General features: G+C 26.5%; 3 protein-coding genes across 4 annotated transcripts; all 3 read right to left on the bottom strand.

Moving 5' to 3' along the window:
- Positions 1-7,845: 7,845 nt before the first annotated feature.
- Positions 7,846-11,139, bottom strand: LOC135930240 (breast cancer type 1 susceptibility protein homolog). Its single transcript, XM_065467023.1, has 6 exons — positions 11,012-11,139; positions 10,599-10,864; positions 9,192-9,279; positions 9,025-9,143; positions 8,265-8,619; positions 7,846-8,006 (listed from the first exon to the last, which is right to left on the bottom strand). The coding sequence occupies exons 2-6, from the start codon at positions 10,860-10,862 to the stop codon at positions 7,846-7,848; spliced, it is 987 nt and encodes a 328-aa protein (XP_065323095.1). The 5' UTR covers positions 10,863-10,864; positions 11,012-11,139.
- Positions 11,140-21,009: 9,870 nt separating this feature from the next.
- LOC135930556 (F-box/WD repeat-containing protein 9-like) lies at positions 21,010-36,885 on the bottom strand. Of its 2 annotated transcripts, XM_065467372.1 has the most exons (10): positions 36,751-36,884; positions 36,423-36,707; positions 33,224-33,363; positions 28,823-28,945; positions 25,503-25,621; positions 25,076-25,305; positions 24,784-24,938; positions 22,996-23,106; positions 22,627-22,788; positions 21,011-21,249 (listed from the first exon to the last, which is right to left on the bottom strand). In XM_065467372.1, the coding sequence occupies exons 1-10, from the start codon at positions 36,776-36,778 to the stop codon at positions 21,169-21,171; spliced, it is 1,434 nt and encodes a 477-aa protein (XP_065323444.1). In that variant the 5' UTR covers positions 36,779-36,884; the 3' UTR covers positions 21,011-21,168. The 2 variants fall into 2 exon arrangements, with proteins under 2 accessions (XP_065323445.1, XP_065323444.1); XM_065467373.1 differs by lacking the exon at positions 22,996-23,106 and having other exon boundaries at positions 21,010-21,249; positions 36,751-36,885.
- Positions 36,886-41,048: 4,163 nt separating this feature from the next.
- LOC135929822 (uncharacterized) lies at positions 41,049-43,115 on the bottom strand. The gene is made up of 2 exons (XM_065466548.1): positions 42,999-43,115; positions 41,049-42,441 (listed from the first exon to the last, which is right to left on the bottom strand). Exons 1-2 carry the CDS (start codon positions 43,105-43,107, stop codon positions 41,060-41,062), a joined length of 1,491 nt encoding a protein of 496 aa, XP_065322620.1. The 5' UTR covers positions 43,108-43,115; the 3' UTR covers positions 41,049-41,059.
- Positions 43,116-72,089: the final 28,974 nt, after the last annotated feature.

Below are 72,089 nucleotides of genomic sequence, written 5' to 3'. Positions count from 1 at the left end.
TCTGGGCGTGTATAGTCCATATGTTTTTTTTAAAATTTCTTATCTATCCCTATCCTATTAGAGGTTAAATAATTTAAGTTCCTGTTCCTCTAAGCATTAAAGCATAATAACTCTGGCTGATCCAGTAATTTTAAAGCTTATCTTATATCAATGCTAAGAAAATACTTCAAACGATTCACATCACATAAATTTATTGTTATTGCTGAAAAGTCGAATGACAAAAAAATATTTAAAAAATTCCAAAAAATAAAATAATATTTCGATATTTTTATTAAAAATAAAATGATAATTAAAATTAGTGATTTATAATTTTATTTACCCTAGCAATTGAAAATTTCCCATGGAGCCTAACTTGGGTTGCAAATAAATAAAGCCTTGGCGCCTGGCTCGGATAAAAAAAATAATAGAATTCTTAGGTTCTACTTAGTATATTACCATTTTCTATATCATTAAAATTTTTATTACGTACATCCAAGGAAATTATAATTTGAAGGATTGAGCAAAGATGAGAGAATATGAATATGGCCAAGTATATCCACCTAAAGACCATTTTTGAATAGTAGTTTAGAAGGCATCAATCAATAATTTGATCAATACTATATGGAATGTCTATATAAATAGATAATAGAAACGATTTGTTTTGTATATTTGTTAAAAAATAAAGATTAAACTGGTTATAAATGTTTTTAATATTATATTTTTAAAATATAATATCAAACCAAAACTCAAAATATATATGTTATATAAAGTAAATAAAGGATGATAAAAAAAATTGATCAAAGAATTAACAATATCAAATGGCCTAGCGATATCTAAGATGACACCTATATTATTACTTTATAATATATTTGTTTTGTGAAAGATAATTGGAGGAATTTTGATCCAAGATATTATCGGATAAAATTGTTTAGCATTAATATAAATCTAATCATTGTCGGTCAGAAATTGTTTATCTGGATTAAAATTTTAATGAAATAGGTGATAACATCTTCGGGGCAGCTCAAGTGTCATTCTTTAGAAGAATAACTTGGCGGGTATCTATTTTAATTTTTTTTTGGCCTTTTTATTTAATCATTTATTTTTCTTAAATAAACAAATTTATATTTAGAGTTGACCCAAATAATCTTGACTTGACCTGGCTTAAACATTTTAAAATAAAAGATAAATCCAATTCGAGCCCAAAAAAAATTCATTTAACATTCATAAACTGCCTATATTTTCAATTTTCCCTTTGATACGAGTTAAACGAAAAATAGCCAAAATGATTTAATTGACGAAGCTTTAAAAAAGATCGGGGTGGGTCATATTAAAAATCCGGTACTAGTTGAGCTTGAAAGTTAAAAAAAATCCGGGCCCAGTTAACTAACCGACTGGGTTTGAAAAATTAAATGAACAAAAATTCGGTCCGAGTCCTGTCGTTAATATAAAAAAGTTATACCCAAATCCCGGAAACGAATGATAATTTTTAAATAATAAATATAGTATATGTATATTACTTATAACGAGAATATGAATACCGAAACCATTGACTCTTATTGACCTGATGCCACTTAAGACGGTATATTGGTAATTTATTTCTTTTATTTTAGTCTACTATATAGTTTTTTTAAAAAATATTTTTCTTTTAAAAATATTTAAAACATATTATTTCAAAAAAAAAGTTATTTAGATTTCAAACCTATTCCCTTATTTTTTCCACAAATTGCTCTCTCATAAAATAATATCTCATCTCTTTGTTTAAAAAGTATGTAAATGACATTCATTCAATTTTTAAAAAAAATATAAAACTATAAATTTAAATTACTTCAACTTGATATTAGAATAGATATAATTTAAACTTCCCTATTATGGTATAATAAAATAAAAATATATAGTACAACTTAAAATTTTTGAGGTCACAACTTAGAAAAATAAATATTTCTTTTTAAAATGATACAATTTAACTTTTTAAGTTAATAAATTTAGTTTTTTTTAAAACTGTCACTTTCAAATATAATTTTTTCTTTAAATATAAGAGAATTACTTGTTAATTTTTGGTTTCAATTTCTTTCTCTAACCCAAAATAAATAATTATTATGTGAAAATAACATCTTATATATGAAAGAAGTTAATTTTTTGAGTTTCAATATAGTCTTTATTATATTAATACAAAGTTATGGGTTACAGTTTTTTATATTTAAATGTGTTACAAATTTTTTTTATTTCCATCTTAAAATTAAACATTATTTTTTTTTATAATTGGTGAATAGCAAACTTTGAACTTAACTTTATTACAATTTTTATATATCAGACCTTAATTTCCAGGCCCGACGCGATGTATTTTATTTAACAATCTGACTTTTCCGAAGATTTTCGATCTGCCAAAACGTCTTACCACTTAATCAATTCGTGAATTCGCGGTGAAATACAAAATATGCTGCATTTTTGTATTCTTCAACGCTAATTCGTGCTAACTGTGACTGAGGGGTAATACGATCCTAAAATATTATTTATAATTTAATTCTATAAATTTATAATTATAACTTTGTTGATTCAAACATATATTTTTCCCTTATGTTTTACCTGCTGAACAGAAAGAAAAAGGACAAGTATTATTTCTGAAACAGGGATATTGTGATATTAAAAAAAGGATTAATATCACATATCAATAATTTTTATTGGAAAGGGGGTCCCATATAGATTTTATTATAGAATGACCTGATTTTTTCAGGTCTTTGGATAATATTAAAAAAATATATATATTAAGTTTTTTTTTCAAAACGGGACGCGTCCCAATGACGCTCCCGGGACTCAGGGACTCATTTACATTTGTCTTAAATAGTAGTGCAACTATGAGGGGGAGCAGGCCTAGGCAGGTGTCTCTTATAAATTCTAATTAAGCATTTTTATTCACACCTTTTCCCTTTCTTTAAAAATATGTAATAACTATTATCAGCTCCATGAAGTTGACTGAACAATTAGATGGTCATTAGTGCCTATGAATAGGCCTACAAAAAAAAGAATCGAATCGAATAATACTACTATTCGTATTCGATTCGAAAATTGCGCTATTCGTATTCGTACGAATAATAAAATCATTATTCGTTTCGATTCGTCGAATATTCGATTCGATTCGAAAATTTTTCTAAAGCTTATAAAATATTTTGCAAAAAAATTTTTACAGATGTTTAAAGATGACACTTTTAAGGATTCTCTAAACTATTGTCATTACAATATAAAAATTTATAGAAAATAAACGAAATAAAACCCAATGATTTCATATAACGTTAACCAAACAAATTGACCAAAATATCCGATTTTTAGAATTAGAATTGCTTATAAAAAAATATTTAAACTATTTCTTCAATCTAATATTCAAATTTTATTAAAATTTTCTAAAAATGTACAATAATCTCATTTTATAAAAATAGAAAATAATACACAAAAATATAGTAAATCCGAATTTGATAATATCCAATTTTTTAAACATAAAGTCTTTCTAATAGTTTCCTCCTTCAAAGACATTCTATTTTTTATTCATATTTGTTCCTATTGAGAACAACCGCTCACATGAAGCCGAAGATCCTGAATTGACAATATATCAGTTGCCATTTTCGACAACACAGGAAAACGATCCCCATGCAATCTCCACCATTCTAAGGGACTCTTATTTGAACTGATTCTTATTTCGTTAAGATATGTCTCCACCTCACATACTGATGCGATGTTATTTTGTCTAAAAATTCTATCCATGTTCGACTGTACTATTGGGTTAACTGATGTTGATTTGATATTATATTTTAAATCATTATATACATCTTTAAAATTTTCTAATAGATTTGTCGTGTCTATGTTATATGTAGTTGGTAGTAGTTGCTCAAAAAATTCCATTTTTAGTCTAGGATCCAATATTGTTGATATTATAGTGTGAATATTTGTTAAGTTATAATAAGTTTATATTTTCTCAATCGCACTGATAGAGTTTATAAAATCGAGATCAAATGAATTTAAATGTTCGATTAAAGAAACATAGAAAGGGATGACAAGATTTAGGGTAGGATATGTGTCACCACATATATCTTCGGTAAAATCAAAAAAAGTCTTTAATTTGTTTTGTATGTTTATTAATGTAGTCCAATCATCCTGATAAAAAATAATAATTAGTAAATAAAATAAAATTACTTCGCTCAGTTTTCTTTTTCGATATCAGATATATCATCATATATCTGAGTCACAACTTCATCAATAGCCCTTCTCATTTTAATAGCTCTTTCTACCATTAAATAAGAGCTATTCCATCTGATGGATGTGTCTAATTTTAATTATTTCATAGGGGGAAGTAGGGAGGAGCATACATTTTGCATAATATTTGTCTTTGTAAAAGAATTGCGAATAATCTTATGATTGTTCTTAATTTTGATACTTGCCTGTCTACTTTCTTAAGTATTGTACTACTAAATTGAGTACATGTGCAAAACATCGCACATGTAAAATTTCACAATTTGGGTGTTTTATACGAAGAATTTTTATGAAAGTAGAATTAGAGCTAGCATTATCGCAAGTAATTGCTATCTTACTTATGTCGATATTATAATTTTTTATAATTTGAGAAAACTCTCTATAAATATTTTCACCAGAATGCGAATCAGTAAATGGAACTATATCCAATAACAATGATTTCATCTCCCATTTTTCATCAATAAAGTGGCAGGTCAACCCTAAAAATGATACATTAGTAGGGCTTGACCATATATCAGTTGTAAAGTTAATTTAAATTTTAAATTATTTATAATTATTTTAACTTTATTGAATTCTTTATTAAAAATTTCATTCATATATAGTTTAATTGATGGTATTGAGCATATTTTTATTTCAGGATTTAAAGCTCTAACGAAGGACTTGAATTCCTGAGTGGCGAGAATTTTAAAAGGTATATTTGACTTTAGTAAAAATTTTAATAAATAATGCTTAACATCATCAGCATTTGTTTTGGGTATATCATTTAAATAGTTTCTAATAGTATTATTTTGTTTTTGATGAAATCTTTTATGATTAATTAGTGCTGACGTAGTTTTTTTCTTGCACATTATCTCCACATTGCATATTTTACATTTAGCTGTTTCTTTTTTAGCATCATGGAGATAATGATTCCATATTAAAGAATTTTTCCGCCTAGCATTAAAAGGTTCAGTTTGATCAGAGATTGATGTAGATCTTGAACTATTTGAGAATTGACTATGTCCTTCACCACATCTTCTTCCATCAAGATTTTCTAATTGACCTTTGAATATATTTTAACATTATATCATATAAAATCCAAGTTTACCATCCTTCCTGAAATTCCAGATTAATGACACATTAGAAGCTGAAAGAAAAAAACAGTAAATTAATTAAACAGTGGCATAGGCATGGGGGGGGGGGTCTTTTTTTAAAAAATAAAATTATTTTAATATACTATTTTTATTCCTATTATGAATTAGCAAAACCTATTTTTGTAAAATAAATTCTTAGTTATAACATTTATATAATTTTTGTATTAATTCTTAAAATTTATGGAAATACTATTTTAATCAAAGTACAGTGTATTATTTATATATTTTTTTAAATTTATATTTTATGTAATTGTTAAATTACATTTTTTTAAATAGTTTTTATATAATAAAAATTTTAAAATAATCTATATAAAATATCTACATTTTAAAATTTATTTTAAATATTTGCATAATATATAACAAATTTTAGAGAGTATTTCATTATAGATTTTATTTATTATATAAAAATACTTTAGTAGCATAAATTTCCTTTATTTAATCATGTATTTATTTTTATTATTAATATCATTTTATTAGAGGTGAAGGTGATTATGACGACAAAATAAAATTTTTAAAATTATAATCTATATAAAATATCTACATTTTAAAATTTATTTTTAATATTTACATACAAAATATAACAAAATTTTAGAAAATATTTCATTATAGATTTTATTTATTAAAAATACTTTAGTAGCATAAATTTCCTTTATTTAATTATGTATTGATTTTTATTATTAATATCATTTTATTAGAGGTGAAGGGATTATGACAAAATAAAATTTTTAAAATTAAAATCTATATAAAATATCTATATTTTAAATATTTGCATATAAAATATAACAAAATTTTAGAAAGTATTTCATTATAGATTTTATTTATTAAAAATACTTTAGTAGCATAAATTTCCTTTATTTAATCATGTATTTATTTTTATTATTAATATCATTTTATTAGTTAGAGGTGAAGGTAATTATGACAAAATAAAATTTTTAAAATTATAATCTATTTAAAATATCTACATTTTAAATATTTGCATATAAAATATAACAAAATTTTAGAAAGTATTTCATTATAGATTTTATTTAATATATAAAAATACTTTAGTAGCATAAATCTCCTTTATTTAATTATTAATATAATTTTTAGAGGTGATTATGACAATGTAATAGAGGATGAAGATATTATAATGCATATCTGAATTAGATTGTCTTTAAAATTTTCCAAAAATAAGGTTACTAAATGGGAAAAGGATTTTCCTAATCAAATAATAAGAAGTAGTCAAAAAAATTTAGTTATTTATCTGCCAGGAGCTCGAGAATATGGGAAAGAGGCACACTCTATAAAAATGTTTTGACTTGTTCATAACATCAAAAATGATTAAAGAGAAACAATCAAAATAAAATAATTATATTTTACTTTGAAGCTTTTCTTTTTCTTCCATTAAACCTTTTCAGCAAATATAACTTGTTATGATTTGATATTTGATAATAGGAAATAAAATAAAACTAAATGATATCCACTAGGAAAATTTAATTACATATTTTTATTACTTGCAATAAAATATTTGCGAATATTTATATATAAATAATTTTCCTCATTATTCATTAATTGTTATTCGTATTCGTAAAACACGAATCGAATATCAAATAATTCGTTTTAGGCCTACTTATGAATGATTACTTTATTTAGTTTAGCCATATTGAATATCTATCGAAAACAATTTTTTTTATCTAATTCATGTAATTTTATAATTTTTCAAGATACTTTTTAAAATGGAAGATAAAATCTTCTAGATGATTTTATGAAAATAGAAGAATAAATTTAGTTTCTAAAAAAAGGTTTAATTATTTAATCAATGATAAATTAATAAAATAGAATTAATATATTTTATTTTTTTAACTAAATTATTTTTATTATAATTAGGCAAATGTCAACTTTACATATAAAAGACATGGATGTTTCTCCTATTTCTAAAATATTATTCAGAATTTTTTTTTTCCTCCACTTGAAAAGTTGGGGGAGGATATTCGAAAAAAAATATTTATCTCCCTTTTTTCAAAAAATGCAAACCTTTTTAAAATTATAAATAAAAATCATTCAATGTTCTGTGAAAGGTCGTTCAATCTATTGGATGCTATCCATTGCCTGGAACGCGTCCATAGGAATCTATTTCTATATATACGTTTAACATTTCTAATTACAATGATGTACATAAAGCTAAAGATAATATCCTTTCTAGAAAAAATATTTGGTTTATTTTTTTTTCGATAGAATTGTGACTAATAAAAAACATATGAATATCTTATTATTCGACGCATAAAGAATATGAACACCTTAATATTCGATTTGTATGAATATCTTATCTTATAATTCATTGTGGATTATTTATAAATATATCATGAGAATCAATATAGATTATATTATTCATTCATTACCAAATTATTTTAAGCGATTTTATAATAAATTTTGAGTCGCGTATTGGTAATATAATTAATCAATAAGATATGTAAAATATTTAATTTATAAAACAATTTATTTTTATAATAAATTTCTATTCTTCCTTCATTTTAGTTGCATAATTTAAATCGGGGTATTTTAGAATATCACGCTGACAATGTAGATAATGAACCAATGGCACAACATCGTAAAGAGCTACACAGTCAAAAATCCATTCTCTGGCTACTGGGAAAGCATTGTAACGTCTATAAAAGTCTATTAAAAAAAATTAAATATAAATAATTCTAAAAATTTTTTTATTAATTGTTTTTAACTGGCATTAAAAGTACCAATAAAAAGATAAATAAAATAATCTAAAATTAATAAAAATTTACATTACTCAAATACATTAGATGACGTGGACCATTTAAACATTTTCCCTCTTACTATAATGGTCTGAAGTTGATCATTTTGAAAGATTACAAAACAACTTTTATAATTTTTTAAATGATTTTTTTTTATAAAATGACTCACCATTGTATCTATTGACATCTAGTTGGGGGTTGGCCTCTGTCTGAGCAACAATTACAGCTATTTTTTTTCCATCACATTTAACCATATTTTGCGTATTTTTTAAACCATTCAATTTAAAAAATGAAGGCGAATTAACTAATCTAGCTCCGCACAGAGCTATTAAGCGTTTTAGATCATCGCACGGAAGGTCAACCGTGAAATTTCCGAAACAACATATTTGGAAACGAGATAGCAAGTTTTCCCTTTCGACGGATAGAGTCGAATTTAATCTAAGATGAGATCCGGATAATCTGGAAATCTTGGGAGCTAACGTGTCCGTTTCCGTCAAGGTATCACCCCTTACTTCAAAATATTCCTTTTAGAAATAAATCATTTTCGTTATAATTGATTTATAAAAAATATTTTTAATAATTAAAAAATAATATACTCTACAAAGGTCAATGAATTTTATTTTATAGTTATAGAGATGGATTTAAAAAAAATATATATCTGTAATAACAAAAGTTTAAAAAACCATTTTAATTAATAATATTTAAAAAAAGAGATGGTCATTAAAATACTTTAAAAGTCGAGAGATTATAAAATAAATATGTTAAAGAGATTTTGATTTCGGTCATGTTATAGAATTTTTAAAAAAGATTCAGATCTCCTAGTAACATTATTGAAAAGAATTCAGGTTTCAATTCACCAAAAAAACGGGTTTAACCGAATTTTAACAGAAAGAAAGAAGAATAGATGGTTATTTTTTTTTGTAGAAAACTTCGTCAATGATTTTCATAGCCGATAAACATGATCTAGCCCATTCCATTGACATGACCCATTTTTTACCGGCCACTCCCAAGAAATATTTTAAGGTCCTTTCGCATTTCAAATTTTCGTCTAAATTTTTTTTTAAAAGAAGTTACTAATTTTTTTTTGTAACAAAACCTGTCTTTACGATGACATGAGTGACGTCATCGCTATATTTTGGCAAGAGGGTAGCATTGAAGAATCCCAAAAATTTATGAATCACCTCCTTAGGAAAAAAGGAAATATAATATAAATTATAATAGTGTACACGTTGACGTAAGATATATTACTGAAAATCTTTAATAGATTTGATTTTTTTGTGAATTTCAGAAAACTATGTTACAAAACTTTGAGAATAACCTAAATTTTATTCCAGCATGCCCTCAATTCTACTACATCCTATGATATAAATATTAGAGTTGTGCCGATATCAAATATAGGATTGGAACCAATTATTTTTTAAAAAACCGATTAGATATTTTTTATTTTTATTGGTTATTTTATGATTGTATATATAATTATATTATCTTTTTTATTTTATAAATAATTTACAATAATAAATTAATAAAAGGAACTAAAATATAATTTATTTGTTGTAATGCAAAAAATAATTAAAATAACACACTAATCTTTATTATATTGTCTGTAACAAAAAAAGGATTTTAAAATATCTCACATTCAGCTTTGTTAAACAGCTCCAATTAGCCAATTTTTGAAAACGGTTAACTCAAGATTTTGGTCAAAAGTAAATTATTCAAGCTTACTTATTTTTCCCACATATGGGAGAAAGATTTGGACATCTATTGGCGAAATTTTGAGACTTAGGTAATAATATTTTGGCTAAAATCCTTATTTTTAAAAATCGGTCAAATGGAGTTGTTTAACAACACTACACATTCACCTATAAACATTGCAAATATTTTAAATAAATTATTAACTTATGGAGAATAAAAAAAAACAAAATACACTTAATCATTCGTGAAAGTTAGTTGTTTTTAAAATAGTAAATATTGATACCTTAATGATATTGGTTCAAAGATAGGTGGTAAAAAAAAATGAATATAAATATCCTATCGGTTTTTAGCAATATAAGATTGGATCGGTTCAGCCCTAATAAATGATAGAAACAAACCTCAAGGGGAAGAGGGGGGGGGATAAATTTTGGTCAAAAAAGGATGTTCGTATAAAACATTTTTTAATAGAATTTTGACAGGGAGAGAATGAAGTAGGGGGTCAAAACAAAGAGGTAGCTATCTTTGGAAGTTTCTCTGTAGTTTTTTTAATATTTTAGCTATATATATATATATATTTAAAAAATATGGTTTCAATTATTTAGAGAAAGTTTCTAAACTACTGCAAATTTTTACACCATATTTTTTAATATATTATAATTTTAACTCTGAACATGTTCCATCATAATAAAACATATTTGCCTTTCAATTTAAAAATTATTTATTTTTATTTCTAAATTACCACAACTTTTTACATATTTATATACTATTATTTTCTGTCTTTTTATAATACTATGTTTATGTGTTATCTAACCGATTCAGTAGCTGCAAGTCCCGACGTAATTAAAACGAGTGGTTTAGTTTCCCTCTTTATGGAAACACAAGGGGAAGCCACGAGATAATTATTATCGGTGATAGAATCATCGGTCATTATATCTAAAGTACACGTAGTTTTTTGCGATGAAACGGTTTTGAGTGAAATAATATTTTCTTTGTCTTCTTCAGATATTTCTCGCTGATTTAGTTTAGAAACAAAAATTTGAGCATTATTGAACAAGTCCTCTGGAGTAAATGACATCGCTATTATATTAAAATATATATAGTAAATTATTATATATGTGAATTATTTCCGGTCTTTTATTCTATTCACCCGAAATGGGTGGTTTGATTTATCATAATGTTGAGCAATAAAAATCCTTTATAATTAATCTTTTAAATTGTATTTACTATCATCCTGCGATGCAGCTAGTGCGTTAACGTTAGATTGGCTTTGCTCGGCGGTATTTTTATTTTGAGAAACATTATGATTAAATATTTGATAATTTACCGACTTTAAGGGGTTAAGAGAAGTAATATCGAAAGTTTTGACAAATAGATTATTTTTAGATTGATTAGCTTGTGGTATGATTTGTTTGTTGGAATCTTCAACATTATCGTAGCATTTTCGGGGGCCATTTTTTACCGCGGTTATTTGTAATTCACTGATTCCCGATGAAAATTGTGGAAAAAAAGATATGTTATCTTTCTCCAAACTCGCAAAAGAAGAGTTAGAAGGAGTTGTAGGTAAGTCGCGGGTAATACGCTCGTCGCTTATATTTTCGAGTTTCATACCTTAATTTATAATTTATTCCGATTTAAAAATGAAAACACAAATGAGAAGTAAATAAAATGAATTAGAAAGATTTCATTGTTTTGGACAATTAAGAATTACTAATTTTTTTTGCTAGTTTGATTAAATACATATCGCTTTGTTTCTAAATTGGTCAAATTACCAATCAAAATTGGGGAAGGAAAATTCGCGCACGGGTTTTAATAACTACCGTCCTTAATGTTAATTAGATCGTCAATGCGTGAAGTAGTTCTCCCACACTTTTTTTGTAAATAAGAACAAAAAAAAATTATTTAAAAAAAAAGAATTCACTTGAATTCAGAAGATCATGAACCATGTCTCGCGTATAGCTAGTATGCATTTTAGGATCCTTTTTAGACTCGGGATAAATATGCATTCCAGAATCGAAGCCGAGAGAAAAAGATGAGTTGGCGATATCCTTTATTACGAAATTTTCCAGTTCGGATACTAGATTTTTATTGCTGGAAACTTCGCCTTCTCGTTTATCATCAATTTGTTTAACATTATCACCGGTGCTCGTTTTATTCTCACAAATATTTTCATCAGGTGCGGACATATCGTAAACAATGCTTCTTAGGACACCTGTCCTACGATTTAAAGTTTTTTGAGAAGAGATAAGATATTCGCAGTTGGAGAGTTCCTTGTCAGTTTGGCTATTATGAGAAATTTCGTCTGGGGTGCATTGAATGACAATAGGCGATGATAAAACGTCGTTCTTATTCTCAGTGTCATTAGGTTTATCTTCACTTGTATCGAATTTAACGCGATTTTCAGTAATAAATTTCATCGCTTCCGGTTGAATCGTGTCTTCAACATTGTTAGTATTCGTAATCAAAGTGGGGCGCACAGGGGTATCAATGTCAACTGGAGAGGTCAGTGCTCGGTAGAGTATCGGGAAAGATGAACAATAATTTGGTGACTCTTTATTTTCGAGATTAAAACTTATTTGTGATTCGGAGCCTTGAAACGTTTTTTAAAAATTTGTAATGGTGATAAAACAATGGTTTTTAATAAAATTTAATCATTTTTATTAATAATTTGTCGAATCTGAAAAGTCATGTGATTAAAAATAATTTTCTTGAGTTGGATCAACAATGAAAAATTTTTTTTTCTTCTATATTTAAATAAATTCTGGCCAGACGGACAAATATTTTATATTTCGGGTCGGGCATTTGGGACAAATAAATAAAGATGTTCTGGATCGGGTCGAACAAATATATGAAAAATTTCGGGAGGCTTGATAAATTGGGCCCGATACAGTAAGAGGATTAAATAAAAAAAATTTCAAAAAACATTTCTGGTTATATAAGGCTTGTTATGTTGTAGTTAATTAGGTATAAAAAGCGTTTATGCACGACGCGCTAAATCTGAACAAAATAGTTAAACAAAAAAAAATTTAAATCCTCAAATTATGCCCTGGCCGGTATTATCTATATACTAACACCTTGACATAGAAATACCTAACTTGAATTCATTTAAAAAGGGTCAGGCCCCGACGGGAATCGAACCGCCAACCCCTTGCATCACTTGATAGTTCTCAAACCCATAAGTTACCCTTTAAAAAAACAAAAAAATTTCACATTTATCTACAATTAAATAAAATTGTTCAAAATTTGGCAATCAGGAACCCGAACATTAATATATAAAGTTTAAGGTTCGGGGGATAAGGGTTCGGTTGTTTAAGATATATTCATCCAGGGGGTTTTAAAATTTTTCAAAGTTTAAAAAATATTAGAATTAAATAAAAGTTATGATTTAATTAGTTTAAAAAAGAGGGAATAATATAGCACTTATATAAGCGTATCCATGATTTTCTTAAATGATGGGAATTTATGTCTGGATACCAATGACGTAGAGAATAGTGAAGGTCAACGGACCGGTCCTATCGGTCTTAGACAGGAGACTGATTTTTTGAGGACCACAGTCAGGTATTTGAGTTTGCTTTATTATTCAAATATTACTAATTTTACCTAACTTTCTTGAAAATTTTATTTGATGTTATTTTTCTAGAAAAGTTATTTTAGTTTTTGTGAATTTTTAGTTCATTTTTATTTTGAAATATGAAAACCATAAGTTTTTAAAGGAATTAATGAGGCACTAAATATTAAGGCAAAGCAGATATTTACTTACTTCTATATTCTCTGTTTTGGTATGATGCCATTTTTTCCCTTATTTTACCAATAACATTTTTTCTCCTTCGTTATCTCAAACAAATCAAAGCAATAAAATATACTTAATAACTTTTTTTCTTATACTCTCTACCAAATGGATTAAAATAATATACAGTTAAGCATTTATCATTGATAAAATTTTCAAAATAAATGGTTTCAGTCGCTTTTTAATCATTAAAATTGGCGAAAATTTTTCTTTTATACTGGTTACTATACTTCTTAAAATACACCACACATAAGCACAGATATTGGGATAGATTTTAGAATTAATACTTCCAATTGTTTAGTCAACTTCAAAGAATATAATAAACAAATAATATATTTATCGTACACCCCCCCCCCCCCCCCCGTTAAATCTTGGAATCGTCACTGCGGGCTACATTCCACATAAATTTTAAGAAAGGACCATATGCCAGATTTTTACCATATAGCCAAGTTACACTTATTTTTTTAAGCAATGTTTTATTTTCAACAGTTTTATTAAAAGTATAGTAATTACCAGAGTTGTTAAAGGATCTAGATATAAAAATGTGGTATCTTATCTGTATCTAGATAGATTTTTGATTAAAATATCTGTATCTAGATATTATTTTAGACGATGTATCTGTATCTAGATCCATTTAAAAAGCATCTTTTAACAACTCTGGTAATTACTATTATTTTTTTAAAATTAAAATTAAGGGATTTTAAATAAGGCCCTTTTTAATTTAGTATACAAAAGTTGAAAATTATAAAGATTCCTAGTTACTCCCAAGAACCTTGAAAGAAAATAACTGAAATAGAATTTATGAAATACTAATTAGTTTGTTTTACCCATATCCTCTTCAGAATCAGCGTAATCCACAATTTTAGAACTTTCTAAGGAAGGTGGTGTATCTGATAATAAAATATTTTTTTAATGATTCTAAATTAGTTAAAAATTTACTTACAAAAGGCAAGCATCTTTAAGTAAATTATAATAGAAAATTTCTCTTCTTCAGAAAAAAAAACTATAGGCTGTTTCCTGATTCGACTAATTTTTGATACTTATTTCTGTTTAGCTCAGGATAAACATCTTTTGAACGAGGACGCCCTATTTTCGCTTTTTTAAGTTGATGAGTTTATTTTTTATAATATATTTTTTCTATTGCTAATATCATGTGACCTCCACTATATTGATATGTACAATTTATATTGAAAATTAAATGAGTTACATACTTAAAAACTAAATTACTTCTCATTTTTTAGGCTGTTTAATCGAAACTAGATGGCTAAACAACCAACTATTTAGAAATAAGTCGAACCAGGACACGGCCTTAAAGATCTTTGCTTAATTTTTTTTTGAAGATTTCTTCAAACTCGGTCCTAAACAAAGGGTCACTTGAACATTTGGAGTGCTCTACTAAGCATTTTATACAAATAAAACATTGAGCTAAACTAGGCGTTTGAATACACGTTCGAAAAAAGAAAGAGAAGCTTGTTGATATTTAAATATTTTGGATTGGGTAATTCAGTATAGAGATCGGCAGTGGCCCGGCTAGCGAAAATAAAAGTTTTAGGGGTGAAAAAATTATGTAAAATGTTATTCTAGGCCGGGCTGAAGTGTTGGAAATTTTGTTACTGATAAACCTGTACAAAAAACATTTTATGGGCTGATCAAAAAATTCCCCAAAACGATTTCCATGGGCCAGCCCTTGGCGATCTCTTATTATAGCAATTAATATGGCCATTTTGAAAATGAGAAATTAATAAAAATAAGTAACTTTAAATAAATAAAATATATTATGGACATATTTATTAGTGATTCACTATATCCTTTGCGTTCCAAAACTTGTATGAAAACTTCCACAAATTTTAAAAGTTTAGGTAAATCCTGTTACAGTTTTTAAACTTTTAGAAATTCTAAAAAAAAAATGTTTTTGGATGTTTTAATTTTTCCATAAAAAAAAGGCGTCACCAAAATTTTAGAAATTTGTGTATTCCCCCCCCCCCCTAAGTTTTAGACAATGAATGAATTCTTGTGTCTTTTCAAACTTCATAGCCAATTTTCTCATTTCAATAAAAACATAAGTAGAGCAATCCGATTTTCAAGCAAAGAAATGTTATATTTTATTAAAAACGTTTACTTTTCTTTATTACCTAGAGCTGAATTTCCATATTTATTCATATTTTTGGTTTCTGGCATTGGCGATATGGCCACAAATTTCGTAAATTCCCTAAAAAATGCGAAGCTTGTTTCTTTTTCCTTATAATTTTCCAGCGATGATTTTTTGAGTTCGCTGAGTTCCCTCATTATGACTTCTTGCGTTTTTTCCAAGTTTTTGACCGATTCCAGCAACAAATGCTTAAAAGAACGAGATTTTTTATGAATATAATCATTTTTGATAGATGAATGCCGTTTAAAAATTTTTTTTCTAAAAAAACCTAGTTTCTTAACGTTATTGTTGCATTTTGGTTTATTAAGTTGAAAGGAAGGTTGGAAAATGATTTGGCTAGTTTGCACCACTTGATCATTCATCACAGGGCATGCATTTTCATGAAGATGATTTAAATCAGGATCAAATAATGAATTGACACAATTCGAATTATCTGACAATACAGTAGTGGATGACATAACTCTTTTTATATCTTTAAGTATGATCTTACAATTACTAACTTTATCACTTAAATCATGATATTTTAATTCTTCATGTTGATGACCATCATTGTATTTTAAATACTTGGAAATTTTAGTGACATTAACATGGTTAGGTGAATTATTATCTTTAGAGATAATTAAATCATTGCATTGAAAATTATTACCCTTTTCTTTAGAAGTGATTATTGTTTTGGATGGATTAACAATTACAGAATCATTCTCAGTGAATGTGTCACTAATATCATCTATTTTTTGGGAAGCTTTGCAAAATAAATTGAGGTTTGTCTGGGAGTTGCCAGATTTTTTATACCTTTTTGAGGAATATAGTTTGGGAGGTCTTCCTCGTTTTTTATTAGTGGCTTCATTGTTTAATTCTATGTTGGTAAGTTCAATTTTTGATTTGTATATGGGATGCAGTCTGGGAGGTCTTCTCCTTTTAAACATTGATCTTTCATTACCTACAGCTTCAACCTTTGATATGTCAATCAATGAATTATTATCAGATATAGAATTCAATGATTGAGTATCACTTTGGTACTTAAGTGAGAGAGTATTTTCAGAATTTAAGGGGGGAAAATTAGCCTCATACATTTTTTTATAATTTAAGAGTGGCAAGGCTTGATTGGTAATATCCACTAAAGGCATTCTATAGTTTAGACTATTAAGTGAATGAGACTTTTTAGAATTATTTAATTTTTTATAAGTTTTGTTATCTGGAAAAATATTTAAATAAGAGGGGTCTGACATAAGATTATATGGGCTATTATCCTTTACATGCTCTATTGTGGGTTTATCCAAAGGATTGTGATATAATATGGAATCAGAGTGAGATTTTGAGGGTTTTATACCGGCATTACTAATATCATTTGTAGGATAACTGTCTAGGAAATTACTATCCTCATCCAAATTGCTCTTTACTTGTGATATAAGTTTGTCAAGAGATATATCGTTAGATGGTATTTGACTAAATATTCCTTGATTTTGTTTGGAATTGCTTCTAGTTGTATTATCAGTTTGTGAAATATAACTTGCATTTTCAGTATATGCGATTTTATTATCCATTTCTTCTAATAATTTATCATGCTCTATATTTCCATGTTCTTAAATGTATACAATGAAATTTTTTTAAAAAAAAAATAAATACCATACCATCAATTGGTTTAATTTTTTTCTTTAATATTTTGTTTTTGATAGCCTAAAATTAAAAATTAAGCATTAATACAATAATATAAAACCTTCATATTTTTCTTTAATAATATTAGTGATGGCTTTTTGTTTTCGTTAATAATATTAATGTTTGACAATTTTGGGCTATATGTAAGTGTTACTATATCATTAATTATAGTATAAATACATTTTATTAAAATTACAAAAGAATGGATATTTTTCATTAAGTTTTGATATAATACTCTTTATTATTAAAGAAATTTGATTTAAATCTTGTCGTTCAAAAGAGTTTCTAAATTATTTTAGTATAATATAAATAAATTCAAATTTAACATTTTATTAAATTTTGTCTGGCATATTGGACATTTCTCAGAATTCCTTTTATGAGACAAACTTTCCACACATCTTCTAATACATATATAGATTAAGAATTAAAATTCAATAAACTTGCAGAATATATGATTGCATTGTAGCATAATTGGTTGATTTAGCATATCAAGGCTTAAATTATATTGTAAATATTTAAAAGATAACATTACAATTACCAAATGCGACATTGTAATGTTTTCTTAAATGATATAAAGATATTTTGTATTTCTTTAATATTCTTTGTTTCCATTCTTAGCAATTTATAATCTTGTTAGATTTGCTAAATTTTAAAACTGGCGCCGTTTTTAACCATTTAACTCCAGCAAAAAAACATTAGAAAAATCTTATTTTTGTAATATATATATTAAAAAATAGTTTTATTAATATTTTACATTGTTATAATTTAAAATCCATAAGCAAAATTATAGGACGGATATAGATATTTCACAAATAATCGAAACCTTTATTTCACCCATGAGCAAAAGCATTTATAATTTTTTTGGCTCGAATCTTAATCGGGCCTATGTTAAAGATCGACCCAAATCGGGATATTTAACAACCCCATCCAGTGACATACATACTACTAGATTAATTTAATTAAAAATGTTCATACATAGGATGCAGCTGTGGTGCCATTAACGAAAATCGCGAATCCATATTTAAACTTCAACTAGAAATTTTTAAACACAATTATACTTTTTTTAGGTACATATTTATTATTAAATTAAGCTCTTTTTAGAGCCTCCGATATTTATAATATATGTATATATATATTTATTTTTATTTAGTAATTTTATATATTTTTATATACTTGTTTTAATATTATAGTGTTTTTTAAATTTATAAATAAAACAGTTAATTTAAAAAAAGGAAAAAGAGCACAAATTTTGTAGTTTATACCACGATTAATTGTCCTTTTTTTTTATATGAATACACATTTGTTTCATTTAATAGACGTGCAAACCACAAATGAGGCTATGATTCTATAATATGGACACTTCTAAATGCATCTAATGAATGATAGTAATAAGTATATATTAGTGATCTGTACGGGTCAACTTTTTCAAGCCCGGTACTTCCTGAATTTTTTTATAAAAATTTGTCCTACCCGGCCCGATCCCGAACGAATTTTTTTATTCTCGAAATAAATATTATTTGTCCGCCCAATAAATGCATTATTATAGGATATTGTTTGGCATGAATATGAGTTTTCTGAGAATGTCTAACACTTTTAAATTACATTTAAAAGGATAGCAGAAAGTTTTATTTGGGAAATAATGTCTTTGATTGTTTGCGATAAAATATTTGGTCGATGATTAGCAATATCATTTTATTATAATAACTATAATAAAAGTAGTAATCTTTATATTTTGTCCTATTTCATATAAAAAATTTAATAGATTACCTCTCGATAAAGTTATCCTAACCCCCTAAATAAAAATTGGATGCAAACTGTTCCTACCCCCCCCCCCCCGTTTTTGTAGAAGCTGTCCCTGGCCCAATTTATTTATATATAAATTTTTAATTTTTTTTGGTTGTAAAAAAATCTATTAACAAACAAAAAATACTGGAGCCTTATTTTCAAAATTTAAAATATTAATTTACTTGACAAAATCTAATATCATATATAAAAATCTAAGCCCGGCCCGAAATTTTTTAGAAAATATCAAACTAGGCTTTTATTGTTAAACGACTCGATTTTTAAAAACGGTTAATTTAAGATTTTAGCTAAAAACATCATGCAATGGAAATTTTTTTATATTTATAAAACATAAAGGTTTTACTCGCAATATAAATTACAATATCATATGACATTTGCATATAAATAATTATTATAAACATATTTATACATTTGATGTTTAGAAATGCAAACAAATTCTGTGTTACAAAATGGTATATCATTATGATTATATAAATAGATATTATGGGCATTAACATATGAAACTCTTTTTCAATCAACAAATGCTAGTGAATATCTTTTTAACAAATATTTTAAAACGTATAACTTATTTTTAAGGTATCAATTTAAAATAAGTTCGTTATTTAAACGTGTTCTATAATTCTTATTTAGAAAAGTCCCAAAGTTAAATAGTCATTCTACAGGTGCTGATGTAGACAATGCCTTCCTTTTTATAACAAAGATTAACAATAAAATCATTAACCTATTGATGACTTAATTTGGATGACTTTGAAAAAAGGATGTTTTCTCTAAAGGAACAAGATTAGGAACAAAAAGATAATAAATATACCTTCACATGTTCTAGGAAATAACTGGTGGTTGATTGTGACCCTTTAAGATTTAATCGCTGAATGCAGAAGCAGCGCTTGTGATTTTATCAGTTATTTTTAAAAAAAATTGAATATTGAAAATTTAGATTTATCTTATACTGATTATAAGATTGTTTGAAGAGCAATTATCGAAGTTATCGTCAAAGTCCAAGGAATAAAAGTTTTAAATATAAAAAATGAATGATTGTAATTATTAACGTTTTTCATAAAAACTATTTAAGAAAATGAATTATATAAATGTAATTATTAATTATAACTGCTAATATGTAATTAATTACTAATTACAAAAAAGGAATTATAAAATTACATTATCCTTGTAACCGTTTAAAAAGTCAAATTGTGTTAGAACTTAAGATGTTATCTGTGAATGGATGATTTTAATCCAGCATTAGATATCAATATCTATTAAAAATTAAAACTCTTTTACCGATTATGTTCCTCTAAATCTAAAATTATGTTTATTTTTACTTTACCTCACACTCTTATGGTGAGAGAGGGGGGGGGGATTCAACGACAAAAAATGGAAATACAATAATTTTCTTAATAACAGTCAATAAGAACACACAGAGAATTTTTGCTGGTTTTATTTAATTTCAAATTCGTGCAGTATGCAGATGCAGCAAAATTTTTCTCTAGCTCTTACTCTTTTGGGTTTTATAGCAATGATAATAAAAATTTAAATGAATATGAAAAAAAGTCAAAACTGGGTGCATTGTAGATACAAAATAATTCTAGGACCCATGAGATCTAAATTGTAAAAGCAGGGAAAAGTTATGTGATAAAAAATTTTTTCCCGTTCAATTGTTTTTTATTTAACTAAATAAAGTTATATAATATATTATATTTACTCTTATTTTTAAAATTATTCACCTTATGCCTCTAAATTTTTATATAATCTGTAATAAATCTATATTACAATAATATTTTAATTTTTTTTACATCAACATAGATTATATTTATTAATCCATTATTTTCTAATAAAGTTTTTTAAAATCGCAGAGCACATTAAAAATTATGAAATCAAAATTATAAAAAATACATTATATAAAAATCATTAGCATTTAATAAAACATTATATCTATAGAAATAACTGCTTTTATCACCTTCATTTTATATTATATTAAATAAATAATAAATTGCATTATAATCCTTTTTTCTTTTTCCAAACATTGATACCCCCATCAGCACTAGCAACTGCCAACACTTCGTTTTTGTAGTCTAACTGTTATTTTTGATATAAATAGGCAAATAATTAAATCAATCATAACTTTACATTAAATAACCAGCCACCAGCTGAGCATATTTAAATAGCTTTTTTTTAAAAAATTCAAATATTATGAATTTTTATTGAAAGGTGGAATTTAACATGATCAAATTTTATAGTTGGATTATTATTATTTGAAAATCAATTATCATTATAAAAAATCTCCCATTTAATATATTTATGAATTTAATTTAATATTTTTTTCATAAAATTTTATCTTTACCATTAATTTTAATGACCCCTTGGAAAAAATATAATTTTTGTTATATTATATACAATTTATCAAATACTGGTTAAAATAATAAATAATTTATTGGCCATATTTTTTAAAATTATAATTTTATGTTATAGTGAAAATAAATTTCGCTCTTATTACTATTAATCATAAATTAAATCTATTTTAAAAATTTGAGTTTTCGATCAAAGTTCATACAAGGAATTAGGAAAACAATAAATTTTTGAGGTTAAAAAGGTAAATTCCATTTTCCATTTTATGATTATTTTCTTATATATGTCCCAATTTACATATTATGATTGTTTTCTTATATAATATATATCTTGATTAACTTATTTTTAAAAATCTTTATTTATTTACGATCAATTCGAAAATAATATCTATTATTAAATATCTTTCATACCCCCCCCCCCCTCCCCCTCCCAAAGCAGGGCGTAAAATAGTTTAACCGTGTTTAAATTTTTTTTTACTAACCCTTTAAAAATAGGCCCAATTTTTTAAAAATAACTTTAAATTATATCAACTAATCAGTTATAGGAACATATAATGAATAGTTTAACGTTCTTTTACTGCTCTTTTACTTTAAAAACAATTACAAAATACCGGGAAAAATTATCTAAAATAACGAAATTTTAAAAACTCAGGCCGAGACGAGAAAAATAATTAAAAATTTTTTTAAAAAAATTGAAAGTCCCAGAGGAGTCAGATAAAACATAATTTAGAGGCATGGCTGGGCTAAATAGAAACTGTATAAAATCCGGGTCAGGCTTAAAATTTTGAGCTCTGCAGATCTCTTATTTATATAGATTCTATTGATAGATTAATTTTTTTAAAAAATATATATATAATTTTATCAAATCGAATTTTTTTTTTCAATAATGCCTATGAACAATTTTATTTACAAGTAAATTAAAAATTTATCAAAATATGTTTCAAATCCACAATTCTAAAAATACGATAATTATATTTTAATAAAAAAATTTTTTTAAATATACCTGTCTATTTATATTTAAGTATAAAATATTGGAGATATAAATAGCAGTCTTATAAAATATTTGAAAAATTAAAAACTATTTATTTTTTAAAGTTGAATATTTTACTGAAGCCATTTCTCCTTCCAGGCAAATTTTGTGGGAATAAACAAGTTTAGGTGGGAAAGTTGGGTCGAAAACCTTAAACGATTTATCAGCTGAGCAAGTAAATAGCAACCCGTTTCTGTGTTTTATACTTCTAACCGAGTAAGCGTGGCCGGAATCGAAATACTTTAAAAAGCAATTGAATATAGAATGAATTATTCAAACCATTATAAAACAGCATGTAAAGTTTCAAACAATAAGATAATTACTCAAGTAATTAATTATTATAATTAGTTTTTTTTTAAAAAATGCTTTTTTTTAAGCAGTAAAAGATTTTTTTATTCAAATGCGGTGAATTTTTTGTATTAAATCTTTTTTAAAAAAAACACTTACTCCTATCATATTGAATAGGTTAAAGGGATCAAATAGATAGACCCTCCCTACATCATCTCCTACCCACATATGATTCGAATTGTAAGAGAAACAAAGAGGTATACCATTGAGCTAGATTATACACATAAATTAGAGGAAATATAATTAACAATATTTTTTCTTAACTTATAAAATAAATTCTAAAAGATTATCATTTAGATTTGAGCAGTAGTGTTACTATAAATTTAAGTGTCGAAACACCTTTCAACACTAACTTCGTAACAATACTATCCATTGAAATTTAAAACTTTTATTTTATAAAACAGTTAAATTTTAATTTTAATTCCTAAAATCACATAATAATACTAAATAATGGGTAATAACATTGTTATGCGAAGCAAACTGGAATCAAGAAAATAAAAATAGAATATTTGAATAAGCCGGAACGTTCCAAAACAGTCCCGAAAACGTTCCCGTTCCTTTCATGTTCCCTAATTTTTCCTAAGTTCCGCTCCTAGAACGTGTCCCGTTTCGCTCCATGCCCCTGATTTAAAATATATAAAAATGATAGAGTATCCTCCTGACAGACAGTGACATTCACTATTCATGAGACCTGATAAACTTTGAGGCCGGTTCAATAGTAAGAGAAGTGTAGGGAATATGCAAAGCTGCGACGGAAAATTCTGGGAAATATGAGGGATTGGTAAGGCCATGAACTAGTGTTGTTAAAAGGCTCGTTTTGAGCCGATTTTAAAAAAAGGCTTACTCAATATTTCATCCAGAAATAATGTAAGCCTGAAAATTTTGCTCACAGAAGGGATAGGGGTCTAGACATATATTATCGAAATCCCGAGGCTTAGGCAATATTTTTCTGGCTAAAATATTGAGTTAGCCGTTTTAAAAAATCGGCTCAAAACTAGCCGTTTAACAACACTACCCTGAACAAGAGGGATGTATGATGCAAAAATGAGACAGGTAGTAATAAAATTATGTTTAGTGAGAATGAATGTAGACATTTTTTTGGCATGAGTCTAGTGGTAGTAACGTTGATGTAAAATTTCTTGCTGCAGAGAAATCGATAATCAAATTTATGGTAAATTGGATGAGTATGGTAAATTGGATGAGCAAGCGAATAAGTTAATAACTTTTTAAATAATGACGATTCAAATTTTTCAGAAAAAAACATTTTAAATTATATTTGAAAAAAAAAGTAAAACCAAACTATTTTTTAAAAAATGTAACCACAGGCTACTTGACCTATAAAAAGCTGGTCTAAAGTCATCCAAAAAATTATTGTGAAAAAATACACCCGAGTATACCTGCCCCATAAATCCTGGATATGCTAATGATGGAAATGAAAATGATGAATATATTTAGAAAATTTCAAGTCTCAAATGGTTTACAAACTTACATATCTCGATTTAAGATATATGAGGGTGATACATGGCCCACAAAATTGGCAAACGAAGCGGAATTGGAAGAGGACAAAGATAAGTAGAAGGTAGATGAATGATGAAAAGAAAGGTATATGGAAAAATAGGCTAATGGCTTAAAAAAGTTTAATGAGTCGGAATGAGTTATTAAAAATCTAAACTGCAATGGTGGTGAATAACGTAAAAAATGGGATCTTAACCTATAGGATGACCAGGATCATGTAAAGGGATGGTAATTGGAGGATACCGTTAAACAGGAGTAAAAGCAGGAATAAAAGAATTTAAACGTGTATGAGTAGTATAAGCCAAAAAATTTTAAATTTAATTTGAATATACAAATATAAGTTGAAGAATTTATTTGTATAAGTTTAAAAACCGGTATCTTATAAAGAGGTTTGGCTTCCATTTTTCCAACCTCGTAGCTACTGCCTCCACAGCTTTGTCTCAAATCTGCGACGCATATAGACTTGTCCTCACTTCCGGTGATCAGTAAATTCCGCTCTGAATCGATAGTCAGACACAATATAGGACCTAATTAATATATAATTTTAAATTAATAGTTTCCAGGAAACACTTGTCCGATTCTTAAATTACTGATATTTCCTTCCCATCATTCTTTATTATCTAAAATGACATAAGTTTAAAATTCTATTATAAAGCATAAAAACCGTTGTGCATTTTTCGGTCTTTGAAAACGACGTTTTTAGGTGTAGCGCTACGTGAAACGCTGTCAAAATTTGGGGTACATAAATTTTTATTTGTAAAATTGGCTAAAGTCTTGAGGTTATAGTCTGAGGCTGAAATTCTGGGATCTATTAGTCTAACGGTTTTGTGATAAGTGCCAAGGGCTATTAGTGAGGGCGAGGCAAAGGATGAACATAAGATGGCCGATTCACACCTAGATTGAAGTGTTATGTAATAAATTTTCAAAATTTTATTTTAAAATTCAGCGAGTTATATTTTATAAATAAATTATATTTAATCAATATTATCATTTACTTGTTACTATTTTAACGATTCTATAAATTTATTATTTCTAATATATATATCAAAAGAAAGAAAGAAAATAATATATTTATAAAATTACGAAATAACTTAAAGGCTCCAATTTCTTCCAAACTGGATTGACCAAGATCCCATGTTTTAAGGCAGCTGTCCCAGCCTCCAGAACAAAACCTGGTATTATTCAAGAAAGAGAGTGTCCAGATCCAACCCTTTATGATATAATATATTATTTTATATCATGTACAATAAATAAGTTGCCATCACTAGCAAGGTGATCTATAATATAATAGATGCATCTTTCAAAATTGTATTTTTAAGTTTGGGGCATTTAATTAAAACCTTTGGAGTAATTTTACAATTTCCAATCTCTTTTAGTTATCATTACTGCTTCAGCAATCAATTCGTCACCTAAAGGCTAAAGCATGATAATTTTAAAAACTTTTTTATATTTTTAAAAAATATATCTTATCCCCTGATCTTTAATGACTTCACTCCATCTACAATTACGGTCTTAAGCAACCTATGAACTTAATCATTTGAAAAATGTTATTTTATGAATATTCAAAATATTTTACCTTTTCATACATCACACCATACAGTTTCATTATGTATATCTATATCTAAAAAAAATACATATTAATAAATAATATTATATATTAGGGGAGACTATGTAAAATTATAATATATGTTTAGACGCAACATTATGACATAAATTATCAAGGAAGGAGTTTAATTTTTTTTCAAAAAATACAAGAATTTTTAATGTTTAAGGTGTTGTAAGGATAATTAGAAAAGGTTAAAAAAAAGAGAGGAAAATTACCTTTATGAAAAGAAAAAGTATAAAATTTTAGATGATGTTGAGGATCTATGAAAAGGTAACATATTTTGAATATTCATAACTTTTTCAAATGATTAAGTTGGTAAACTACAATGATCTTTTTAAGCTTTAGATGACGAATGATTGTCGAAGTAGATAGTGAAACAAAATCGCTTGATTTTTAAAAACGGCTAACTCAATATTTTAGCCAGAAAAATACTGCCTAAGCATCGGGATTTCGCTGATAGATACAAATCGTTGTACCATCATTAAGCAAAATCTTCAGGCTTGCGTAATATTTTTCCGAATAAAATATTGAGTAAACCGTTTATAAAAATCGACTCAAATAGAGTGAATTTGCATCACTAGTTGCGGTGATACCTAAAATAAATGGGATCGTGAACATTTCCTTCAAGTTCAGACATATAGAGTAGATATAGGGAATTATATCACTTCTAAACGATTTAACTTAAAAACAATTAGATATTACCCTAAATTTAAAAATGGAATGTATTTATAACAACAGGTTGTTGATGACCTGATGGTAGCTGCCTTTTTTTAAGGTTGTCATCTCTAATTGTTAACATATTTATAGATGCATAAGCGAGTAGATATCGAATCGAAGATCATTATGATCTTAAGAAAACAATGCGTACTGTTTGTTAAAATATCTAGACTATATCGACATATATAAATGCGATATCTGTATTTGATCTAGAGATAATTATATAAAAATTATCAATATTTTTATCTAGATATATTTTTAGCGTATCTGATTTATTATATTATTTATAAGATACTATTGCATTTTTATCAAATTGATTTCCATATTAAATTTAACAAAATCACAATGGATGTTAAAAAATATCAATAAAAAAAACGAAGGATTTAATATTCGATTTTCATAAGATGCCCATCAAACTTTGAATGATTTTTTAAAAATGAGTGTCAGGATACTTATTTATGAAAATTTTAAAAATTGTAAAAACAAAAACAATATACAATATTTCGATTAATTTTATTAAACCTTTTTTTTATTTGACCCTACTCCATATCTGGTGACCCTTTCGCCTAAACTTTAAACTAATCTTAAACCTAACCTCGTCCAAGAGGTTGGTCCACGTTTAGATCTGAAAACCGGGTAACATCTGCCAGTTGTAATTGATAAAAAAAATTGTAACATCAATTACATATTAAAAAAATGATAATAAAAGGTTTGGGAGATTTTTGTCCTTATTTTTCTATTTTTAAATAAAACTTTTCCAGAAATTATGTCTGATTACTATTTTGGGACTGTTTAAATAAAACTTATTAGTTTATAAATGAACAAAATATCAAAAAGCCTCTATTTTCATTATACTAAATTTTATAAAAATTATACCGTGTGATCTCGAGGGTTAAGTAATATTTTTTTAATAAAATTTTGATTTAACGGGTTTTTTTAAACGCATAAATTAAGATTTTCGACAACTACGAAATAAGTCTTTTTATCTATAGATTAAGAAAAAAGTGGGCAAGACATTTTTTAAAAATTTTCAAAACTTTAACGTTAGGTTTCCTAGAAATTATAAATATTTAGAAGCAAATTTTGGAATGTAGCCTTATACAAACAACTTGTTATAAAAAGATAGAAACAAAAAAAAATATTGGTACCTATTCGTTATAACATAAGAAAAAATTTAGCACCTCTTGAGCCCCGGTAAATTGAAAAGTCTAGTGATGAATTACTTCTTCTAAATCTGGTTTGATAAATCCAAGCAAGAATAATTTTTCATTCTTTTAAGATTTAAGTCTTTGGTCTGGAATTGAGTTTATGAAACTGAAGGAAGTTTGATTTTAAGACTTGAATGACGAGTCTTTGACAGAATAGAATCCCTCTTTCGGGTCATCGGTTATTAGTTTACAAATTTTTCTGATAAAACTTTGTGCTTGCAGTCATCAGGAATATTATGATATTTTTCGGCTTGCCCTTCCGCGGCCATAATGATATTCCTATCAATGCACTAAAGAATCGACACAGAAAAAGCCCCAGACTAATAATTCATTTTCCACTTAGCCAAGGAATTTTCGATATGCCACCCAGTCTCCGATTATTGGCGAAAAGGCCAGTTGATTCAATCGTGAAGGAAAGAGATTTTAGGGCCCATTAAATCAATTGCAAAGAGTGTGGCAAATGTTCTTTCCACCTACACGATTAATACATATTACATTCCATAATAAACAGTATTCGTTTGATATGAAATAATATCAAATATGAATTTCACAAAATTAATAAAATACAAAGCAAAAATCAATAAGTTCAGTTTATTTAAAAAAATAAAAATAAATATTTCCTCTGGCAGAAGTCACACCCAGCTTAATAATAATATTAAGAAGGTTACGAATGTATAATGGTTTCTATTATAAATAAAAGGAAACTAAAACAAACGCGAAATATATAAAAATATATAGGAACCGGTATAAAACTGTTCATACCGGAATCATTAATATCCGGATAAAACACTCAAAACTTTACAATTGTGATCAATTAGGTAAATTAGATAATCAATCTCGCAGAAGATTAAAATACATTATGGATGGAAAAAGAAATTACTTTGTGAACATTCCTAGCATGGTAAGAAATTGCTTTTTCCTCCTTAATATCTTCAGCCATCTTTTCAACATCGTATATGTAGATAGATCTATCCCTCGAGCCTGTAACACATGTTTTGCCACCCTTAAACAATTATGTTATTTAATAAATAAATGACACCCCAAAATTTAAATATCATTTGCTCATAATAATAAAAATATAAAAGGGAACCAGAGGTGCCACAATTTTTTTTATTCTTTTTAAAATTTATTTATTTAATGGATATATATAAATATTGTATATATGAAGGAAGGATGGATATATATATATATGTAGGGAAATACAGTATATATAAACTCTTAAGACTAAAAGTACTAATATATAGTTTTATAATATGAATTAATGAATATTCAGAAGATTTACCCTGATTGAATTTTTTCAAAGGTACTGTTGATATCGGATATTAAAAGGTTTTAATTACCCGATCGGGTCTAGATCTTGTAAAATAATATTTATAAACTCTTTTATATGAAGAAAATTTGATTCAATAAAAAAACCGAATTTATTAGAATTTTAAAGGTTTATAAAGCTTCATTGCGGGTATTTAAAAAATTAAAAGTTATTTTTAAGGAAAACCATCCTATATATTTCTAATTATGAATATTATTTACAATTTTTGCCAACTTAAATTAATATTTTGTTTATCTATAAAATAAAAAAATAGATGAAATTAATTTATTTTTCTTATAAGTATATAAATGTATAAAAATATATATCATAATACTGAACTGTACAAGAATTTATTAATGGTTTTTTATCCATTTAACCATGATCATATGCTCAATAGAAATATTATGGCTAGATCTTGATGGCAAAATAGATTTGGAAAGCTTTAAATTTTTAAAGTTAGGGAGTCATGTTATTTAGAATGATGTATTTTACATCCTTCCAAATTAATCCCATGGCCACTTAAGTAGGATTTTGCACTTATCTATATTACAGGTTGATTCATTAAAGAAAATATTATAAGTAAAAAAGGAACGGACTTGGTTAACTCTAGTGCAGATCATTTAAATTTTTTGTAAAGAAAAATAAAATAAATTTTTATATATTAACAACATAAATACAATAAAAAATATGAGGTCATAGCAAACATAATATTATGATATTGATAAACTAATTAGAATTCACCAACAATTTGTAAAGCCACATCATATGGATATTATTAGTTTAAAGATTTAAAATTCCTCACAACTAGGAAATAATATAAAAAACAGATTTGAACAACAAAACATTTTCATTTCAAGAAAGCAAAATCTATTTTTCATAATAAAGGCCATAAAAATATCAATACTTTAAAATATACTCAAATGTCAAAATTCTTTATGGAAATAATGGTTTTCCTATCAAACAACTCAAGGGTAGGTGGGGATATTATTAAATAAATGTGACTAATTTAAAAATCTACAAATTAGCTATTTAGATATTTTGCATACTAAAATAAAGAAAATAGGAATATGGATCTAATACTATAAGAGGCAGTTAAAAGATTGTGGATAAGTCATAGTGAAAAAATTAATACACACTTCTTCTGGATATTAAACAAATATTTTGATAATTTAATAATTATAAAATGAATTGATACCTTAAAACGACGTGAATATAGTAAAATATGTAATACCACAAGGAAAAGAATGTAAAGTAAAAAAATTGAAAATTATTTATTTTATTTTTGCTTGAAACCGATTCGAATCAGGTTGACCTCAATTTATAAAGGTTCTCTTTAGGGTGCATTCACAGTAGAGAGCGACAGCGACACGGCAAAATACAAATATATGTAATTACCAATGACTCTTCATAGTGAGCTTTTGCGACGCGACAAGACATTCCCGCCACATTTGTCGCATTAAACATTGAAATCAAGTTACAAAACATTTTGTTTTTTTTCAGGGCGACAACTAGAATATGGCCGAAAAAGAAAATTCGCAAGTAAATTTTGGAAATGCTATTAAAATAATAAATGTTATATATATATATATATATTAAAATATAAATAAATATTATGTTAATAATTTTTTATAGAAAATCAATAAAGAAGATTTGATCAACTCCATCAGATACCATCAGCTGAAATATTTTTCTTTTGCAGTAGAGATGGCCAAATCAGCATAGAAAAATCTAAGAGATTGCTTTATGAGGGAACATAAAAACTAAGCTAGGGATTCAGTATACCAATTTAAAAAAAACAAATTCTGTTATATCTAAAATTGATGAAGCAAATATTGCTAGAGCAATGTATGAGCAAATGAGTGGTAATGAAAATTATCAATATGAAAATGGTAAATATACTAATTTTTGTTAAGATTTTATTAATACATAGCCATTGAAATCCCCTGCATAGACAAGCTACAATTTTAAAAAATGATTGTAATCATATTTTATATAAATAATATTATATATATTTTTGCATCATCATCAACTAGTATAGGATCAAATTTATCTTGCAAAAAATTAATTAAAAAGAGGGATATTGATCAAATTTATCTTGCAAAAAATTAATTAAAAAGAGGGATATTGATCAAGGTAATTTGCATTTTTATTATTTTAAACTAGATCTAAAAATGAAAGAAAGAAGATTATCTACAAATTCTTGGATCAATGTCATGCTAGAGCAAACCAAAGTGGAAAGAAAAAGCTTATAATTATTTTTGATATACTCTTCAATTTTGACAGTGATCAAGAATAATAAAAAAATATTATATTGCATTGTTATTATTTAATTGGAGGGCTTTTATATTATTTTAATCATATTTAAGACACATATAATAAATAAACTACTTTCTTTTTATAATTACAAATCAATATAAAAAAAATAGAGTAATATTTTTAAAATTTACTAAATTATAAAGTTATAATGGCCATGATAATTTATTTCTATTTGGTAAGTTTTTAGGTGGTGAAATATCTAAGTCTCCATTCTCAATCATTTTTGATAACAAAGAATTTGAGTACACACCTCCATCTGATTCACTGCCATAACTGCCTATAGTAATTACTATAAATCTACCTTTACCATCTACTAATGCTTGCAATATCATGGAGAAATATTGTTTATAATTGTAATATATGCTCCCAGATTTAGAAGAATTTTTAATCTCAATGTACTTGCCAGTACATGTTGTTATAATTATTTTTTGAATTGTCGATATTCCCATTTTATATGAATAGGCTAAACTTGGATAGTTACATCCTGTTCCCAAATATCTAAGCAATTTTGATTATATAAAATAAAATTAATATAAAACTTAGTGTGATCATCAAGTTTTCTTCTACTGATGTTGGATTTTTAATAAAATTTGTTTTTTTACCATTAATTTTGATTTAATATGAGTTAAAATATAATAAAAGGTTTTCTAAATACAAAATTTCAATTTAGATTATACAATGAAATATATACTTTGGTTAATCTCATATAATTGTAAAACTTTTCAGGATTGTTTATAAGTTTTGGGAATAGTACTGAGAACTCTCCTTCCTCTCTTTTCTAACATTCAGATTATTTTTTCTCCTTTTCATATAAGGATATAATAGGAATAATTTTAAAGATATATAGATACCTTGTTTTTTAAAAAATAAAAATATGCTTGTCGCAACTAATATGAATGCTATGCCGCACGACACATCAGCTGCTCTGTCGTTTAATGTCGTGTCGTATTTGTTGTGTCGCTGTCGCTCTCTACCGAATGCACCCTTACCTTGAATTCATAGTGGCGCGATTGCGATCGCGATTTAACAGCTGATTGATTTTTAAAATCTGTTTAATGAGATCATTTTTATTTGTTAATATTAATTTTATCTTTAATTCAAATTTTAATAAATAATCTAAGAAATAATGATTTTAATAAAGAATAATTGATCTCATAAACAGATTTTAAAAATCAATCAGCTGTTAAATCACGATCACAATCGCGCCACTATGAATTCAAGGTTACTTCTTTATAAAATTATTATATAGGTTTAGTTATGGTTAAGGTTCAGATATTTTTAAAGGTTTATTCCGGTTCACTTTGGATCCCTGATTGTAACAACTTTGTTTATTAATTTCACATATTCTAAACACTGATGAAAATTTTTTTTTAACCGGTTAAAAAACGATTGAGATCCGGTTATTTAAAAAGAACCGGCTGGTTCCAACGAGAGAATATTCAGGCCAGGTTCGGATACTGTATTCCTCTAGAATATTAAAATAGAATACTCACATTTAATTGGGAGAGTGGGGGGGGGGTGAAATTTAGTTTTAGGGATAAGTCCAAATAACTCATACACTCACTGAAACTACAGGCCTGTTTGCAATAAACTTATATAATCAAAGACTAAAAATGAAGTAAAAAAATCTTAAAAAAATCTATATATGCTTGTTACATTAATGAGTTTAACAACATCGATTGATGACTCCTGCCGATATTTATATTGGTATAAAGTTTCTCTAGCCCTGGACCAATAGTCATAAAGATATTCGCGTTCGGCGCAAGTCTTCCTCCAATCGTATTTGAGTATTGCATCTGATTAATTTTAAGAAAAAAAAATATTTATTGGCAACAAAAATAAATACTATTATTATAAATAACTTTTTTTGAAAAAAATGATGAATGTATATTTTTTTTTAGATAATGGAAAAATGACGAAATACCAAATAGCTTCAATAAATTTACGTCATTTGGTCGTATAATAGAAAATGAAGAAGGAAATGATTTCCATAAACATGTCAAAATAGTTCGAATTTAGATACACTCTATAAAATAGAGCTGTGCCGATCGATGCACAAATTTTTCACCGATCGAATTTGATATATAAAATCGATCTAGTAACCAATGCCGATATTCAGATTGATTTTATTTATTATTATCTTTGAATTATGTCACCATTCTTTCCCTATTCTTTAAATAAATATTTAGCCAAAATATCATCACCTAAGCCTCGAAATTCGCCAATATAGTGTTCAACCTTTCTGCCATATGTAGACAAAATTTCCAAGGTTGGGTAATTTACTTTTGATTATTAAAAAATTGGCGAAATCAAATCGTTTAACAATAACTAAATGTGACTAGTTTGATATTTTTAAATCCTTTTCTTGTTGCAATAAAAAATAATAATATTACAACTTTAACTACTCAACTTTTTAAAATAATTCGATTTTATTTAAACATCGTAAATAAATTTAAACATTGGTTCCTTTTTATTAATTTTTTATTTTTAAGAATTATGTATAAAAAAGCAAACAATAAAAATCAGAGACCTGCAGAGGTACTATTTGCACGGCCAGGATTCTTTAAAAAAAATTAGTTAGCCCGGCCAAGTCCGGATTTTTTTCAAAAATTTATTTCGGCCTGGTCCGGCCCGGGTTTTATATTTTCATGCCCGGCCCGGATTGTTTTAAAATATTTATTTCTAATTTTTATAGCTAATAATGGCGATTTTAAATATTTGGTTTTAAAATATATGTTCCGGCCCAGGAATTAAAATAATTAAAATTCGGCCACCTATAATTTATTCCTTAAAATAAAATTGCAAAAACAACTAAGAAATAGAACCAAAACATGGGTTCAAATAATTAAAAATTGTTTTGTTTCAAGATGTTAGTGATCGATTTTCCAAAATGGACCAGAACCCGCCTCGATATAATATTATCCCAGATCAGAATGGCTGCTCACAACCTTCCCTGTTTGATCCATGTTAGTAAAATGTCCAACAAAATTATTTTGAATTTCTGAACCCTTAGATGGGCCCAGAACTCTGCAAATACCTAAATATGATCTCTTAAATTTGATTTGGTTCCAAGCAGGGCTGTTGAACCCTCTTTTTAAAAAAGGGTTCAGGTTTGGGTTCTGGTGGAGTGAAATATCTCTGAACCAGGTTCAGAATATAGTAAAAATAAAAGAAAGGTTAGATTTGTATAAACTTTATTTTACGATATTTAGGCCTTACATAGAAATAATTTATCACTATAATTAGAATGTAAGCAAATTATCATGATATTTTCCAAAATCGAATGTAAAAATTAAAATATCGATTTTTATGCCTAACTTTGAGAGTGAATTGAAACTTGCAATTAATAACGGTATTTTACCTTAGGATTAATTTAATAATCGAAAAAACAAAAATAAATATTCCTAAAATATATAATCTATTATTATAGAAGTTAAAAAATATGCTGGTAAAAGTTTAAAATTTTTACATAAAATGGAGTACTCTAAAAAAAATAAAATAGAATTCTATGTAAAATAATTTTCATCAAAAAATGTTTTTATAATGAAAATAAATAAAAATTATGTAATATGTTATAAATAATTAGTATGTTTTTTATATTTAATCTTAATATCTTTTATATATGTTATTTTTAATATATTTTTTAAAATAAAAATTTAATATTTTTTAAAAAAGTTATTAAACCCTTAACCCTAAGTTTTAAAAAAGAGTCTAGGTTTGGGTTCAGTAAAATATTGAGGGTTTGAAGGGTTCTGGTTCACAACCCTGGTTCTAAGAGTTTCTGGCTCCTATGATTTTAATATTAGTATAAAATTGGTTCAAATTGCATATTTTCAGAGTTTTCAAAAAATCTCATGTATATCTAATTAAAAATACTTTTATAGATGTAATATTTTTAATAATCTTAAAGAATGCAAAAAATAGTACTTTTTATTTATGGTTCAAAAGCTATGAATACAAAATAATATAACCCCCTATTTCTTGCATTTTTCAAAAAAATATAAATACTAAAGCCCTGCATAAACTGATTCAAGTTTGATCTAGCCAAACCTTGGTTGAACTTAGTGTAGTTGAAGGCTCGATTTTTAAAAATGGATATCAACACAAAATATTTCACAAGACTTGAGATTTCATTAATAGATGTCAAAATTTCTGTCATGAGCAAAGTATTCAGGTTTGTACAATATATTTTTGCTAAAATATTGTGCTAGCCATTTAATAACACTAGTTGAACTTGAACAGACATTCTCTCAGACTCAGTCAGAATTGATTTGGTCCTTAATTTTTATTTATTTTGAAACTTAGACATTGATGATATTTTAAATTATTCTCTTTATGTTTAGATTGATTTTAAGAATAGCACTAAATTTTTTTAAATTTTACTTTTACCCCTTTGTTAGGTACTTCTTCAAAAATGTAATAAAAAAATTGGGATGACCTATTAAATAAATATTATAAATTATCTTTGAAAAAGAATACTCTAATTCAATTGATTGTTTATAATTTTTCTTACATCAAATTTTTTTGAAAAAATAGTTCTCACATGGTGGTATTTATTTTTTATAGAAATATACAAAAAAAATTCTAAACAAGATTACAACAGGGGTATAAAAAAGATTTATTATTCCAATACTTGCCCAAACCTGGTTATTCTAGCTTGTCCAATAAAAGTGATCTCATTAATAATTTAACCATTAAAAAAATATTTGAATCTTAAGTTTATCAAAGATCTCCTTTATACTTTGAATAGTTATTATTATTTCTAAATAAATATATACTCTTTATTAAATAAAAACATAAATACCAGTAAATTATAATTATATACATTTTATTTTATGATTGTTAAATAAATGACCTGGTGTAGGTGGAAAATCATAACCATCCCACATATTAATATCCTCCTTTTTTACTGTTATGACTTCATTTGATGTTACCTCTTCATAAATTGACTTTTCAACATTTTTATAGGCATTGAGGCATCTTTGCTTCCAATATAACGAATTTTGAAATATAGAATGGAGTCTTTTACATGTAAGTGAGAGATTAAATATTATGTCCGTGACATTTATATAAGTAGATAGATGTAAAATTATTTCAGTGGGAAGAGTATCTAATGATATTCTACAATCAAATTTTAAACCTTCAGAAAAAAAATTATATTAATTATAAATCTAGATATTTACCGATTTGCAATAGTTCATTGCTATTCATTAATCTAATCTAGATATGAAGGAAACATTTCTCAAACGTTTGTCTTTAAAGAATATTTTTGAGAGCATATGTGTGCTTATTTTATTTTTTAGGTGGTGATTCACATCATCTGAGTGATTCATCAATCAATTTGCTAAACAGTGACAAAATTTTATTAAATCCTTTTATCCTTTTTATAAGGTCCTGTCAAAATATTTTTACCATTAGGATAAAAAGATTTATGGCGCAAGATTTTTGTTGACATTGAAGGGAGGTAGGAGGGGGTGGGGATAGTTTTTATTTGATTTCCTTTTTTATTTAAATTTTCTTTTCTTGTTTTTTTCCTAATTTTGATTTTCGTTTCTTTGCAAATTTTATTTCTGATTTTCTATTTTATACTAATTGTGATGGAAGGGAAGTGGCAGGGGATTGACCTATGAAGGATAAAATTGGATTAATGTAATCAATCATAGTAGCGTCACTAGGAGGGGGCAAGGGCTCGACCCTCCTAAAAAAATTGAAGATCCCACTAAAATTTTGAATTATTTTTTAAAAATTAAATGTAAAATTTTTTTGAGCCCCATGAGTAAAAGCTATTGACGCCCCTGATCAATCACCTCTATTTGCCAAATCTCGAGACACATAATATTATTTTGGGTTTAATCTTAATCGGGTCGTTTTTACAAATCATTCCAAATCGAGGCGTTGACCCCTGTTGATGTTTCAGGTTCCACTTTTAATCCAAATCATGCTCTGACCCATAAGCATCTGTTTAATTTTACTGGAAAATTTTTATACCTCTAAAATATTAATAGAATTAAATTGCAAGACCTGGACTGGTAGCGATATCTTAAATGAAATGTTTTTCGTTAGATCCAACTTTGTATTGTATACGGGGCTACATTTTTTTATATATGAAAATATGATATATATATATAAGCAATTATTTTTATTACAAACTAAATTCTTTATTTATCTAATATTTTAAAAATAATGTAACAAATTTAATACAACAGATATCTTTACAAATTTTTAAAAAAATATATAAATATGAATTAAAAAAAATTCCATAAATCTTTAAATTTCTCCTTTTTCTTTGGGTTGTTTTTTTTGAAAAGATTTTTGGCCCGCGATGATTCCTTTTTCATATATAAATATATGGACCTGGAATCCACTCATATATCTAAGGTCATTATTAATTATGAATATTTAGTTTTGTTGCAATATCCGATCGATACATTAATTTATTTAATAATATAAAATATTATTTACTTATTACATTTAAGAATAATTTAATGCTATTTTTCAATAATGTAAATATATTCATTCATTTAATAAATATTCAAGTTATAGTAACCTCAATTTTATTTTGTTAATTTAAATTTTTATTTTTATTAATATAATTAACATTTTTTATTATGTTTATGTAATATTGCTTTAAATTGAAATATTTATCTAGTTTTTGACATAGTAGTTACAAAATAAAATATAATTTTTATCAAATCCCTGCATACCAAGTTTTGTAAATTATCTACTCTTAAACTCGCTTAGTTATCTACAACGTCTACATGACAGGATATTCACTGAGTGCAAACTCCCCTCAAAAATCTATGTCTACCCTAAAAAATACCCGCCGCCTTCGGCAGCTATATTCCCACATTATTGATTGCACCTTTTTAATGATAATTGTACTCCCTTCATAACTTAAATGAATACTGTTCTACTTGCCAACTATAAAAATATTGTGCATGTAAAAGTGTAACAATTTTTGCAATATGGAAATATTTCCCATTAAATCTGGTCAACAATGTAGTATATGGTTTGGCACAAATATGAGTTTACTGATAGAATTTTTAACTCTTTTAAATTACATTTAAAAGGATAGCAAAAAATGATCCAGAAATAGTTTTATTTGTAAAATAATGTCTATGATTGTGTGCCATATGTAGATTTGGTTGATATATAGCAATATTGTTGTAGCATAATAGGGTAATAATAAAAGTATTAATTTTTACAACAATGCCCTATTTCATCTAAAAATTTAATAGATATCCCCCATAAATTTATCATAACCCTAGTCTACCACCCTAAAATCCTACCCTCTATACCCCTCAAAAAATTTGGATGCAAACTGTTCCTACCCCTCTCGCTCATTTAGACGCTGGTTATCTACCATGATCAATTCATAAGATGAGAGCCTATTTCACATTCGGCAGTACTGCAGGATAAAGTATTGATGCGAATTTGGATTTTTTAAATATTTTCATAAGAATCGTAATCCATATATTGCCGAAGCCCAGCAATCTTTTCATATTTATTTAGTTTGAATCTTTAATTCTTTTTATTTATTTCGCGCCATACCAATTATCTAGATTTATAGGCTAATTTTATTTCTTAATAAAGAATATAAGGGAAAGATTTAAAAATAAAATAAGTAAAATACTGAAAAAATAATTTTATTAAAATTTATTCAGTTTTAGTTATCTATGAGACGGGTGCGAAATTTCTAGAGAAATTATAAATCTTACTAGTTTGAATTTTTTTTAATAATATATTTTTAAGTAAAAGTTTATTTTCTGAATCGAGCGACATTTAAATATTCACCTACATGATATTTAAATATTATAGTCTATCCTAATGATTAAATATTATTATATATAAGTTGATCAATATAAAAAATAGTCACTGGCAAAGAAACACCGAAGAAATTGATAAAAAAAAATTATCAATTTATTATTTATTTCAAAGTAGATTGATTTATCTTAACAACTAACAACCAACCTATTTGAAAATATTAAATTTCTATTTAAACATTTAAAAGATCTTGCTAAAATTGGACTATTTCTTGCCTGTAATGTTGTTGAATCGGCTCAATCCTAATAGTCGAAAAAATTTGCTAGGCCTTGAGGCAAGAATATATTTTTTTTGAAGAATGAATTATATTAAGTTTAAACTTCGATCTAGGCTAAGATGATAGTTTTCGCTTAAAAATTCGGTTTAACCTTTTTAGACTTGGCTTAAAACCTGTAAAAAGATGATAATATTCAAAAATCTAAGAGTTATAGAGTGCGATACAAAGTATTACTGTAAAAAAAGAGATTTTTTGGGTTGATTGGTCTTTCTACCGAACCGTTTTTCTAGCTCCTCCAAGAAGAGTTTGATTATGCTATTAAAAGTATAGTAGAACGGTTATGAATGAGTAAGATGAGTCAGTGGAACGGTATTTAGTGATTTCCGTTCAGCTAGTGCAAGAGTGTGGAAGTTAAGATTAGATAGTACATTTGGATCAAATAGAGTCACGAGGGCTACTTGACCAGGAAATTAAGGATATTTGGTCCAGACTATTCATCGGTTCTAAAGATCGGCAGGTTCGAGTCAAGACGGGATGAAAGTAAATACAAATGCACTTGTTGAGGATATTATTTTTGCTATGGAATTTAACTATGAAAATTGGCAATTTTCTTAACTTTTCTGCCGAAAGATTAATATCTTATTTTTAAGAGAGTAGTTTAGGACCTAACATCATCCTTGGTTTACATTGTGAGAGCCTGCCAGATTATTATTATGAAGGATCGATTTTAGATAAATGATAGCCTTTGTTTAAGAAAACATCTGAGATTTTATAAACAGGAGGAAGGTTTGGAGTAACAATAGATATTGATTCAATTATCAGAGTCAGTAAAGAGAAGAAGCTGTTAAATGCAAGATTCTCCTTGAGACAATAAATCCTTTGCTCCAAATGAGTAGACATAAAGGCAACTTACCAACTTGATAAGAATGCGAATTTCTTCAAATTGAAATGTTATATATATCTAATCAATATATGAACTCATGATTATTTTTTTACAATTTTACTAAAAAATAATGACTTTTTTCCTGAAGTAGTATCTTTATTGGATTTAATTTTTAAATCGGAATATGAAAATAAAATTTCGGCTTAAAATAATATATAACTTTTTAAATAATTAGTATTAATATTAATTATTCGTAATTAGAAATAAAAAAACAGTGAAAAATCAAAAAGTATCTGTTTTTTTAAATTTTAAATTGTTAGATATTTTTAGAGATAGATAAAGAAACTTTATCAAAAAGCTAAATTTTTTTTATAAGATACCAAAGTTTAGCCCTCAAGCCCAAACCCAAATAAAGTAAACTAAATTCATTATGTTGATAATATCATAGAATAATAGACACTTCTAAATATTACTTAATTTATCAAGAGCAAAACTCGTTTTACTATTATGAAATATATTAATTTTATTATAAGGTCAAAATACATTAATTAAAATAATCTGATGTTTGTTAAATTCTACATTCTTTTTCGATTTGTTTAGGTAAAATATCCTTGATTTGATTATAAAATTGTACCAAAGAACAAGATTTACCACATTCGCCGGCGTTGTACATTTTTATAAGGTCTTTAGGGTGAGCGCTCTTTTTCTCGTAAAATTTTAACAAAAAATCCTTTTTATCATGATCAACAGATTCAAATTCAATAATCAATGCCTGACCATAATTAATTTTATCTATTTTTTCAACATTCATAACTCTTGTAATATAAGTATCAATTGATTCATTATGGTCTCTCGTTTCCATATCATTTGCATTTAAAGCCAACCTTAAAGCGTATAAAGTATAATCAGGGACTACAAAGAAGAACATCTCCGGTTTTTCATGTATAGCGTCATTACTATCGATGAATGCTTTTTGTAGTTTTTCCTTGATCAAAAATATGATTCGATTAAATAACTGTCCAACTCCTAATTTAATTTGCTCTTTCGTACCGTATAACAATGGACGCCAAACCTGATCATGTAACCTAAAGAGTGTTTTCAAAATAGTTTGATTTATCCATTGAGGTAAGTTTAATTTGCCTTTCAGTGATATATCTATCATAGGGGAATTATTCTCTAGCGCTTGTTCATAACGTGATACGGTGTCATTTAGGATTAACAGAGAATGAAGTAATAAAGGAAGTTTAAGAAGATCCATATTATTGATGCCCGCCTTTGGCCCCAGAATTTCAAATAATGTTTTATAATATATATTTACAAATTTTGCTTCGGGGGATTGCGTGAGTGCATTGTACACGTACTTGTTGAACTTTTTGCAGGCTCTTCCACTGCTTAACAAATAATCCATATCAGCCTTGACAGTAACTGGTGATATCATGTTATAACTTTCATTGTAGGTGTGATTTATGGAATCCAAATAAAAGCTGGGTGAAAGGGGCCTTTCAATATAACTTAAGCCGGAAACGTTGCCGAAAAATCCTTGAGCAAAATGATGGGCACTTTCTACGTAATTATCTATTTTGATGGTACGAAAATGATATCTGCCATCATCGACCTTGTTTATATTAGCACTTTGTTTAATTTTTGGGTGTTTTTCATCATCTCTTTTGTATACCTTGTTGGATATAATGGGCTCCCTATCATATTTAGTCAACAACTTTTCGCTTTGGTCTACTTTTTCTAGTATCTCTGCTGGAAAATCAATATATTTATAGTAGTCTTTAAAGCTTCTTCCTAAGTTTTCCATCTGCTTTTTGCCTTCTCCCGTCAAATGGTTGCTTCCATTCGGCCATATTCTAAAATTAAAATCAAAGGTTGGATAGATGAGAGGCTTATGTGGCGAACTTTCTCCTCCATTGAATATAACAATACTCATTAATATCTTTTCACCTGTAATATATTTATATTAAAAAAATATGGATTCTTTGTCTTTCCATTTAATTTTGTTATTGGAATACGATGCTACATATTATTAAATTAAAGTATATAACAATAATTGTATATTTAATTTTTTCTAAAAAAGTTCTTATCTTAATGGCCTTGGAAGTTTTTTGAAATTTTCATATCGCTTCTCAATGAAAAAAATTTCCTTTTTTGTTATTAGTAAATAGACATTTCCAAATTTCACACAAATTAAAAACTCAAAATTATATATTCAAATGATTTTATTTTACTATCTTATTATATTTAATCAGAAATATTTTCTTAGCAATTATTAAACTATTTTTTTAAAAAGTATACCTGACTTTCTCTGATTGCCATGCATTGAAAACACATCGATTTTTATCGTATAATTAATAAAAATAAATAAAAATAGGAGGATTACTTAGAAACGTTCACTGTGTCTTAATTAAGATTAAAAATTTATTAATAATTTATTACAGATTATTTTATAATAGACTATTTTTAATTTCCAATATTATATTTTTATTCAATTCAAACAATACTTGATTTGACGTGGTTTGATTCTGAGTCCTCTTTGGTTGTGTAATATGGGTAAATGGAAAAAACAAAACTCAATATTGCAATCCAGGAGACTTGGTTATAAAGTAACATTATTGTTAAAATTTTCGATATTATTATTATATAAATTAAAAGAGAATTTGAAGAAAAGAAAAATGTATGGTGAAAATGAAAGTTTTTATAATTATTTAATTTAAAACAATATTTCATTGGTTGAAATAGGTATAAAATTTATAACTTCGGGATAAATAAATTTTTTAACATATTTTGTATTTTGAAATTTTGTAAAAAAAAATATGTGTCAAATTCAAATATTTTATGACTTAATTTTATTTTAATTATTTCTTTGTGTATTTTCTATGTGGTGTAGTATATTATGTATTTCCATTTGTAAAAAAGATTGATCTGTAAAATTTGAATGATGAATCTTAAATATAATATAGTGGAAGAAATATATATTCTGATAAATATAAAAATTAAAAGTTTATTTTTTGTATCATAATTTTAAAAAAACTTATATCTTGTTTAATTTTAATTGTGAGAATTCTTATCAAATATTGGCTGTTTTGAGATTTTTTTAATTTGTCTTTCCCATTTTTAAGTTTTATCTAATCATTTTGCTTCCTTTTATACTTTATGAAACAAATATAATTAACCAAACTTAAATGATCTCTTACATATAAATTTGGAAAATTACAATTATGGGAGACAATCTTCAGGTTCTAGTTCAAAAATACGAAATGCAAAAAAAGCCAAAAATTGGGAATATTTTTTATATATTTATCGAAAATAATATTGATGCATGCTAGGAAAGGTAATACCTATATTTCAATTAGCTCAAAATATTTCTTAAATATTCGTTTTATTTCACGTTTTCTACTTTATATGTCAATTTTTATAAAATATATTATAAAGGAATTAACTTACCGAGCGTAATATCAATTAATTTATATTGGAACCAAATCAAGAACGGACAAGGCTACGCCTCATATCTTCTTTCCCAGGGCGGCGAGCCTCTGGTATGACTAATAATAGTCGCTATGGGGAGTGCAAATCTCGCTTTTCTGCCGTAAAGTTTTGCGAGTTAAATATATTATACATCACTTAGACTTGGATTTGGTTAAAGTTAGCTTTAGCTTGGCAATCGAAAGAAATAACTGGAAAAACCACGTATTTTCTTCGCCCCCACCTCTCTCCAAACTGAAAAAATGGTGATTTCATCTTGATTTTTATGGTATAAAAATTACAAGAAATTTATTTATAATAAAATATCTTTTACAAAAAATATTTGGAATTTTTAGGTCTATTTGAACAAAATTTTTCACTCTTTAATAAAAAAGAATCTTTAAAGACTTTTACCCAAAATATTTTTAAGATTTAAAACAATGAAATTGTATAAATAAGTTTCAAATTCTGAAATGACAATATAACTTATACCAATGTGCTTCAAAAAAATTTAAAAAAAAATTTCAACTAAATAGTATATCTTCACTTGATATATAATAATTTTTAAGAAATTGTTTTTTTTTGTCAGCGTAATTATTTTTGACCTATCTGAAAAATTAGGGGAATCTTTTTCTGGTTTTTTTTTCGTAGAATTTTTCGATTTATTTATTTAAAATCTAAAAAAATTGGGAATTTATTTCCGGGGAATTATTTTATGTGAGAATTTTCCATGTAAATTTTCGGAATATTTTCCCCGAGTAATAATTTTCCAGGAGAGCTTTTTTTGGAATTTTTTTTTCGGTGAATTATTTTAGACTCTCTTTACAAATCTTCAATTACCATATCTACCCTTTCCTCAAAAAAAATGTGCACCTCCCCCCCCCCCCCCTTATTTGGAAAATCTCAAATTTTCAAAAGTTAGGTTTAAAATAATTATTTTAATTTGGATTATTTATAACAAGTTCTTGTTCAAAATTTGAAAGGCATTTTCATTTTAAATACTATATTCTATATTTTAAAGTTTTATAAACATATTTCTTTTTGGTAAAGATGAGAATGACGATATTGTAGTTTTTTTAAACATAGCTCTGATGTAAGTATTTCATATTCCTTATGATAGAGATAATATTTATGGTATTGATAAAATTTTTGCTACCAAGATTCTTTATATGCTTTAAATTTCCATTAATTATGCTTTCACAGATTCTTCCACTAAAATTATAGCCAACTAGAAAGGTTATATAAAAAATTACGTAAAACAATTCAACAAAATTATTTTTTAATAGAATAAAATAGAATTATATAGTGTATGCTGAAATTAATGACTTTACTTATTTTATGAAAACATTGGATTTTCTGATCAAGATAAATCTTTATCCCAAATAGAAAGAAATTGAATCTCTTTATTGTGATCTTAAATTGATGATTGATATAAATAACTTTCATCGGGTTAAAGGCGTTTTTCCTTTTTGCAGAACGTTAATCATTGTATGGCGCAGCAGGCCCTAAAGTCTTTAATCGACGTCTGAAGTAATCTTTCTCTATTACCTTTGCTCTATTTTTCCTAGGTCTTTTTCAGGCCTCTTACCACCTATTTCCAACATGTTATTTCCTTACATTATCTGATTTATATACAAAATTGTTGCTTGGATATTGAAGAAATTCTGTATGTACCAGACTACTTGTAAAAAAGTACTATATATTTTTTGTAATGAAGTTCTTTTTGCGTTGAAAATTAATTTAAAGTATTAATATAATAATTAAAATAATACTCATTAATAAAAATTTATGTTTTTAATTTTTTAAAAATATCAAATCTAATAGAATCATAAAAAAAATTATTCAAGTGGTTATCAAATTTTTTTTTAAAATGTTCGTTCATGGGACTCGAGTTCCTGGCGCCCCCCCCCCCCCCAGTGACGCTACTGTGATCAAGATAAAACAAACAAGAAAATCTAAACCCAGCCGCCAGCCAGGATAAGCCAGACAATATCAAGCAAAGCCTAGCCTAATTGAAAGCATAACTAAGATCAATCCAGGAGATAACCCGAAACGAATTATTAAAAGACAAACATGGTAATTCTAAGCCGCCAAAGCTAGAATAAACCTTGCCATATCTAGGATAGATGGCACCGACTGATCTATCCAAGACATACCACACAGAATGATTAAGAAAAAACAAACTAAGCCAATCTAATCCTAACCACCAAAGCCAAGATAAGTCATACCATATCAAGGCACGGGCGCCACCTTTATGGGTGCAACGGAACCTTCGCCCCCATTAACAAATTCCTATGGGTGCTGTGCCCCATAAAAAAGAATTTATTACTTATAAAAAAATGCTGAGGTAAATATTATGATGGAGCTTCTAACGTAGTGAAGAGATATTTGATTTACAAATGGAACGCGTTTTCATAATGAAGATTTAGAGAAATCTATTTACAGCAGGTCATATATTAAATCTTATGGTACAGTACAAGATTCATTTAATACTATTGTGAAAATTCACGATTATATAGTATTAATGAAAGATATCATCTTTATTCTCCCAAGCGCTCATTATGCCCTATACACTATTGTATAGGAATAGTATCGCTAAATTTAAAATCAATTAATTATGAAATAATGATTTAATTTTTTAAAATTATAAATACGTTTGGCAGTGACATTGCTACATGAGCAAAAAAATTTATTGAACAAACCAGTAATGGATAAATTAATTAATATGAATTACAATCTATTTTACTATTCCTTAAAATTTGATTTTTTCCCAAGTTTTAACACATCTTTAAAATAAATATCAGTCCTTTTTTTAAAAAGATGTCGCCTCTGTTTTAAACTGATATACAGAAAATTCCCAACCAAACAGATCAAGCCAATCACGACAAGACAGAATAAATTTTTCCAAATATATAAGATTCAGCAAAGACAAGCCACATCATCTCAAGAAAAACCCTTGGCTTATGCGACTGGGATTAGAATGATTGTTAATCTTGATCATTAGCTATGGCTTGTCTCACGGATTGATAGGTCCAGTTCAGCTTGTCATGCATGTATTGGAGGGTGGAAATAGTAGAATGTTGCTTCAAAATATTTTGAATGGGGGTAGGGGGTAGATATCTAAGAGGAGTGGGCTAGGGATGGGGTAAATATATTGGGGGGTTATCAATTAAATTTTTAGATGAAATAAGGCAAAATTTAAAATTAACAACTTGTAATTAATAATGTAGGAATATGGCCATCGAAGGCTGCGATTTTTTTAGTGAAAGTAGGTTTTTGAACGATGCCTCCAGTAAATAATCTGTCATGTAGACGCTGATTGGCAGTATCCTATCTTGATTAACTAGGCTAAGCTTTGCTTAAAAAGGTTTGTCCTATCCTGACCTTGGCGGATCATTCAGCGGCTTGTCTCCTGGATAAGTGGATTCGGATCGGTTTTTCATGTTATCAACGAGATTAATTGATAATATTGTACTTACTTGATCATTTAGGCTTGACCTTGTTTAAAATGCTATTGCTTGTCCTGATCGGCTAGCTTTGGATTGATTTATTTGGTAGTGTTTTATCATGGTTTTAACTCGACAAGGCTTGATTTAAATTGGATTGATCAGATTGGTTCAGTATGTCCAGGATTGATCGGCTCCATATAGTCTGTATTGCCTTTGCTTGATATGACATATCATATCTTGGTGTGAGCGACTGGTATTAAATAGGCTTTGTTTATCTTAGTAGCTTGTTTCCCGGTTCAGCTTGTAATATATTGATCGGCTTCTAGATTTATTAGTAGTATCCTCCTTATTTAATGAGTTTGGATTTGCTTGAAATGATATGGCTCGTCATGGCTTGATCGGTTGAGATCCGATTACCTTAGTATTGTTCCATCTTGATTGGCTCAATTCTGCTTGGAATTATCCAAATTGATCAGCTCGGTTTGGTATGTCCTGAATATATCGATTCGGTAAAGTTTATCTTACCTTTGCTTGACTTGATATGGCATGTTATGTCCAAGCTTTAACGGCTGGGATTGGATTAGATTGGTCTTGTTTGTTTTATCTTGATCATTTGTGCTGCTTATATTCAGGATTTATCGGCTCGGTACAACTTGTCATATCGGCTCATGGATTAATTGGCAATATTATTTTTAATTTAATTGACTAGGCTTTGCTTAAATGGCTTTTCTTGATTTGTTCAACTGGATTCGGATAATTGTTTGTTCTTGTTCCATTTTAATTAGCTACGGCTCGGTAGGATATGTTCTCGGTAGATCGGGTCGGTACAGTTTGTTTTTACCTTGATATGGCATATCTTGTCTTGGCTTGAGCACTTGGTATTAGATAGGCCCTGTTTATCTTGATAAGGCTTGTCTCCTGGATTAATCGACTCGGTTCCACTTGTACTGTATTGTTCGGCTCCATTATTGAATAATAATATTTTATTTACCTAATGAATTAAGAAATGCTTCTCCGAAATGATATAGCTTGTCATGACTTGATCTAGGATCCGATTGACTTTTGAGTATTGTTCATCATGATTAGCTCGATGATTTTGTTTTATCCGAATTGACCGGCTCAATTCTGCATGTCCGAGTAGATCGGCTCAGTAAAGTCTATCCTTCCTTTGCCTGATATGGCATGACTTTTGGCTTGAGCTTAAGATTAGATCCGCCTTGTTTATTTTTTGTACGGCTTGTCTCCTGGATTGATGGGCTCGGCTTGTCATGTATTGATGGGATCCTAGGTTTGAAATATAGTCGTCACTTCATTAATTAGGTTTGGCTTTGTTTGAAATGGTATGAGTTGTCACAGTTGATCGGCTGGATTCAAAATGACATTTAGTCTTGTTCTATATAGATTAGCTTAGCACTGCTTGGTATTATCCGGAATGATCGGTGTTCTTCATGTTCTAAATTAATCGGTTTGGTTCAGTCTAACTTGAATTTGCTTTATATGATATGGTTTATCCTGGTTTAATAAGCTTAATTCGGGTTGACTTTGTTTGGTTTACTTGACATTTAATTGTCTACATGGGTCACTTGATTCAGTATATCTTGTTCTAGCTTGATATGCTTGTTTGACTTGACTTTGATTTAATTTCTATGGCTTGACCTTGACATAATTTACAATTTATTATATTTTCAACTGATTTAATATATTTTGTACTTCAGTTTATATACTTTTTACAAATCAAACTAAATACATTAAATTAATTAACATTCACATTAACAAATATTTGAATAAAATTAATCATATTATTAATTGCATTTTGAGGCTAATTGATTCTATTACATCTATTCTCTCCTTTTTGGGCTCTAGAATTTAAACGGAATAAATTGATTATTTATCCTTTTTGGATAACGGCTATTTGTATTTTAGTTCTCTACCACCACGGTTTGATCTGCACTCTCGATTTCCATCTTATCATTTATGCTAGTATCTTTGGTTATTGAGTCTTGTATCGGATAAATATCTTTGGTCATCGAGTCGTATATAGGATCAATGTCTTTGGTCACCGAGTCGTGCATAGAATTAATGTATTTGGTCATCGATGCGTGCATAAGATTAATGTCTTTGGAAATAGAGTCTTGTATAGAATCATTTTCAACCATTCTTGGTGTAATTTGCATCGTTTCTACTTCTCTTCTTTCCTCTCTATTTATTATATAAGAATCTTCATACCTATGTTTTAACTGATTAATATGTCTTCTCCATAACCCTAATTTAGTCTCAGCTAAAAACGTCATTGGTCCTGTTTATTAACGATGATACCTGGTATAATATCCTTTTTAAAATCTTTTGTATATATTTTTTCATTTATATTAAAAAAACCTGGTAACCGAGGTATGTAAGGATGACAAAAATTTGTTTTATTAATTGTAAGGGTCCTATGGGTTGAAATTTAAGCATAATTAAACTTGGTGATTGTTTTGTGGTTATTTGTGGCGTATATCGCTAATTAAGCAGAAAATCTTGTAATTTATTAGAATCATTAAGTTTTTAAAAGTTTGAACTAACCGCTCCGCTTCTCCGTTGGTTCTAGAGTGGTACGGGACACTATATACATTTGTAATTGATAAGTGTTTGGAAAATAAACTGAATTCTCTACTTTGTAATGGGGGGGGGAGCATATCCGTCCCAATCGTATTGGGATAACCGAAATTAGCAAAAGTCTTAACAATATTTTCTTACTTCGTAAAATTATTTGTTGACAGTTTTTGTATTTCAGGCCATTTACTGAAACTACTAGATATAAACTCCGTTTGGTCCGGCAAAATCTAAATGAATTCTTCCCCATGGTTTATTTGCGGATTTCCCTATGGTCGTTTTATCTCCAGGGTTATTTGTTTGACATAATTCACAATTCTTACCATATACTTAGATGTCTTCCTTAATATTCGGCCACCAAACGTTCCCTTGGGTCAATATTTTGTTTTAGTACAAAAATGACAAAATATTTACTTGCAATTTTTTTGGAATTATGGTTCATCCCTATAATATAGACCCTGCCTCCATCGTGAGTTCATTTCGGCGTGGAAAACGGTTTTAGATTTTCCTCTATTATCTTCGGCCACCCAGTTGCAATGTAAGGTGAAACCTTTGATAATACCGAGTCATTTCTTGTGTGTGATTTTATAACACTGGAATAAATTGTGGAGCATCCGATACTATTAAATTAATATCTAACTCTTCCCAAGCAGAGGGTCTACCGTCAATTGGGAAACGGGACAGCATATCTGCATTACTATTTTTTACGTCCCTCGAAGTTGCAATTCATAATCATAATTTGCTAGTAGTAATGACCATTTATTAATCTTAATGACATATCTGTTTTTCTTTTATGTGGATTAAGTAACGATATAAGTGGATTATGATCAGTGATTATAGTAAAATGTTTACCAATTAAATATTAGTTAAATTTAATTAATCCAAATATAATTGCTAAAACCTCACGCTCTATCTGACTGTAATTCCTTTCAGCAGTTTTTAATGTATGAGCTAATCGATTTCTCCTCGCTGTTACTTATATGAATTAGAACTGATCCTCTTCCATGTTGGGAGTCATCAACAGTTAGAATTATCGGGTTTCCGAATTATGATATTTTAAAATTGGTGCTTCTGATATTAATTTTTTAAATTTCTTAATTACTTTTGTCTCATTATCTGTCCATTTTCATGGCACATTTTTCTTTAAAAGCCTATACAACGGAGCGGCAATAGTCGAAAAATTGTTTATAAATTTTTTGTTAATAATTAATAATACCGATAAAAGCTTGCGTTTTTTGGTAACGGTGTGTCTAAAATTGCATTGGCATTCTTATTTGTTGTTGTGATTCTCTCTTCGCTAGTGGTATGACCTAAGAATTTTTTCTTTAAAAAAATTAATTTTTTTAGATTTATTTTCATACAGTTTATTTCTAGCGTCTAAATACATTTATCAATTTTTTTTATGAATCTCAATTGATTCTCCAGTAATTATTATATCGTCCAAATATACCGCTACTGCAGGTAGTCCTTTTAATAACGAGTCCATTGCTTGTTGAAAAATAGGTGGCGCTGAAGCTACCTAAAATGGAAGTCATGGAAGTGATACAATCCACTTGGTATGTTGATCACTAACAGCTTTTTTGCCTCCTCATCTAGTACTATTTGAAAATAAGCTTCTGATAAATCTAATACCGTATATTTTGATCCATTACCTAATGTGGCTAATAATTCATTAATTCTGGGTATAGGATAATTATCAATCAAAATATTTGCATTAACCGTCTTTCGGAAATCACCGCAAATTCATAAGGATCCATCTTTTTTTACTACAGGCACCATCGGCGGCCATAGTCGAGTATTTTAGCTTTTCTAACACTCTCATGGATTCCAGTCGTTGCAATTCCGTTTCTAGTTTTGTCTTCCACGCAAAATGATATCGGTCTGCTTTTGATTGAAAGTTGGGGTTGGGTTTTACCGATAAGCTCGCTTTAAACTTTTTCAGTAAACCTAATTTCTTAGTTAATAATGATAAAAAATTTTTCAATATTATCCTCCCAAACCTCATTCACTGTATTGCATTGATTTATTATTATTAACTTTAATTTGTTTATTAAATTTCTACCAATCAAATTGATAGCATTGTTTACAGATATAAATTTATGATTATTCTTACAATTAATGGGTAATATCAATGACATATATAATACCTAGACTGACGATTCATTCATTAAAATGTATTTTTAAGCGTCGTTAAAAGCAAATCAGCTAGACCCGCCATTTTGGTAACACATATAGTAATTATTCTCATGCAAAAAACTATTAAATTGATAACTTGCTTCCTTATTATCTCGATGATCCGGTAATTCTTTAATAAAGTTTGCATCAGATATAGGAATAAATTAGGCTCTCGTTTAAAATTTTAATAATGATAGTGTAACCAATATGGCGTCTCCAGCTGATTTGTATTGATGTACACTTTTAATGAATGAATCGTCAGTCTAGGTATTATATATGGTATTATATATGTCATTGGGTAATATACATTTACCTAGAATATCGATCATTACATTATTATAAGATTTTAAAATAATATCCGTTTTTATTACTGGTATTTTTTGTCAATTAAATTAATATATCTTTTATCTATCAATAATTTCACCTCAAATATTTTTCGCGACTTCTATGGAGAATCCCAATCCTCAAAACTTTCTTGCTTCTTTTCAGGGATATCTATCGTTAGAATATATTCCTTTATCTCAAATCCTTCTGCATACTTTCTGTAGATGTTCTTTTATTCCACAGTTACGACAAATTGCATTTAAATTTGGGCAATTTGGTTTTATATGGTTTTCTAATCCAAAACAATAACAAATAATTTTTGATACTGGTTTATATTTTTCATACTTCTCCCTTGTCACTGTTTTTGCAATTTTATTTATACCCTTTCCTGCCGATAATTTTTCATACGAATCATTTCCGTTGTCTCCATTGAGGTAGCGTGTACAGCCGTTTCCCATGTCAAGTAGAGAACTGCACAGGCTGTCCGTAGCCCGACCCGACCTTCGGACATTAAAAAAAAATTTCTCGGGCTCGAGCTCGGGTTGTAAAGGCTGTCCGACCTGAAAACCCGACCCGACCCGAAAATAAATAATAATATTAATATCTTAAATAGTCAGTATAATTTATAATATTAATTATAAAATCATATTATTTAATATTTATCACATTTTAGGATTAAAATGTCAATCATATTAACATGTCATGTCATTATTAATTATTATTTTATAAACCTAACAACCTGATACCAAACTATTTTATCACTAAATTGTGTGTTTCCCGTGAATTACAAGATAAGACATATTTTATGTACTAAAGATAAGTTTTATTCATTATTTATTATTTATCTAGCCTATACATTGTCTTTTTTAACATTTGTTTTAAAAAATTTCCATATAAAATTTAAGATTGGAATTTGATTCAGGGGAACTTATTTCTATAATTTAAATTTCACTACCATAAATTTTAATCATCCTAGAAATTAAAAAATATTATTTAAAATTGGTAATGATATTCTAAGTTACATTTATATATAAAATATAATCTTTACTTATTTCGTTTTGGTATTATTATCTTTTTATCTATCTACCTTAATATGAGTTGTAAATTTTCCAGCTAATTTTGATTGTCAATATTTTAAAATATAGCAGAAAAAAATTAGAAAATTAATACAAGATTCTCAAAGAAAATAAGATGTATACTGTGATATGTAAAATTTAAAACATGCATATTAAAAAGAATCTGTATCTGTATCTTTTGTCAAGAAAATGAAAAAGATACAAGATTCTTTTCAGAATTAAGGATCTTAGATACAGATATTAGTATCTTATTAAAAATGTCAAAATATACTGAGTACAAGATATAAAGGGATCTTGTATCATGTATCTTAGATACAAGTATTCGCAGTACTGCCCAACTCTGTTTATTTCAATCTAATTGATTAAAGTCATTTTAAATATTTTTTTTAGATTTTAGACACAGCCATATTAAAAAAATTATCTCAATGGATGCAAAATTAAAAAGAACTGGTGAAAAGATTAAGACAAAAGAGTATGAAGTAAGAGAGAATCTTAATGGAAAATCCGATGTATGGAAGAAATTTTCCTTTATATATGATGAAAATAAAGAAAAGCTTAATTATGTCATTTGTATTATATGCAAATTTATTTATGTATAAAATTCAATAACAACAGGTTAGATATTTATACATAAAATATGATCTTATTAAATTATTTTAGGCACAAATCAACTTAAAAGACATAAATGTGTATATACAAATACAAGTACAACAGCAGAGAGTAAAAAGACACAATTAACAATTGATAGTCTTTTTGGTACTGATCCGAAAAAACTCAAAAGTTGTACAAAATTGAAAAAAGAGTGCACAAAGGTGCTTACTATGTTTTGTGGATTTGAGATCATTTGATACAATTCATGGGGAAGGCTTTGGTGATTGTTGCCAATATTTTGCCAAAAGTATTTTAGCTCTTAAATTCCTGGCTATCCCTGCTTCGTCGGCTAGCAGTAAAAGGGCGTTTTCAGCTGCTGGTAGGGCCTTTGAGGAGAGAAGGACTCGTTTAAAGCCAGATAAACTGGACGTCTCTTTATTTATATATCATAATTATTCACTTTGTGATAATTTTGATAATGATATTGATGAGGTCAATACAATATAATATGTTCATTATATTTTTTATATATTTATTAACTTTTATATCATATCTATATTCGCATAAATGATGCTTATTGTATTATATAATCGTTATAATTTTTAAATTCGCTTGTATATTAATCGTTTTATAATATTTTTTACAAATTTAATAAAATGCAACTTAATATATATCTTGAATAGATTATGGCCATCAAATAAACTTTTATTTAAGGTGGCTGAACTGAATAAATACACATAAATTTTTTTTTGGTTATTATAATATTAAAACTTAAATTGCAAAATTTTATTCGGGTCGGGCTCGGGTCGGGTCGGGTTGGACTAAAAAATGTGTGCTAAGGCTCAGGTCGGGCTCGGACAAAAAATTTTTTTAAATTTGGGCTCGGGTCGGGCTTGCGTTGCGAATCTGGCGTGTTTTTAATTTCGTTAATATTTATTTTTTCATTAGTAATTCCCAACACTAGTTTATCCCGCAATACTGTATTATTCTCTTTAAAATCACATCTTTGCTTTTATCTTTAATTTATTTATATATTCTGTATCTCCAAAAAATAATATCTCTCTAGTTCCGTTTAAAAAAAATAATATCTCTCTAGCATAAAATTTATTTACTTCGAGTAAAATTTTTTAATAGTTTAATTATTTTATCATATGATATTTCATCTAATGTCATTGGCAAACATAAAGTAAATAATTTTGAATAAACCTCTAGTCCAATATTTGCTAATAAAAATAATTTTTTGTCTCCTATTTTGGCGATTTTAAAATGAATTCCATTTTTCATATATAAACTTCCATATCGCACTCCATTTTATTAAATTTTTCCATTTAAAACTACGCCAATGACATAATTTAACTGATTTAATATATTTTGTTTCAGTTTATATACTTTTTAGAAATCAATCTAAATACATCAATTAATTAACATACACAATTAACAATATATTTGAATACAATTAATCATATTATTTGCCTTTTGAGGTTAATTGATTCTATTACAGACCTCTCTTTATTTATATCGGGTCATTTATTTCCTCTCAGCAGCTCTAAATAAAATTAATATTACTTTACCTACATTTCATTGATATTGAAATGTTCACGGAATTTAATGAGAATTGCGGCGAAAATCGGGAAGATAAAAATATTGGTACTAGACAGGCATTTAACTCGCAACCTATCAGAGTTAGGCAGGTCCTCCAGAAAAAGAATCTAGATACAGATACAGATTTTTTATAAAAAAATGAATCTTAGATACAGATACTAGTATCTTTTTCAAATATCAATAAGATACAAGATAAAAGACACTTGTATCTTTTACTAAATTAGAGTATCTTTAATACAAGATTCTTTTAAATTATTATTACCAATTAAATTAAAATAGTTTATAAAATACAGTTTTTATTATTTATTTGTGAAGAACATAGCATACACATATAAGAATGAATATTTGCAATAATTAATAAAATATTTATTAATGAATTAATTATAATAACCAGGGATTTTAATATTAGTTTTTGCCCATTAATAGCTTAAACAGGGAAGGGAGAGTAGTATATTTAATGGGAGTTGAAAATTTGCAAATAAGAAAAAAAAATTAAATCAAATGATTTATTAGAATTTGCAGGTTATTTTCTGTGTTGTTTTAAATATAGCTTATATTCGGAGTATATGGCTAAATGGCATCTCTAAAAAAAATATACTAGTTTTATTTTATTCATTATCTTTAATAAGTATTTATCATTACTTGTTTGTGATATTTATGTATTTTTTAAATTAGTTTATTTTCTAATATGACTTATTAATTCTTGAGTTTGTTATATCAAATATATAAATATCATTTAAATCTCTTTTCAAATTTTTTTATATATATTTCTTGCAAAATCATTAATTATATATAAAAAAATATCATAATAATATATAACTTTATATTATAATTATTAAATACATAATTATTTTTAAAAAAATATACATAAAAATGGATTTCGATTTTATTTATAAAAATAAATTATTTTATATATAATTTTTAAAAATTTTATTTTTATTAAAGAAGCCATTTTATATCGGATCAAATTTTATAATATTGGCCGATAACCGATATTTTAAAATGGGTGAAATTGGCCCGATCCGATAAACAATATCGGCACATCCCTAATATATTTTATATATAATTATTTAAGCAAGTTCTTATTAAAGGAAATATTTAATCTACAATTGCTATATAACATTAGATAATTTTAAAAGGCTCTTAATAAAATAATTGTAATAAGGTAAAATTTAACTTTATTAATTACTTTTATCTATTTATAATATAAGTAAAATTACATTACAGTATTTATTTACAAAATTTAATCAATTTAAAATGCATTAAAGAAAATTGTTATGTTTAATAATTAATTAATAAACATTCTGCCATATTGTTATTTTTTTGCGCATTCTGTTTATAAAAGTGAGCGAGATTCTCTTCAGAATCTGTTTTTAGTGAAGCTGGTGAAATTGTCAGTTCGCCACAAGCTGACCTCTAATAAATTGGAAATATTGGTATTTCTAAAAAGAAATCTTCGATATATTAATGTTAAATATTATTTTAAATATTTATTTCAAATTTTATAATATAATTGTTTATTACTTATTATGTATATAGATCATAGGCGTAGCCAAGGCGGGGGGGGGCAAGGGTAACCCCCCCCCCCTTCAGAAATTTGTCATTATTTGTGAATATCATTTTCAGTTAATAAAAAATATCCCCCTTAGTCCTTCCCCCACTCCCTGACTCTCAAAAATGTATGCATATATCTTAAACAATAATTTGAAAGAAAAAATGTAAAAGTTGTTATTTTTTTATAAAACGATTCATCATAATTTATACATTTTTGGAAAAAAGCATTTATATATAAAAAAAGCGAACCAAAAATGTTTTTTAAGAAATGGAATATAAGCCAAAGATAAGACATAAGAAAAAAGTGAAATGTATTATAATTATTAATAGATCCATAAAATTACTAAATAATATAATATATCAAATATAATTTTTTATAAAGTGAGTAATATTAATTTATTTTAATAAAAGTAAAATATAATTATAAAACTATTGATAAAATTAAATAATAAATTAAATCAAAAAATTAAAGCACAATACAAACAGTGGAATATTATATGTCGTAGATTTACAATATATCTAATTATATCAATTATCATATGACAATTAAGTAATTTTTACTAAAATAGCGAATTATATATTTTATAGAAAACTATAAAATATTGATAAGGACATAAGAAAATATCTTTTAAAAAAATTGTGGGATGATTAATATGAAGATTAATTTTTAATATCATTTTTTATTTAAAATAAATAGATGTCGTTAAATAATTGAATGCAAATTGTTGCTATATTTATTATCAAAAGCATTGATTAGTAAAATTTGCTAAAATATTAACTTTAATATATTCTCTGTCAAATATGTTGGTAAAAGTGGAATTTTACCTAGTATTTTGTAACTAATTCATATAATAGAGGAATATCAACTATATGAATATGTCTCCTTACTTTTTATAAATAAATAAATTATTACCATGCTTTTATATTAATGTATATGCAAATAATTTATTATATTTTATATAAACTAATAAAAAATATATTTCATATTTGTTCCAGGCTTATTTTTCTTATTAAAATTAACCTCCTACGCCCAAAATGGGGTCTGGGGGCGAAGACCCCAGTAATTTTTTAATCCCCCCCCCCCTTAGGAAAATCCTGGCTCGCCTATGATATAGATTAATGTTATTACTTATTATATAAAGGTGATTTAATAATAAAAATATTTTATATACTTTTAGAATTGCAATTGAGTTAACATATCATTATAATATATTTAATTGACATAAGATATGGTATAGTTAAATTATAGATGTTATACTAATAAAAAGTATATTAAAAATTAAAACCATTGGTATCTTTACAGAATACAAAATTAGATATGATATCGGATCGGTAATCGCCGATATCAATTTAATATCGTGAATATAGGATCGGCCTCCAAAAAGTGGTATCATCCAAAATGATTTTAATTTGATAATATACCATCTTCTATAAAAATTTTTAATAACAATTATCGAAGAGGGACATAAGTATAGGTATTATTATGTTAATAATTATAAAATAAAATGTATAATATACTTTAATATGTTTAACAAAGTTTGTAAAGGAGTATGTTGAAACTTTAATAACTTTTTTACTTGTGCAATTTTGACATTCAGTTTGTACCTTGTTCTTTTTCACATGAAATCTAGAATTTTAAGATTCGGATTTGATTCAGGAGAACCTATCTCCAAAATTTCATCTTCACTACTATGATTGTTAAACATTCTACAAATTAAAAAATACTACATATAAAATATATCCTTCTCTTATTTAGTGTTGGTGTTGTTTTTTACTATATCTATCTTTGTGACCTGTAAAATTTCCAATTAATTTTGGTTATCAATATATTTAAAATATAGCGGGAAAAAATAAAGAAATTAATATAAGATTTCACGAAGAAAATAAAGTTACATTGTGTGATATGTAAATGTTTTAAACATGAATATTAAAATGAATCTGTATCTGTATCTTTTTAAAGAAAATGAAAAAGAAACAAGATTCTTTTCATTAGATACAGATACTAGTATCTTATTAAAATGTCAATAAGATACTGAGTACAAGATACAAAAGGATCTTGTAAGTATTCGCGGTTCTGCCCAACTCTCCCTATATATTAGATTTCCGAAGTGCTATTTATTGCTTAGATATTGTACTTTGTAAACATAATGAATACCCTGATCAATTATATGATAGACACTTAATGGCAAACTTATTAGCTAAGCAGGGCAGATTGAACACTACTTCCACAGAATAATCTGTTTGTTTTGTATACAATTTAAAAATTACAATTATTTTATCTAGGAAAGGTCACGGGTGAGTCCTTTTCGGTATGGAATTGATTTTCAAAAACCAGAGAGAATAGTAAATCACATTGTAAAGACAAATCCGAACTGTGGGCCTTAATATAAAACCTCTCCTGGATCATGATTCGATGGTTTATTAACCCATATCTTACAAATTATTATTATTTTAAAATTGAGTAATTTTATATTGGCAAATATCAAATCGAAATAATAAAATATGTTAGCTAACACAGTATTAATAATTATTCTCATCAGAAAGGAAAGGCAATGAGGTGCTAGCTCTAAAATATAAAATTAGCACTAGCAATTTATTTTTATTTTTTAACACCCCCCCCCCCCCCTTCCCCCCTCTACCCCTAGTTATGGAAAATTTAAAGATTTTAAAACATTAACAATCATTATTGTTGTATATGCAAATTCGAATGTTAATTTTGAAAAGTGATTATTCATAAATAAATGATAGACGAAGATAATATTTTTGGGGTAATTTGTCTATGTAAATAATCTTAAATTGAACATAATATTTTTCTATAAATTTTATATATATATTCAAATATGCAAATTTTATATATTTAATTCTTCGAAAATTGTTTAATTTTTTTTATATATATATATACATTGTTAATTCAAAAAAGTTTAGTTTTTGGATAATTTGGATTCTTCGAAAATTATTTTATTATTTATTGACCGATGATTTTTTTGATTATTAATTTACAGACGATATTTTGATTATTATTTTGGATTTGATAGAAGTTGAATAAAGAGTAAAAGTAGTGAATTAGTAGTAGAAATTATTAATAATTATATATTTATTTATTTATTATTAGTTCCATAGATATTCAGTCTCTCCCACTAGCCTCAGCAATAAATATCAATCCCATATTGGTACAATTATAACAAAACATAAAAATTAAGCCTTTTTAAAAATAGTTTTTATGGACACCCAGAAATTAATAAAATAAGTGTTTAATCACCTCCAAATAAGGCCTTTTGGTTACAATATAAAATGTATATTAGAATAATAGGATATTAAAATCAATTTAAGTTTACTTCATTATATATTCAATTTCTAAGATATATGATACAATATACTTGATTGAAATCGATTTTATCTTTTTTTTAAAATTACCTGCTTGAAAAAGTTGTTCAAAAGCAACTAGAAACCTCACAGAGTCTAAAATAAGAAAACCAGGCATTTGCCATTTATTAAGTATATTAAAATCCAATATTAAAATAATTGGGAAAATTTTTTGTAAAATAATCACAATATGTCATTATAAACTTTATTTCCAAATAAAAAGTATTTGTTATAATTTTTTAAATAATGACTATATAATCAGTGTTGTTAAAGGCTACTTTTAAAGGGGCGCTCTATAGTTACCGTTATTTTACAAATAAAAGTAGAGCACTAACTCTACCGCTAACGTTTTTTAAAAAAGTAGCACGCTATTAGCTAATTTTTACGCTTACTTTAGAATTTTTTTAAAATATATTTTACATATCTCTTTTTCTATAAATAAAAAATATGACTAAAATTTCAAATATATATATTTTTTTTAATTGCATCTCAATATTAATAATATTTCCATCCTGTCATCCCCAAGTCTAGAGTTACGATCAGAAAGTATAAGATAATCATTCAACACTAGCACGCAATGCAGTATTAAATTGAATATACATATTTTTAATATAAGAAAAGTCATCAAAAATATTCATCTGAGTATTTTTAGATTTAAAATAAAAATGCGTCTATAGGATTTTCAATCAATAGTATTTATTTCAAAAAATTATCTATAGTAGGGTGTTTTTAATCTGGCTAGTGTCAGTCTAAAATTATAAGTAATAGTTAGAATCGAAATTATGTAGCGGATAAGTGGATAGTCATGTTTTCCAATTTACCAAGCCATCACCCTTTAACTTTTTATCACCAATTTCTCTCAAAATTGGTTAAAATGTGAAAGGATTGAAATAAGCATTTCTTAGCATGTTTTAATTTATAAATATATAATAGATGAGTGGTTAATTTTAAGCATAACATCCAGATAATAATTTATAAAATATTATTATTAAATAGATATGAGACTGATGATAAAATGAAATGTTGATAATAATATATATTGTAATATTTTTAATTTATAATATAATTCTTGAATAATATCATATGGCCAGTTGAAACAAACCATGTTTGGATTGGGCCAGAAAATCAACTTTCACGTTCAAGAACTATTATAAATATAGCTTTGGTTTAAATTTTATTTTAAAAAGATTGGCTTAATATTAAATTTGTTTGATATACTTTTAAATGTTTTTTCGTTGAAGTTACTAGTCTTGTTTGATGATAAAACCTTCCTTCACTTCTTAATATAAAAATTATATCCTATGTTAATTTTATTATCAATATTAAAATATTTTGTGATTTCAGGAAAGGAAATTACTTTGACGATATGATCCATACCAAAATTATCTTCAATATCAATCTCTATCATCCACAAATTATAAATTATTTTGAAAACTAGATTTATAAACAGATTTTTAAATATAAATATAAATTTCAAAATTTAATTAAATAAAAAGATTATGATTTTAGAATTAATTATAGATATATTTAAAAAATTTTATGTGTATTATATAAATTGTTTAGTAACGAACTACCTCTACCGCTATTTTTTAAAAGTAGCATGATAAAGCAATCGATAGAAAAAGTATCGCTATCGTGCTAATTTTAAAACACTGTATATAAAGTGAATTTTAATTAAATAGGTATAAAGCCAAATTTAAAATAATAATGTATTATCCGGTCAAAGTCTTCTTGAGATCCTAAAACTCCTCAAAAGAATTTAAGGTAACAAAAGCTACCAAATGTCTTATCCCCTTACGATAAAAATTAGTATACTACCAATTTCAATTTATCATTCAAATTGTTGTTCCCACATGAACTTTTCGTTGATATTTCTTAACAATAATTATCGGAACCTAAAATTTATAAATAAAATACACTTCATAATTTATAATATACTTGAAACTTTTGGTATACATACTTTCATTCTTTGTTTTCCTTTGCTTTATCCAAGTGAAAACATCCAAGTCTAAATTACTTTTCGCTCAATTAAAATATTTTAAAATAATATTTTAGGAAAATCATTTATAAACGATTGTTGTTTGTTTGTAATAAAGTTGTGATAATGATTTTTATATTTTGCTAAAGTTTATTGTTATATATATTACAGATTAACAATCTAGTGTAACATGAGTAACATAATTATATACATCAGATCAGCAGGCCCGGCCCTAAGCTCGGCTTGAATCGGGCCGGGTTGCATTTAATTTTTTTAAATATACCCGGGTCGGGTCGGGCCTGAAATTTTTTTAGAAAAATATCCGAGCCGGGCCATATATTTTAAAACCAAATATTTGAAATCTCCATTATTAACTATAAATATCAAAAATAAATAAAATATATTTTAAAAAATTCGGGCCAGGCCGAGCCGTACAAATGGTACCTCTGCGGGTCTCTGATATACATAATGAAAATATCTAAGATTTTCCTATGGGGAGACTTTTTTAAGACTAACTTTTACATATTACTTAAAATATTATTGTTTATGATGCCATTATATTAATTTTTTGGAGAGAGGTGAGTAGAGGTTTGTGTGGGGGGGGGGCTGATATTTATCAACACTTATAAATATGTCAAGAGAGCAAATGTTTAATGTAGGTCTACAAGCCCGTAAAAAGAACATCATTAAAAAAATATATATAATATATTACTTTTATTACAAGATAGTATAAGTCTGGTTCTACAATTTTTACCCAATATCCAAGCAACAATTCTGTACGATAAAATTCAAGTAACAATGTTAAAGTTGGGCAAAAGTGGAGAAAGATCTGCAGTAGCTTGAACAAAAACTTGTAGAGGGCTGCATAAAACAAATACTAAGTCTGCAAATAGGGAAAATGCTATTTAAACATTGATAATGATGAATGTAAATTGCTGAAGTTATTTGTAGCAATTATTACTTTAAGATGACATTAAAAGGATTCAATTTCTTTCTATTTTAGGAGCCAATGTTGTTATAAAATAAATTAAGCATACACCATATATGGTGAATATCATCCATGGGAATCTACTTTATTCTATAAAAAATAATTTTGTTGACTGTTTTGTGCAATTTTTTTAACTTTCTACCTTTGTTGGCGATATTTTTTGGTTTAGGAATAGATAAAAGTATACTTAATAGAAATTTTATGAACAGAATCTTGGTAGCAAATATTTTTATCAATGCCATAAATATATTATCTATCATAATGAATATAAATCATTTACATCATAGCTATATGTAGAAAAAAACTTCTATATCGTCATTCTCATCATGATCAAAACAAATATATTTATCGAACTTTAATATATTATTTAAACATAATTTAAAGAAGATTTTATTTCTGTATTATCTCTTTTTCCTCTTTATGGCAATGTAATATAAGCGTATAATTTTTTTATACATCCCTTAAATATCTTATGATTGCAAAAAGCGAATCCATAAATCCCAGCCAGGCACCCAAGTTCCCTGCATTTGTTTAGTGTGTGATTATATGGCGTACATATCTTTGAATGACATCCTACATGAATCCTTTGGAGTATCAATTTCGCATAAAATGTCTTGATGTAGAGTAGGTGTGCAGAATCAATATTACTGGGTAATTAGAGGAAGAAATAAGGATTTAAAATCCGCTTTTAACATATTATCTATCGACAATTTATTTTAAATATTATACATGTAAAGAGAAGGAAAAAAAAGATTTGATTGATGATATTCATAACCTTAAAGAACCTGAATTTTATTTTATTTTTATATTGCCACCGTAAGAGGGCGGGCCGTGAATAAAAAATTAGGTCCGCGCCTACCTTTAGTTCTTATTGTGTTGCATTTCAGGTGGACGCGCGACTTTCAGAGTTTTTCTCTAATCATACATAATAACATATAACAAACATCTTTTAAAATTTTTATTTAAATACAATTATATAATTAGAAAAATATATATTGGATCATCTGCCTTCCCCTATCTTGAACAATCTCTTCTCCCACTTAGAAGACCAACTTGACTCTCTCTTGCGAAATTAAGGGCCACATTTTACGATCTTTTTTGAAATTCTTCAAGATCCAAAAGGTGTATAAACTAAAGACTTTAATTTTCCACACATGATATTCCAGTGAATTTTGAAGAATTGGGGACTATTAAGCAGATTTTATGAATTTCAAGAAATTGGTGAGCGAAAAATCTATAAATGAAGCGTTGCCTCAGAGATCATATTTAATTGGCCAATAAGGCTTTGGCAATGTAGTAAGACGAGTAGCGAAATTTTCTACAAGGACATAATATTTTTTATTTAAATAATTTATTTTGTAACATTAAAAATGTATCAGAACTAATCTTCATATAAAATTTATTAGAACCAATCATAATTTTACCATTTTTTGACCCGGACGGCTAGATCTCTGCTTTAAATAAATCTAAATCTGAAATAAGTTTTTAAATTCAAATTATCTTAAAATTTTGAGATTTCAAATATTTAAAAGAATTGAATATATCTTTGTTCATTTTCAAACATTTTCTCCAACTTTTAGATATTTATGGAAAATATTTTAAAGGCTTATCGTGACTGGGAAATATTTTATAAGAAATACCTTAATACCAGTTTTTTTTCTATCAAAATTTTTTATATTACTAAAAATTTTAGATCTTCATTTTATAAAAAATTATGAAATTATTAATCATTTTCAATAAGTTTTTAGAAAATATATTAAAAAATATTTTAAATATAAAACTGGGAGAGGTTTATCACACTTCCCTTTAAAATCGTTTTTTGATAAAAAAAACCTTTTTCTAATCAGCTTAAAATAGTAATGATTCGTTAATATAAATTTACTCCGCATATTCTCCATTCCCGTTTAACTAAATAGATATTTTATCTGAGCATTGTAAATAATATATTAAAATCATTCATATTTATCATAACCACTACATCTTGTTTTTTCTTTCCAATATGTCAAAAAGATGACTACTTTTTATGCTATCGCTTGTAAATGATAAAAGTATCAAAGATACGATCCAGACTTATCGAGTCTCATATTTTATAATTGACTTCTCAGAATTAAAAGCGAAATGCTCAAAAATAATCCTTAAGCGTTGAGAATAAATATTCAACGTTCAGAAAATTTACTAAGTGCCTGCAATCATTTTCTTACTCAGATATAAACCTGTATTTCCCAGAAAACGGATACCCAATTTAAAGATAACTAACTGAGAATAATATATGAAACAGAAAATATTTTTTTCTTTGTATTATTGTTCTTATAGTCACTATTAGCAATTATCGCGGTTTCCTGCGTTTTTCCCAATGTTGACTTCGCGTTAATAAATTCGATATATGTTTTTTTCCAGAAATTTTTTTCCGCTTTTCAACCCAAAATACTTCATATAAAAATAATTCTGAATCACATTTTTCAAAATTCTAAGTTTTATTTAGTTCGCAATCTCCTTTTTCTAAATTTGTTGAGATGAATACATTTAGATATAGCACCCAACTCTCACCTATTATGATCAAATGAATCTCGCCTTTGGTTTAGCCTCTTTAAGTTAATAATTTTTAAAAATGGTCTATCTAGCTGGTAAAGATTACTATATTTCATTTTTTATAAATTATAATAGAAACTATTTATTGAATTTATGAATTTGACATGTGCATTATGCATGATTTAACTTAGATATTTCTAGTGTTTACATTTATGTCGCAATTTTTTAAAATAATTTGTTAAAAATATATAATTAAATTTTATTAATTAATCTAGTTTATTTTTTTAAACACATAATAAGTAAATTCAATATTTGAAAATTCTTTTAATTTATATTGAAAAGTTTTGATAAAGTAATATTTCATATATGCACTTTTGATTTTAGCTTTTTTACAAGAATAAGGAAAAGGGTATGAATAAAATTTAATTTTAGGACCAAATCAAATAGAGATAGACATAAAAATATCAAAGGAAATTATATAATATTACCAAAAAAATTATTTGTTTCCATTTGGGATCAACATACTTAAAAAATTAATGTAAGTATATTTAAAAAAAAAATATTTTTATCACCTTTAACTTAATTAATTCTAAATCTTTGACCCCAAAATTGTGCATAAAATGATTCAATTATTTCTAATTATTTTCTCATTATAAAAACTTCCTTTTCCCTTTTCATTAATTATGTTATTTTAAAACAATTATATTAAGTAATAAAATCAGAAATCAATTATTAAGAAGTAGTTATACCAAGACAAGTTAAATAAGTTAGGGAACTTAGTAGTTAAATTAAGAATAAATTAAATAAACTTTATTTTTAAAAAAATTTCAATTGAGGGGAGAGTTTGAATGAGTTTAAAATTAAAGTCTACTTACTATATTATACATATAATAAAAATACTAAGCCAATATATTGTAAACTAAACTTAGGAAAATGAGCGAATTATATAATGTAATGTATTTTTTTCAATACAATTATTTCATATTTTTATTTTTACTATTATTATTATAATATTTTATATTAAATAATTAATTCCATTCCTTTATTTATTAATTTTATTATTAGTATAACTTTATTTATACTGTGTATGACATCGCGTTTCGAGTGAGCTTGGTGACATATTCCCCTTAATAGAAAAAAAAAATAACAAAGTAAAAAAATATATTTAATATTATATAAAATTTTTTTTTTATATATTATAAGTTCGTTGCTTCCACAGTTTTAATATGAATATTATTATATTTTGTAACAATATTTTCCTTTTTTTACAAGTGATTTTAACTTATGCATAAATGTGTTTTTTTTTAAAATTATAAATACTTAAGTTTAATTTTGGTTTAATTAAATCATAAGTAAAAGACAATATAATTCGTCATTTTATTGAAAAAATTTATTTAATTATTAAAAAAAATTTATATATCTTTTAATCTATAAAAAAAGAACAACTCATCTTGGACTCTTTTAAGCCAGATTTTCCATCAAATAATAAAAAAATAAGATTTAACATGAAAATTGGTTTCCTTAAAAAAAAATGCCAAATATATAGTATATAGTATAATTGCAATATGATTTCCGAATTCCTTATAAATATTTTGACACAATTTATGTCGAAAATATGAAAATAAATTCTTTATTCCTCAATATAAAAGTATTTTATGAAACATATATTTTTTTTAAAAGAAAAGAATAAATTCATTAAATTTACGCTTATACGATCATATTATGAAGATTTCATTCATATTTTAAATATGGAAGCGAACTGGCTTATATGCAGCTTCTCTAAGTTTTATGAAATAAAAAAAAATTCTTTTTAACTCCTGGGTGTTGCTAAACGTCTCGATTCTTTTTAAAGCGACCAACTTAATATTCTAATTCAAAAAAATATTATACATAGAGATTTTGCTTATTGATAGCAGAAAGGTTTGGTCTATTAATGAAATCTTGAGGCGTGCCCAAAATTATTCCTAAAATTTTTCAATTTAAAATAGGTGTAAATTTGCCCACTGAATAATTTTATTAGGCTGATGTACACAAAACTAAATGGCAAAGATCGATAGAGAGAAATTAAACGGTTAATATTAAGTTTATTTGTCGTTTTAACTATTTATTAGGTTCCAATTAAACTTCATTTATTTGTTTAAATTTAAGTTAGGATAGGAATCTTTAGGAATCCCTCAGCTTTGTATATTATTATTTTTTTTTAAAAAACCCAAATCTTTAAAAATTAACTTATAAGATAAATATAAAATACGAATTAATCTTTAAAAAAATTGATAATATATTTGCATGACCATTTATTAACCCTTTCAGACACGGTAACATAAAATGGAAACCACATATATAATACTAGATTTAAATCTTTATTGAAACCACTAAAATAACAAGTTATATATTATTTATATTAGAAATATGTATTTATCCAACATGAACATTTGTAATTTTTTAAATTACTTATGTTAAGGATAAAATTTTATATTTTTTAAGCCATGTTAATTTAGATGTGGTTTTATTTTAAATGTAATATTTAAATTTGATAAATTTTTTTAAAAAGATCTTTCGCGGTATTCCTGCTTTATGCGTGCTATTCTGGTTCCTTAAGAAATTTATATAGTGATTAAATTTAAAATTTATTCCCAAAAAAATATGACCTTATCAGAAATGATTTTCTTTCACCTGGTTAATTTTTCATAATAGCTTGAAGATAATTTTTTTTACAATTTTCAATACTGTTATTAAAATTTTTTTAGTAGAATGAAAGTGAAAATTGAGCAAGTAAGTTGAGACACCAACAATTTTATTGTAATTTTTGTTTAACTTTCTTTAGATTCTAAAAACTCAATTTTATGTATTTTTTTTATTTATCGGTAATATTTTTTTACATCTTTCTATTTTATTAAATTTCATCCAAAAATTGCGGAAATAGAAAATTTATATATTCTGAGGGTAATGGGAGGAAAGCCTGCGAAAAAAAACCTCGACCGAAAAAAAATGCGGGAAAATAACTTGACAGAAAAAAAAATCATAAGGGGAAAAAAATATAAAAAAAATAACATCGAAATATAAATCGAGAAAAATTTAGGAATAAAAAACTGGGAAAAAAATATCTGTAGGAATAAAAAAAAACTAATATATATTATATTTAAAAAAAATACATATTAAAACATAAAATAAATAGGATTTTTAAAAATGACCAATTAAGATTTTAACCAAAATAATTATACCTAAGCCTGAAGATTTTACTCATAGGTGGCAGAAAGGTTTGGATTTCTATTTGCCAAATCTCGAAACTTACAAAATATTATTTTGGCTGAAATCTTAATCGGGTTATTTTTATCAACACTAATAATAAATAACAATCGAGATGGGTTAGGGTGATTAATATTTTTAATAAAATGGAAAAATTAATAAGATGTCTGTTGGTAAATTGAAAGTGTATAAATATTTTTTAGTAAAACTTTTTATTGACAAATTCGTTGGAAATCAAACTCTCCTAAAAGAAATCTTGTAGAAGAATAAGAGATCTGCGAAGCAGTTGTCGGGGTAGGCCCATTTTAATTTTTAAAATAATTGCCCAGCCCAACTCGTTAAAATTTTACAAAAAGTCAGGCCAGGTTCGTTAAATTTTTTTTTTCACTAATTTTCTGGCCATCACATTTTTAATAGATCTATCAAATTTTTCCCCAATGTTAAATTAAGGCTCTTATATCCTCGATGACTATGTATTTATTCTACAATAACCGTTTTATTTTGTGCTTGATATCTGCAAGGGCCGGGCTTGGGAAAAATCTGAAAAATATTTTGATAAGCCGAGCCGGGCAGAAAATATTCGGGCTGGGCCTAGAAAAAATTGGATATTTGTATATATTTGATTAATTCTGTTATTTCATAGAAGTAATAATCCATAAAGTATAGTTTTTTTTAACTTAATCATTCCCCAAGATTATAATTAGTTGTTTATTTTGGTCTTCAACAACATATATTTTGATTTAGGCCTTGTATTTAAAAAAAATCCGGGCTGAGTCGGGGCAACTTTAGTGAAAAATCGAAACCGAGCCGGGCAGGACCTAAGAAATTTGTCATTTGTATACCTCTAATCTGATTTTGTTTTGTAATTGGATTATATCACAAATAACTTTAATCTTTTGTGAAGTGACTATATTATTTATAAATTTGGTATTTTAGTTAGACAGCTTTTAAGATAAAAAGAAATATGCAATTACATATCAGCTTTGAATTCAAAAAATATATCAAAATTTAAATGCCCGGGTTGGCCTATTAAAATTTTAAGAAATAGCAGAGATTTGCGAGACCCTGCTATTTTTTTTAATATAAATTATCTCCCAAGATCGAAATTTTTTTATGCATGAATTGCCTGGCCTGGTCTGATAATTTTTTGCTCGACCCGTACAGTTATAATTTTTTTATAAATTTGCCATAAATAATTATATCGCTGACTTCAATTTTTTATAATATTTTTGATATAGCTTTCTTTTTATTTTTAAAGTTTAACTAGGGTCTTGGAACAAAACTTTCCGAAGATTTTTCGGGAACAAAACTTGAGAAAATTATGGAAAAGGGGCAGTGACCTGGAACTTTTCAGATCCGAAAAATTCCATAGTGAAATTTTTTGATTTACTAGATACCTTTTTCTTCTTGAATTCTAATTTACTTCATATAACAATTTTCAGAGACCTGCAGAATTACCGTTTACACGATCCATCCCGGATTTTATAGTAAAAAAAATTTTCGGCCCTGCCCGGATTTTTTAAAAATATATTATATTTATTTCTTGTTAATAATGGCGATTTAAAACATTTTAAAATATATCCCCGGGTATCTTTCAGAAAATTTTTTTAGGCCCAGCCCATGTATATTTAAAAAAAATAAAATACGACCCGGCCTGTGTACCAGCCCTAGCGAGGCCGGGCCTGCAGGTATCTGAATTTTATTAACAATTATTTAGTACTTAAAACATTTTTTCAAATAGAGTTTAAAATAAATTTAACAAAAAAATTAATATTTATATAAAAAAATTATAAGCTTTAAATTTCAATATATAATTTTGTTTTAGGTTAGTGTTGAAAGTTGTGTTCCGTCACTCAAACTTATATTAGCCTCACTGCAGGTTTATAACTGTTAATCTTTAGAGAATATCTTTAATAAAATCTTAGATGATAACTGATCTAATAAAAATCAATGAATAAAATTTTTATACCTAAAGCAAGCTAAACACCTAGTTAATAGTTAAATTTGGATAACAGATGTCATATTAACTCCCATGAGTCGAGTTATTCTCAAACTATCTTTTTCCTCTATATAATTTTTCATGTATTTTGCTGGGATATTAAATAATGATAATTTATAATTAATATAAAGGAATATGTATAAAATTTTATAAAAATTAATTCATATTTAGATTAAATTTGGCTAATTAATATTTGGATGAAATATGGTCAAATTTTAAGTTAGAACAAAATATTCGTTCAAATAGAATTTATTCAAAAATAAATTATTGAAGGACTTTAAAACAGTGTAATGTATCCTTTTAGTTAAATGATAACTTTAATTCTTGGACGCATAGTTCTTAACATCTCCCAGGGTGTAATATTTTCCATATCCGATACCCACATTCTATAAAAAAGGGATTTTTTGAAAAAATTGCAAAAAAGGGATTTTTTGAAAAAATTGCAAAAAAGTATTATAAATACAAACTTTGAAGATTTTTTTAAAGAAAATTTTACTAAATATATAAATAATATAATTGTATTATAACTCTAGCCTAAATTAGGTCTTATATTAACTGACACAGGGTTGTACCTATTGAAATATTTGGGAGCAACTTCGAAGTGAATTTTAATAAAAAAAATATAAATATTACATAAATTAGCCTTAATATTACATAAATTATT

The sequence above is a fragment of the Gordionus sp. m RMFG-2023 genome, chromosome 5, assembly GCF_954871325.1.
Source record: "Gordionus sp. m RMFG-2023 chromosome 5, tfGorSpeb1-WG-v2, whole genome shotgun sequence".
NCBI classification, from domain to species: Eukaryota; Metazoa; Nematomorpha; class Gordioida; order Chordodea; family Parachordodidae; genus Gordionus; species Gordionus sp. m RMFG-2023.
The sequence above is the reverse complement of the archived record's forward strand: the minus strand, read 5'-3'. Positions and strand labels throughout refer to the sequence as shown.

Excerpts from the sequence above, each read along its gene's own strand:
- LOC135930240 (XM_065467023.1), bottom strand. The coding sequence starts at position 10,862 with ATGTCATTTACTCCAGAGGACTTGTTCAATAATGCTCAAATTTTTGTT. Across the intron at positions 9,144-9,191 it reads TCATGTCATCGTAAAGACAG|ACGAAAATTTGAAATGCGAA; the intron begins GTTTTGTTACAA and ends AAAAAAATTTAG. Across the intron at positions 8,007-8,264 it reads AGATGTCAATAGATACAATG|ACTTTTATAGACGTTACAAT; the intron begins GTGAGTCATTTT and ends TTTTTTTAATAG.
- LOC135929822 (XM_065466548.1), bottom strand. The coding sequence starts at position 43,107 with ATGTTACTTTATAACCAAGTCTCCTGGATTGCAATATTGAGTTTTGTT. Across the intron at positions 42,442-42,998 it reads ATCAAACCACGTCAAATCAA|GTGAAAAGATATTAATGAGT; the intron begins GTATTGTTTGAA and ends AATATATTACAG.
- LOC135930556 (XM_065467372.1), bottom strand. The coding sequence starts at position 36,778 with ATGAATAGCAATGAACTATTGCAAATCG. Across the intron at positions 28,946-33,223 it reads ATGTTGTTAAACTCATTAAT|GGTGGCAAAACATGTGTTAC; the intron begins GTAACAAGCATA and ends TAATTGTTTAAG. Across the intron at positions 22,789-22,995 it reads ACCTATTCAATATGATAGGA|TATTTCGATTCCGGCCACGC; the intron begins GTAAGTGTTTTT and ends TGCTTTTTAAAG.